The sequence below is a fragment of the Mustela putorius genome, unplaced genomic scaffold (genome assembly GCF_011764305.1).
Source record: "Mustela putorius furo isolate JIRA1106 unplaced genomic scaffold, ASM1176430v1.1 tig00000832_pilon_pilon_pilon, whole genome shotgun sequence".
In the NCBI taxonomy this organism is placed as follows: domain Eukaryota; kingdom Metazoa; phylum Chordata; class Mammalia; order Carnivora; family Mustelidae; genus Mustela; species Mustela putorius.
This window is the reverse complement of record NW_025421491.1, coordinates 7,386,728-7,458,816: the sequence shown is the minus strand read 5'-3', so window position 1 is coordinate 7,458,816 and position 72,089 is coordinate 7,386,728. Positions and strand designations below refer to the sequence as shown.

At 38.0% G+C, this 72,089-nt stretch overlaps 1 protein-coding gene and 1 pseudogene across 1 annotated transcript; one reads left to right on the top strand and one right to left on the bottom strand.

Moving 5' to 3' along the window:
* The first annotated feature begins 31,682 nt into the window (after positions 1-31,682).
* Positions 31,683-32,150, top strand: LOC101676520 (peptidyl-prolyl cis-trans isomerase A-like). Its single transcript, XM_045085202.1, has one exon. It carries the CDS (start codon positions 31,683-31,685, stop codon positions 32,148-32,150), a length of 468 nt encoding a protein of 155 aa, XP_044941137.1.
* Positions 32,151-63,957: 31,807 nt separating this feature from the next.
* Positions 63,958-64,761, bottom strand: LOC123393401 (annotated as a pseudogene).
* Positions 64,762-72,089: the final 7,328 nt, after the last annotated feature.

Below are 72,089 nucleotides of genomic sequence, written 5' to 3'. Positions count from 1 at the left end.
CCTCCTCTCCCCCTCTGATTTATCCCAATTCACTTTTCCTTTCCTTATCCCAATGTCCTCCATGTTATTCCTTGTGCTCCACAAATAAGTGAAACCATATGATAATTGACTCTCTGCTTGACATACTTCATTCAGCATAATCTCCCCCAGTCCCATACAAAAGTAGGGTATTCATCCTTTCTGTTGGAGGCAAAATACTTCATTGTATATATGGACCATGTCTTCTTTATCCATTTGTCTGTTGAAGGGCATCTTGGCTCTTCCCATAGTTTGGTGATTGTGGCCATTGCTGCTATGAATATTGGGGTACATATGGCCCTTCTTTCACTATATCTGTTATCTTTGGGGTAAATACCCAGTAGTGCAATTGTAGGGTCATAGGGTAGCTCAATTTCTAATGTTTTGAGAAATCTCCCACTGTTTTCCAAAGTGCCTGCCCCAACTTGCATTCCCACCAACAGTGTAGAGGGCTCCCCTTTCTCCACATCCTCTCCAACACTTGTTGTTTACTGTCCTGTTAATTTTGGCCATTCTAACTGGTGTAAGGTGGTATCTCAATGTGGCTTTGATTTGAATTTCCCTGATGGCTAATGATGATGAATGGTGCTGGGAAAATTGGACAACTATGTATAGAAGAATGAAACTCGACCATTCTCTTACACCATACACAAAGATAAACTTTAAATGGATGAAAGACCTCAATGTGAGGCAGAAATCTATCAAAATTTTAGAGGAGTACATGGGCAATGACCTCTTCAACATCGACCACAGCAACTTCTTTCAAAACACATCTCCAAAGGCAAAGGAAACAAAAGTGAAAATGAACTTTGGGGACTTCTTCAAGATCAAAAACTTCTGCACAGCAAAGAAAGCAGTCAACAAAACAAAGAGGCAACCTGCAGAATGGGAGAAGATATTTTCAAATGACACTACAGAAAGGGCTGATATCCAAGGTCTATAAAGAACTCCTCAAACTCAGCATGCAAAAAACACATAATCATGTCCAAAAAAAAAAATGGGCAAAAGACATGAACAGACACTTCTCCAAAGAAGACATACAAATGGCTAAAAGACAGATTAGTCTAGGTTCTAAATCCTTAAGTGATATTGTGGCAGACACAAAGATGCACCACTCAGATCCCCCATCAAGAAAGAATTCACTGCCCAACTATGGATTAGGGTCGACTACCATCTCCAGCAGCCATCTGCTTCACAATATGCCTCAGCATTTGAGACCAGGTCACACTCTCCTCAGGGTGCAGTGGCAGTGGTGATTCATCAAGGTGATGGTAGCCACAGTCAGGATTTACTCATGACACTCTCAGCCAATGACCAAGCAAGGCAAGGTTACAAAAGAATTCATCAGTCCCACCAAATGCAAGACCCTTCTAAGGGGCAATCTTTATTCTGGGCCCCCCACCAGACTGGCAGAGATTTGTCATGTCTGTTCAATCCCCTCTCCCTCTCTTTCTTCCACAGACATTTCTCCCAAAAAACCTTTCATGCTCCGAATCCTGTCCCAGCTTCTGCTTCCTGGGGACCCAACTTCAACAGACACTGATATCAGATGGGATTTATGACAATGACCTAAAGCTGAGAAGAGACCATTCAGGTAGTCTCATAAAACTTTTTCTGGAGACAGGGGGAAAAGGACAGGCCATTTTGTTACTATCATAGATAGGAATAGAAGAATGCAAACTAGAATTTACTGAGTGCCTACAATGTGTCAGGAACTTTACAAATATTATTATTCAGTCTTTGTGACCACTTTTCAAAAGAGACGTTGCTATCCATATTTTAAAGATCAAATTTCCCACAATATTTATTCACATATCCCTGAGTGACATATACTACACTACAAAGTTACCTGCCTTCAAAGATAAAAGAAAGGTACAGATATGTACACAGGCAACTGAAGTAAATATGGTGAGTGATATGAAGGATAGAGAAAAAGGGTGACCTGTCTGGCCTGAGAATTCAGAGTAAGCTTCCAAGAGGAATTAATATCTGAGCTGTCTCATGAAGCATAAGGACCCATTTCCCCTGAAATTAGCCAGCTCTAAAAAATGTGGCAAGGATAGTTCATGCCAAGGCACTCCACATACCAAAAAAAAAAAAGGAAAAAAAAAAAAAGGAGGTGAACCCACAGTTTGACCCCCAGATTTCTTATAAAAGGAAGAGTCAGGATTCAGATTCAGTTTTGACTGCAAAGATTGTGGTTAGTACATTTCCACCAAAGTTCAGAACTGAAAATGGTAACAAATAAACTTGCCTCTCCATTCATCACAGGTGTGTCTAGATCCAACCCTCACCACTTGGATTCTACAGGGCATGCTTCCCTGGTCCTGTTCGTCCCATCAGGAACAACATAAAGTCCAAGCAAACAACTTTACAACAGTAACAGAGAGAATTATGAAGGCCTTTTCCGACTGCCAATGCTCCCCTGTTGGTTAGTTGAGTTGGCAGCAAAAATACTTCCTGAGCTAGAAAATCATTGATAGTTCAGACTTCTGGAAGGTTTCACTTAACCTCAGCTATGCCATTGCTCAACCTGAATACTGACCTACTCATGTTCGGGAAAGAGAAAAGAAATGTTTTGCTAAGTGATTGAGTACTTTTTAAATACTCATTTTAAATGAGTGCTTAAATCTCATAGAATAAGATGTTTTGCTTTGCCAGATAATGGAAATAGTTTTATGATTCAGTGCTTAGCAAATGCAAATTAATGCCTTGAGACTCACCCCAAATGTTCCAGAGAGGAATCCAAACAATTTTTATTAGAGAATGTCAATATGCAGTCAGAATATAAAACTAAGGAACTTACAAAAAAAGCAGTTTTTGGTGCAATCATTTATTTCAGAAGTAGATAGATTCTGTTGGCAGAGTCATTTTGGCACTTGCTTCTAGGTAGAGCATGATTAATCATGAATCCTACAAGATGCTAATTTATCATTAACTGAGTAAATAAATATTTTTACATCTTAAATTTCAATACCTAAATCAACCAGATAAAAATTATTTTATTTACTCGGTGGTGAGAGATTTCTTCTTCTGAAGAACTAAAGGCCTATGTTGACCAGAAGAAAATTCAGCTATCACATCAGGATCATAGCACAGGACACTGAATGCAGAAAAGGGAGACCACCACCTAGACTGAGGTTGTGTTAGGAAATGTGGCAAAGCTCCTAGGGTCCTTGGAACCAACTCTGAACTTGGGGTCAGACTTGGGTGAACTAGAAATCATCCTGGAATGTGGGCTTTGATGTGATGCAATTTCATGTGATACGGTTTACGCGGAAGGGCCTGGGTCAGTGGTGCACTGGAATGGGATGGTGGTTACACCATGAAAGTTACAAGCTGAAGCAGATTCTGACAGGGTCAGTGGCTTTGCCACCATCCACTGTGGATGGGCTCTGGATAGAGGATCATCTGGGACAGTGGTTGTCAAACTTGAGCATGTGTCAGAATGAACCAGTGTGCTTGTTAAAAATGCAGCTTCCTTGGCCCAACCCCAGAAATTCTGATTCAATAATGCAGGGGTGGAACATACAAATCTGCATTTTTAAAGCTTGCCAGGTGATTCTAATGTAGGTTTCTGATGAGCAACCATGGCCTAGATGTCAATTGTGAAATAAATAAGATAAAGAAAGATCTTCTACCTGGCAGAATGAACCATGGTATATAAATGCAGTAAAATATAGTTCAATGGCACAAACAGGAAGACAGAATTTTATCACCCTCTTCCACTCCAGCTGCACTGTAGGTAAGTGTGAATGCCTGATTGCGTTGTCTCCAATTTTCAGAGGCCATTAAGAAATTGCTAAAAATACTTTACATTTTTTAGATCAAAAACCTTCAACTCACTTTAACATAGCAATTGAGTGTATAACAGATATTATAGTAAAAGAAGGGGTATTGGGTAGTAAAGGGAAAAAACTGGATAGAATGTCAGTTCCACTTCTGGCTAAACTGATCATATTGATATGTTACTAACAGCTCAGCCTCTCAATATCCTTGACTAAAAACTTGGAATAATAATAATGTCTTTTGAGGGGCGCCTGGGTGGCTCAGTCGTTGGGTGTCTATCTTTGGCTCAGGTCATGATTCCGAAGTCCTAGGATGGAGCCCCACATCGAGCTCCCCGTTCAGCAGGAAGCCTGCTTCTCCCTCTCCCATTCCCCCTGCTTGTGTTCCTTCTCTCGCTGTGTCTCTTCCTGTCAAGTAAATAAAATCTTTAAAAATAATAATAATAATAATAATTCCTGTTGAGAATGGTTGTTCTGAGAATTAAACGAAGAGCATACTTAAGTTCTGAGTCTGGTATCTGTCACAGAGAAGAAACTAATTTTTTTTCTTTTTAGATAAATAGGTGAATGAACAAACAAACATTTGGGTGGGTAGATGAGAAACTCTTCTGAAATTATATGAATGATGGAAATGTTGACAGACATGGTGTGTTGCTTTCAAGTTATTGACAAACATAAGGGATTCTTTATTTTTAATTGCCAGTTCATTTCTTTTTTCCCGTGTGTTTTTAACCACCAAGAAAACAAGTGTAATCATCCTTTATTTTTATCCTGCTTTGCTTTGATTTCCTACATAGCCTTGGTATAAATCATTCAAAATACCACTTAAGCCATAGACCAGCAGAGCCTGGCAGTCTTTGGATTCAGTGCTGCTGAACCAGACGGGAAAACTAATTCACTCATTTGGCTTTCATTTTGTATACCCTTCCCATCTTCTTCAGTACTTTTATTAATTTCTAGAGCAAGGTCTGTGAGTAGTTCCACAGAAGTTCACAATTACGCGGGGCTGTCTTCCATGTTAACTCTTCAAATGGTTTCATTTATGGGCACAGCTGTCTCATCTTGATTTCACTGGGAGTGAGGCAGAACTGGCACTTCCCTTCTCACAGCTCATTTCTTTTCAGACACGTATTGCGGCGTGCATTAAGTTCAATTTCTGTGGAGTTGTTATTGAGGTGTAGAACCATGCACAGCTGGACGGCATCCTGCCCTCCAGAGGGGATGAAGAATAAGGCAGACAAAAGGACAGGCATAAGAAGAGATAAATTTTCCAATCTGTGAGATCCATTTCATGCTGTAGACATCCCCAAGCTTTTCCCAGGAAGACAAGAAAGTCTAGGACTTGGGGGTAGACAGAACTTTTCTATTTATTAATAACTTCATACACATCACTCAATTTTCTATACTATAACATAGGTATTGTTAGAATCCTTATTTTAAGGATAAGGAAGTAGAAGTACAACAGGGTTATATCAGTTACCCAGAGTGGCATGGTTGGCCAACTCAAAGCAGGGACTGGATATCACTTTTTTTTTCTTTTTGGTCTTAGTCTGTCTGAGCTGTTATAACACAATATCACAGCCTGGATAGTTTCTTAACAACAGAAATTTGTCTCTCTCATTTCTGAAGGCTGGGCATCAAGGTCAGGGTACCAACATGGTTGGTTTCTGGTGAAGATTCTCTTCCTGATTCTGAAGGTTAGTGCCTTTTCACTGTGTCCTCGCATGGGGAAAGAGACACACCAGCTCTCTGAGACTCTTTTATAAGAACAGTAAGCTGATCCCTGAGGACTCTGTTCTCATGACCTGAGCACCTCCCAGGGGCCCACCTCCTTAATTCTATCATGTTGGGCATCAGGATTCCAACATAAGAATTTTGAAGGTGATAGAAACATTCAGACCATACATAGCTTTTTCTAATTTCAAATCCCAGATTCCTTCCAAAATGGCTATATTTCTCCACATTCAGATGTGACACTAGGCTTAGCAGCGTTCTTAAAAGGAGAGGAAGAGAGACACTTCCAAGGCAAATTCAGCTTTCCAGAGTCAACCTGCATAATAATCTGAGTCAAATAAACTTCCTCCATTGTATTCAGCTCAAAGGTACTCTGTGGGTGTGAACTTGTTAATTTATGGCCAGTCACTAACCACAGGAAAGTCCCTTTTTTCAATGGTCACCGTTGCCTCCTGGCTTTAGTTTAGCCTAAGATGTTGGACAGCTGCCAAGGCAAACAGTGCTGTAGGGTCATGGGCTGATCTGGGCACGCTTTTGTCCTGTTTGGCTGAGTTTCCTTGGACCTGTGTCATGAACTTGATTGGGCTGAAGAATCATTTTCACAGAGGAGCTGTCGCACACAATTGAGATCTTATTTAGCATTTGTTCTAAGTAATTTTAAATAATCTCTAGTTCAAAGGATTCTACAGATAGAATCCTCCTCCCTAAAAACAAACAAACAAACAAAAAATTCTAAAACAGATTCATTTTTATTTTATAGTTCATGTAAACTTAGTCAATTCTGTGACCAACACAGGAACAGGTTCAGGTGAAGAATTACGTGCTCTGCATTCTCAGGTAAATCTCAGAGGATCTTTTTTATCTTGCTTGATTATGGTCTAGCAAAGTCCTTATAGGAATGAGCTACTGACTTCTGTAACCTCAGCCAAGCATCTCTTACTGAACGTTTGATTAGCTGCATTACATACATCTTCCAAGCTCCGGAAGTTGCCTATCATACCAGGTACTAAGAGCTCAAACAGGAGATCAAGCACTGGGGGATCGAGATGAAATCCCCCAAATACAAAGGGGAACACAGCTAATGCTAACATTTGGAGAAAAAGAAACATCTCTTCCTCCTCCTTTGTTTACACCACCACCTGTGCCCCGGGGTGGAGGGTGTGATTCTGGTCCTCTCATTTCCAGCCCCCCTCCCCACCCACTTCTGCTCCGACACCCACACTTGCTAACTTCACAAGAGAGGAGTACTGAATCATTAGAAATGGAGATGTGGGCACATTGCACTAGGTACCTTAAGTATTAAACTGTCCTTAAAGAGTATTGCTGAAAGCTTTCTGCTTTTTTCTCCTACTACCCAGATTTGCATAGTAAGCAAATCCAGGCATAGCCTGACTTTCCAGAATCTTTCATCTTTCTCTCTCTCGCTTTTCCTTTTCTTCTCCTTTCTCTCTCTGAGCATGCAGTTAAACAGTATTAGATGTAGGGGAAAAGAGGGAATCTTGCTTTGGTTTAACCGGTGAGCCTGTATTCAGAGATATTTAATAAATCAACATTTCACTCTTGACAAAATGGTACTCTGCTTCTCCTTTGGCTCTTAATCCTTGAGTGCGTCATTTTCTTTATCAGGCATCTAGCAGGGAGAAGTTCTAGTAGGCAGAACTGTACCCTCTCATTCTTGGGATGCCAATTAATAACTTCAAAATATATGCCATTCTTCTTCAACATAATTATTATACTTAATTCTACTCAATCACTGAGCTAATGATGAAATTCCCAAATGAAGGAAACTAAATGTGTGATGGGACTTTTGGGGGGAATAGTGAAAGTTAATTCACCTATGTCCTGAGAAGAACCTCTTAATTTTCATATTTCATATTTATTATTATTTTTTTTAACAGAGAGAGAGAGAGCACAAGTAGGCAGAGAAACAGCCAGAGGGAGAGGGAGAAGCAGGCTCCCTGCCAAACAGAGAGCCCAATATGGGGTTCGATCCCAGAACCCTGGGATTATGGATTATGATCTGAGCTGAAGGCAGATGCTCAACCAACCAAGCTACCCAGGCCCCCAAGTTTTCATACTTCACTTAATTGATTAAGCCCACCACATTGAGTATTATCTCTGCCATTCTGCCCCCTGTGGGGTTTCCCCCATTTATTTGCTCACAGATGTTCCAACTATGTCCTAACTAAGGTTCTCCTGGAAGGAGATCCTGAGACAAGGTCTTAGATGCAGTACTTTATTTGGGACACAATTCTCCCAGGGGTCAGGGATGAAGGATGAAGGAAACAAAACAAGAAATGAGAGAAATTCAATAAAAGAATGTTTGATCAAGTTGATGCTTGATACTCAACCTCCCAGGATCTTCTAAGGACTCTAAACAGGTTCCCTATAAAGTCCCATGTCAAGGCACCAGAGAAGCCCTTAGCGGGAAGTTGGAGGAATACAGTGAAGGCACAAGAGGAAGATTCTGTCATGGGCATCTGTGAAGTTCTAGTCAAGTCCTCCACAGAACTGGAGGTCAGAGATGTAGATGTTTTAAAAGATGATATTTTGTTCAATACAGACCTCCTCTAGCATTACACAGTCCCTGGTATGCCTTCTTTGAAGTCCAAAATGTTACAGAGTCCCCTTCAAGCTCAGGCCAGTCTCAGAGTCTGTGAAGACCGAATACAATGGATTGATGTAACAATCCTGGCTGCTGCAGCTGGCCTGAGGCTAGGACTGATACCCACCATCCATCCCCATCATCAGTTTTCAAGTTCCCTCAATTTGGGCAGCATTTTGGAAGTTCTCATTTGCTTTTCTGGTTGGATAATCTAGACCTTTATGCTTTAGAAATCAGAGTCTGTGTTTTTCTTGACGTAGTTGAGCCAAGGTTACTCTATTGCCTATTCACAGCTGTCACTGAAGATGGAAGCATCAGAGACAACTCAGTGAATTCCCAAATCCCAGAGCTACTCCTCTCTGATCCTATTATGTAGCAGCAGTACTACCTCCTTGTGATAATCAGACTCAAGTTCCCCACCAGTATAAGAATTCCTGCCTTTATCTGCTGGTTCCCCCAATAAGAGGATCCAAGAGAAACTAAGAGCATTCAGTGGCGGTCTTACTGGGTCCTATTCAGGAGCAGCCTAAGACTAAGGGGACAAATCTGTTCCATAAGTGAGTCACTGGGAGTGATGGTTAAAAGAGATAATTCTACTTCTACTCCTTGGTTCCCAGACCCCTCTTTTATAATCATAACAAAACGACATCATAGGAGCACCTGAGTGGCTCAGTTGTTAAGCATCTGCCTTCAGCTCACGTTATGATCCCGGGGTCCTGGGATCGAGACCCACATCAGGCTCCCTGACTCTCCCTCTGCCTGCTGCTCTCCCTACTTGTGCTCATTCACTCTCCCTCTCTTTCTCTTTCTCTCTCATTCTATCTCAAATAAATAAATAAAATCTTTTTTTAAAAATTGTATATTGACTATTTTCCTCTGAAAAGAAAGCCTGAGCCAAAAGATCATATACCATATCCAAACACTTTTCATCATGCACAACTGATACTCCATACCCATTACCTCCTCCCCAGAGCCTCTAGACACTCCTCCACTTTCTAATTCTGTGAATATGACTATCCTATATCTTCAAATAAGTGGAATCTTATAATATTTATTATTTTGTTTCTGGCTTCTATTCAGCATAGTATTGGAAGTCCCAGCCAGAGCAATTAGGCAAGAAAAAGAAATAAAAGGCATCCAAATTGGAGAGGAAGAAGTAAATTTATCTCTATTCACAGATGATCTGATTTTATATGTAAAAAACCATAAAACATCCACACAAAGAAAACTATGGAGTGGTGAACATTGTACAACAGGGTGAATATACTTAATGTTACTGTATCATAGATTTAAAATGGTTAAATGGCAAATTTTAAATGTTGTCTATTTTACCCCAATAAAGACAGAGAGAGGAAGAGCACATAGAGAAACTGTTCTTGATTTTCTTTGATATTGGGAGTTGAGAAAAATGACAGACTAATAACCATATGCCAATGACAGAAGTCGTAAGAAGCAGCTGTGTTTCTGGATACAACTTGGTAAAATAATGGCTATGTGGACACAGAAAAGGGAAAAGGCATTTTAACTCAGATAGGAAAAACAGGATGTAGGTATCTCATGATAGAGACCTTGAGAACAGGAAGAATTTCCACAGCAGAGGCTGAGATTATCCCAGAATTTCCAACTCCAGATGCAAGACACTGGTTCTTCTGCCTTGGGAATATTAAAATCTTCTTTATTCAATCACACATAAAACATTCTCTGAACAATCTGCTAAGCTAATTTACATTTTTTTGATTGTTAACTAGCTGAGAAGTAGAGGCCTGTCACTACAGGTGGTGTTTGCTATTTAGGAATAAAGAGGTGCTGGTGAAATCCATGTCTCCCCTACTCCCATTTAATTTCTTCTGAAAGTATTCCCCTCTGTTCCTCAAGTCACCAAATGAACTTAAGAAACATAATGTCCAAGTGCATTAGGCTACTGTAACATAATTAACTATAAATTTAAAATCCTCTTAAGGCTTTCAATCCTTAGAATTAAAGATGACTATTACAAAATTTACTTAAAATTAAATTATATATATCAAAATATTACTAGGGACACCTGCATGTTTCAGTTAAGCGTCTGCCTTCAGCTCAGGTCACCATCTCAGGGTCCTGAGAGGAGCCCCAAGGCAGGCGCTCCCTCGGAAGTCTGTTTCCTCCCTCTGCTTCTGCCCCTCCTGCCACTCAGGTTTTCACTCTCTCTCCGATTGAGAAAATCTTTTAAAAATAGATATTACTAGATATATTTCACATAGATAGCCCTTTCTTCAGCAACACAAACTCCCTGTATTTTTCCCACTATCTCTTTATTTTTCTAGACCTTTCTTGAATCCGTGTTTCAACAACTTCGTTCTCTGCAGCCACGTGAACGATGGATCTGAAGCCATTTCAGTGCTTACATTCCGGGTCGGCAATCAGCCTCACCGCATCCTTGCCCATAGCCTTGTCTAAAACATGGGCCCTTATGTCTCCTTCTTAGAAGCAACCCCTTTCTTTCACAGTATGGAAATAAAGAGTCTGGAAAGCCTCATCAGATTGCTTATGTGGACCCCAGTTGGAGAGCATAGGCTCAGTGTCATTTGCTTCACTGTCTGCAGAAAAATCTAGTGAGAGGCCACCTGTGCTGTGACTTTGTCAGCTCTTTAGTAAATTACATACAAGGATAAAGAGGATAAAGGATAAAGGAGACAATTCTTGCTGCTGATCAAACACACTCTTCTTCATTCTCCTTTTTCTACCATATATTGAATAACACCGTAGAGCCTAAGTCCTTGTATCCTTTATATAACAAATGTATAATTACAGCACATAAAGCCAAAAAAAAAAAAAAATCTCACAAGATATTGTATTTTCTAACAGGAAATAGAGAGATATTTCAGAACAGTGAACACGGTTTTTCAACTCTTAAATCTCTTAACAGCATGATGTTTTCGAACATCTGAACTAGATAATGATTCTGCTGGCTATATGTGTATTTTAACCTTCCACAATTTGGAAAAATTTGGAAAGAGGAAGGAATTTTTTTTTTTAAGAGGAAGGGATTTTTTAATTTACTTTGTCTAATTTCGGATGCATAAAGCATTTGCCTGTGACATCACTGACTCTTCACGGCAACCTATGGTCTGGGCATTATGGTATCATTTTATAGCAGAAGCAGAGACGTGCTAAGAAATTTGCTCAAGGTCAGTCTTCAAAAAGGTGGAGACTGGATTCATACAGGATCTGTTTGAATCCAGTAGCCTTTGGCTCTTCAAAATCCAGGACATTTCTCATTGGAATTCAGTATAAAAAAATTACCATTAGATTTTTTTTTAACTTTACAAAAACAAAAATTTAGGTTTTTGTTAAGAATAAGCTTAACATATATAGTACATATTAATAATATGTCTACAAAATCTGTGCCTCAAAACTTACCTATTAAACATAAGTACGTTATTTGACCTCCTGGTATCTAGTTTTATTCAGTTAACACATTTTGCTTCAACATTAAACAAAAAGCTGTATTTAATGGCATTAATTCTGAAGAGTTCACTAATTTAATATTCTAGGTATTTTTCTCCTCGACACATTTTTTTATATGGAGATCTACGTAGACTATTAGCTTCAATCCTTTTACAGAATTTAATTTCTATATATTTCAAGCCAACACATTAGAAAAGAAAAAAGGTGGGGGGAGTGGCATTGGAGGGATAAGAAAAGTGAACTAAGGGAGCAGCCAAGAGGCTTACAGAATGGAGTTCTTCTGCCACCTCGTGGTTCTTCTGTGTTATAGCCAGAGACGCTTTATTCAATTTCTTTTTCTTCCTTTTTTTTTCTTTCTCTCTCTCTCTTTATTTATTTATTTATTTACTTACTTACTTATTTATTTATTAGAAATGTTTTGACATATTCTTCTTTCCAACAGATAGATTTTCCACTTAGTGCTTTACAAATCTGGATGCCCGACACAGTCGCTTAGGAAACATATTCAGGGGACCCATCACTTGATATTTTGATCTCGTATTTGAGGGAAAAGCCTGGGAGAGTTTCCCAGTCATCCCTGTTGATAATGGCTCGTTGATCCCACATTGTGAAATCCCGGAAGCTTTTTACAAACAATCAGTATTCCCTTTATCCTGGGCTCTCCTCTAACCTCCATTCGATGCCTCTCTGTAGCTGAGTGTGACCCCAGGACTGAGCACTGGCTGCCGCCTTCGTTATTGGACGGTCTTGTCCTGTTCCCATTCTCTTCTCCAGAAGTATTTTGGCTAATTTGGGTTTTGTTGATAACCTCTCTCTCTTGAAACTTTTCCTTCTGCTGGGTTTAGTTATATTTTCTCACCTTGTTTCCCTCCTACTGGACAATCAAACGAACATCATCCAAGTCTCACCCACCCAAGCGGACCTGGCCTCCCTGCTTCTATAGTGCTTCAGTCCCCACTCAGGGCTTCAGACAACCTTGTGCGTCTGGCTCAGCACTTGCCCCCAGTACCTGCATGGGACCCCCCCCCCCCACTGCCTCCTTCAAGTCTTTGTTCAAACGTTACTTCTCACTGCTACTCCTACTTATAAATGCAACTTCTTCCCACCAGATGTCTTATTCTTACCCTCCTGCTTTATTTTTCCCCTAGTAGTTACAATATTCAAGGTACTGCACAATTTTAATACTTGTTATGTTTATTGTCTTCTTAACCCTAGGGTATGATATCTGTAAGAAGGGATTTCTGTTTTCCCCACAGTCCCATGCTCAGAAACAAAGACAGTGCCTGGCACCTACATTGTGTGTGCTCGAAAAAATACTTGCGCAGTGACGAAATGAAAGAAGGGTTGGATGAAGGAATGATGGTGCACATCGTTGACAGATAAACACGGGGAACACTGTTCGGCCTCACAAGTATTCAAACATACAAATTAACACCAAGTACCATAGTTTTTATTGATTTTTCCCTTTATATGGTCTTAAAATAGAATTCCTAAACCCAGCGAGGCTATAGTAAATTACATTTACATTTTAGTTAAATTGATGTAGCTGTTATTTTTTTAATCAATTTACATGTAGTCATAAAGTGTTTATAACCTCTGGCCCAGTAGCCCCAGTTTTGGAATTTTGCCACAACCACCACCACCAAAAAAAAAAAAAAAAAAATTAATACATATAGTCTGCATAGCCCTCTACTGCAGTATTTCTTTCAATTTTTTTTTTTTTAAGATCTATTTCTTTACCTGAGAGAGTGGGATGGAGGGGCAACGGGAGAGAGAGAATCTTAAGGACACTCCGCTCTGAGCACGGAACCCAACTCCGAACTCCATCTCACCACCCAGAGATACCGCAGAATTAATAACAATGATGAAAACTGAAAGACACCAAATGAATTATGTTAATTCCATGTGTGAGCTCTTTGCAACCATTATAATCATAAAGACTGTGCTTCAACATGGAAAATGGAATCTGTAATTATGCAGCTTTTATATGTCCATGGGAAAAGGCTCTAAAAGATGCACAGAAATTAGAACTTTTTGCATAGATGGGTGATGAGATTAAACCTTTCTTCTGTCTCCATTCCCCACATATTCCAATTTATTGTTGTAGATTTTAGAGTTCTTTAACATTGAAAAGGAAAATAAATTGTCCTATTTCTAAATGTTATAACCTCACCTGATGTGAATTTATTCTAAATTCCAAAAAGCGATCATTACTTGCTTTTATTGTATTCATCAAGAACAATTTATATCTTTACGGAAATACTTTTAGAGTCTTTAAAACAGATTTATTTGCATAAAAATGAGCAATTTACCCAAAAAATTCAGGCTGAATTTAACATTAATTCAAGAATTAAATTGTCCTTCCCCTTTTCCCATGTATCTGCTCTACCTGTCTGCATGGGTTCACATTCTAATTACTTGGTTCTTATAGATATGCTTGGGCCCATTATCTCTCTACATTTTAATAAACAGGACTATCTATAATTCTTCTTCTTTCACATACATTGCTATTAGTTCATAGCACACTCTCCAGGAATTCATGGAGGGGAGGAGTTTCAGACAAAGAAACTCAGGGCATGCCCTTCCCCCTCAAAAATTGGCTTCCGCCCTTGAACTAAGCTTCAGCCTTCACCAGATGCTGAGATTGTGATCTCCTTGCTTGATCTAACCTTCCCTACAAGCTCCCAAACCAGTTAGCCCTTACCCTCGGTCATGTGTAATCTTATATATTGTTGAAACTCAGTCTTCCTTCTAGGTGTCTTGCTCAACAATGATTTGGGTTGTGGCCTCACTGCCTTTCTGGTCGCGACTAGAGGTAGCTGTTCTCAAGTTCACAGTCCCCCATTTGCATGATTCTCTGCTACCCTATCACTCCCCATTCAGTACTGACAGCCAAGAATTATTTTCAGTGTCATAACATTAGCTCCTTGGTGTGAAACGAAGTCAAATCAACTATTCCTCGATTTGCATCCTTACAAAGCTAAAGTTCATATAACACCAACAACAAAAAGAGAAAAACCCCTCGTTGTGGGTCCTCTTATTCCCAAGGGTCTCCCTACGATGTGTTGCACTTCTCATACCATTGATACACTTGCCACATGACTTACTTAAGCCAAAGAAATGTGAGAAAAAGTGGTATGTTCCACTTCCAGCAGAAGCTGTAAGAGTCATCACATGGTTCTTCCTTTGCTTTATATTTCCTCTGCCTAAAGACATCTAAACAACATCTTAGAGAGGACTTCTTCAGGCAAAGGCCAGAAATGAAGCAGAGCAAGTGTCCTGTAATGAAGTTAAAAAGAAAAAAATCCTTGTTTTTAGATACTACTAAGATTTTTGGACTCATTCATTACCTTAGCATAACTCAGCCAGCAATGCCTGGTACAACTTGTGTCTTCTTGACATTTTAGGAGGCAGTGGAATATAACGAGCTGGATGAGTGACTTTGGGCAAATTATCCAATCTCCATGTGCCTCATCTATAACATTGAGATAAAACCTTTTGTGTGAGGTTATTGTGATAAATAAATAAGTGAAAAATTATAAACACCAACTGGTGAATACTAACTATAAATGTTAGCTACAACTATTTACTATTCTTATGATCACTAATACAGATATTAATCTGCAACAGATATGGCTTTTATCCTTATTCTGTACATACAGTCTCCAGCAGTGTCTGACTCATATGCTCCACTTGACCTATTTTTCCAAATGTCTTTGACTGATCAACCACTTTCCTTTGGTTTCATTTCCTCATATGAGCATCTCCTTATATGAGCACTCCCATTCCTTTTCTTCTACCATCATTTTTTCATCTTTTCATTTAAACTAGCAAAGATTTTGTAAGATAAACTTAAATAGGAACATTCAGTTCATTTTACTTCATACCCTGAATTTTGTACTTTTAGACCTCAATCGATTCTTTGCCCTAAGGAAGCTCCCAATAAATCATTCCATGTACCAAAATGACTGCTTAACGGGCATCCTAGTATGCAGTAGGTTCCATTTGGAACCTATGTGAGTACCTGAAATGGTCATAAGTTACAGAGTGAGAGTCTCCAGAAAACCTCTTTTTAGACACCATTCTTTTCTCCTGTCATGTTCTCAAGGATGGAGAATAATGTTCTTTTCTCTTTTTTCTACATAGGACAATTATAGAAAAAGACAGCCATTTTTTCCTTAGAAATCCCGTATTTTGTGTGTTCTTAGTTTCTTTACATCTTTCTATTTTTCTCACACAAAGTGTCTTTAATCATCTGTGACATTGATTTTCATTGCAACCCATTTCCCTGAATTCTATAAACAAAAGACACATGCTTTAAATTACCAAAATCTTACTCACCTCACTTTTCATTCCAAGAAAATAAAACAGAAAGTGCTTTCTCAAACTGAATACAATTCTTTTCTGTTCAGCTTTATAGATGCTTAAGGGCTTCGGGGTTGCTCTTATTACCTAACTTTCTATCTGGCTACCTGGACTTCAACTTTTCCCCAACCCAGGGTTTTATTTTGTTGCCAAAATCATCTTCTTAAAATTAAAACTTGATTTTTTTACTTTCTGGGGGTAAAAACATCCATATACTCTCCAACAACAACAGAATTTTTGCAGTTGGAGTATTATTGTGAGATTAACACAGTCCTATTCGCTAGACCACCCCCCAAAGCTCCCTCTTCCTCTTGTTCCTGTGACAGCAGCTTCGTCTTCATCCTTTCTTTTTTTTTTAATTTTTATTTTCTTAATTTCTTTTCAGTGTTCCAGAATTCATTGTTTATGCACCATACCCAGTGCTCCATGCAATACATGCCCTCCATAATACCCACCACCAGGCTCACCCAACACCCCACCTCCCTCCCCTCCAAAACCCTCAGTTTGTTTCTCAGAGTCCACAGTCTCTCTCATGGTCCATTTCCCACTCTGATTTCCCCCAACTCCCTTCTCCTCTCCATCTCCCCATGTCCTCCATGTTATTCCTTATGTTCCACAAATAAGTGAAACCATATGATAATTGACTTTCTCTGCTTGACTTATTTCACTCAGCATAATCTCTTCTAGTCCTGTCCATGTTGATACAAAAGTTGGGTATTCGTCCTTTCTGATGGAAGCATAATACTCCATTGTATATATGGACCATGTTTTCTTTATCCGTTTGTCTGTTGAAGGGCATCTTAGTTCCCTCCACAGTTTGGCGACTGTGGCCATTGCTGCTATGAACATTGGGGTACAGATGGCCCTTCTTTTCATTACATTTGTATCTTCGGGGTAAATACACAGTAGTGCAATTGCAGGGTCATAGGGTAGCTCAATTTTTAACTTTTTGAAAATCTCCACACTGTTTTCCAAAGTGCCTGCCCCAACTTGCATCCCCACCAACAGTGTAAGAAGGGTCCCCTTTCTCCACATTCTCTCCAACACATGTTGTTTACTGTCTTGTTAATTTTGGCCATTCTAACTGGTGTAAGGTGGTATCTTGATGTGATTTTTTATTTGAATCTCCCTGATGGCTAGTGATGATGGATATTTTTTCATGTGTCTGTTAGCCATTTCTTTATCTTGTTTGGAGAAGGGTCTGTTCATGTCTTCTGCCCATTTTTTGACATGATTATCTATTTTGTGTGTGGTGAGTTTGAGGAGTTCTTTACAGGCCTTGGATATCAGCCCTTTGTCTGTACTGTCATTTGTGAATATCTTCTCCCATTCAGTGGGTTGCCTCTTTGTTTTGCTGTGCAGGAGCTTTTGATCTTGAAGAAGTCCCAAAAGCTCATCTTCGCTTTTGTTTCCTTTGCCTTTGGAGACATATCTTGAAAGAAGTTGCTGTGGCCAATGTCGAAGAGGTTACTGCCTGTGTTCTCCTCTAGTATTCTGATGGATTCCTGCCTCACTTTGAGGTCTTTTATACATTTCAAGTTTATCTTTATGTATGGTGTAAGAGAATGGTCAAGTTTCATTCTCCTACATGTAGCTGTCTAATTTTCCTAGCACCATTTATTGAAGAGACTGTCTTTTTTCCACTGTATACTTTTTCCTGCTTTGTCAAAGATTAGTTGACCATAGAGTTGAGGGTCATATCTGGGCTCTCTACTCTGTTCCACTGGTCCATGTGTCTGTTTTTGTGCCAGTACCATGCTGCCCTGGTGATCATAGCTTTGTAGTAAAGTTTGAAACCAGGCAACGTGATGTCCCAGTTTTGAATTCCTTAGAAATTCAGGTTCTTCTCTGGTTCTATACAAATTTTAGGATTGTTTGCTCCAGCTCTTTGAAAAATTTGGGTGGAATTTTGATCAGAATGGCATTGAAAGTATAAATTGCTCTAGGCAGTATAGACAATTTAATGATGTTTATTCTTCTGATCCATGAGCATGGAATGGTCTTCTGTCTTTTTGTGTCTTCTTCAATTTCTTTCATGAGTATTCTGTACTTCCTCAAGTATAGATTCTTTACCTCTTTGGTTAGATTTATTCCCAGATATCTTATGGATCTTGGTGCTATAGTAAATGGAATCAATTCCCTAATTTCCCTTTCTGTATTTTCATTGTTAGTGTATAAGAAAGCAACAGATTTCCGTACATTGATTTTGTATCCTGCCACATTACTGAATTGTTATATGAGTTCTAGTGGCATCCTTTCTATCCATTCTCTAACTCCTTCCTGGCCTCCTTCTCTTTTCAGATCTATGAATGTGGACATTCCCACAATTATGTCCTCAAGCTTTCACACTTCCCTTTCCATATCATCCCTCCAGAGACCTCAATCCTTCCCAAGTCCTCACCACAAATACCCATAAACATCTAGAGCAGCACTGTCCAATAGAAATAGAATGCAAGCCACAATTACAAGCCACATATGTAATACAAAATTTTCTAGTAGCCACACTGAAAAAGAAATTAATAAATATTTCACAAACTATATTACTGAGATAAGATAAAAATTAAGAGGGAGGCAAACCATAAGAAATGCTGAACTCTAGGAAACAAACAGGATTTCTGGAGGGGAGGTGGATGGGGTAGGGATGATCGGGTGATGAGCATTAAGGAGGCCACTTGACATAATGAGCACTGGGTGTTATATGCAACTGATGAGTCACTCCAAAACTAATAAATGATATATTAATTTTATAATAATATAATTATGTATTAGCATATTAATAAATTTTATATTATTAAAACATTATATATATTATTGAAACCAATATATCCAAAATATTATGATTGCAACATGTAATCAATATTTTAAAAGTGAGATATTCATGTTCTTTTGTTTGGTTTTTTTGGCCTGTCTTTGAAATGAATGCTTACTTTCCACTTTCAAAACATCTCAGTGAGGTTTAGCAAACACTTCTTTCAAGTTCTTACTGGTCACACGTGGTCAATGGCTACCATATTAGACAGTGCAGATCAATGCACTAAACGCTTTACCAAGGTGTCCCTTTAATAATCTGTCCAACATCCCCTTATGGATGCCCTGCCAGCACTTTAAGGTTGATCAGGTCCAAAAAAAAATACATTTCCCCCTATACTCCCTTTGTCTAATATAAGCAAGTACCAGCTCATCCTCCTGATTTCCTTGAAGCTATCAATGGCCCCAACAATATAGCAATATTTAAGTTCCAAAACTACCCTAATATTAAGGAAGCAGAGGGAATCTTTCAGTTCATCCAGTCCTACCTTCAGGAATTTCCTCTACAAAAGGAGTTCTTATCCTTTAGCTAAGATCCCTGAACCTTGGGCTAACAACATCTTTAATCTTCCTACTATAGACAAAAGGTATGCACATGTTTCCCCCACCCCTGGGACAATATCCTTGGCTTTAGAACTCAAAAGAGTTTGAACAGCATGACCTAGGCTCAACAGTGCCTCATCTCTCTTCCATAATAGTCACACCCACATTATTAACAAATTCTGTCCATTCAACCTTCCAGATCCCTCCAAAGCAAACCTATTTCTACCTTCCTACTGTCATTGACTTATATCATACCAATGTCTTCTGAATTCCTTTAGCTGTGAGGGCAAGAGACTCTTCCAGGGAGCAATGGGTCTGATCTGTAACTGACAGAAAGGCAGCTGTGGCTTGATCATGCATGAACACCCATGACATGATCAGGTAGGTCACGGAGATTAAAAAACAGGATCAAAACCAAGTCAGTTGGAAGAACTTTAAATTAAAAACTTTAATTAAAACTTTAATTAAAAAACAGGATCAAAACCAAGTCAGTTGGAAGAACTAGTGCTGTGGCCAGACTCTACCAGATGGCATCAGATCTTAATGGTTTGAGTCACCACTGGGGTTCCTGCTAGTGGATCTCAGTGCCCTGAGAAGAGCCTGGGTGTGACCCCTTTGTGCGGACCCTCAACATTCCCTGCCCAGGTACCTACAGTAGACACGCTGCCAGTCTTGGTTTCCCTCGGCTATACTTTGTCCCATCCAACAACATGCCAACAACCATCATTTACACAAGATGGTTCTTGGTATCCTCTAGTTGGATTGAAGATTCAGTTTAAGGATGTGTCCTCCAGGTCTGAGTAGAGGTTTTTGGCCTCCAGAGTCTGATGATTTCTTTCAGGCCTAGCCTTTTCTAGGGCTGGTAACAGTTTTCTGGAAACTGGACTTTGGGCTAATGCCATGATAACTGACTACCCATTCCCTAGTTTTCTGTCTTCATTGCATCCTGAAGACCTCTGTTTGGTTAAATGTCTTTCTTCATAGATACACTGTCACTCCTCTTCTTACTTATTCTTATGGGTGTCCCTCAGCCAAGGAATAAAATCAAAATTTTCTAACTTTGAATTAAAGACTTCTTTAAGATCTTCCATCAAAACTACCTTTATATCCTATCTTCCGTACTACTGTACTCATAACTAACACTCTAGAAAAGGGTTATCAGGGAACTTGTCTGTCTCAGTCAATAGAGCATGCAATCCTTGATCTTGGAATCATGAGCTTGAGTCCCACATTGGGGGAAGAGTTTACTTAAAAAAAAAAAAAAAAAAAAAGGAAGGCAAAAGGGGACATCAGAGCTTTTGATCCCTTTGTTTAGTCATTTACCTTATACTTTCAAAAGGACAATTTCAATCAAAAAATAAGAGTACCCACTCTCTGAAACAGTCTCCTACTCAAGCATGTCAATGCATATTAACAAAGGTGATAGAATGGCCATGAATGATGTAAAGTACTTAAGTTGTCAGACCTCTCAGCCCATAGAAGTCCTAATTTTCATTCATGACCCTCTTTATCAGAACCCCAACCCACTCCATGCGAACCTGAGCAGGCAGGTGACAAGTCACTACTCCTTAGGTCAGACATTGAAACTGAAAAATGGCCCCAGATTGCTACAAAAGAGACCAAACTGTTCTCTGTACACTATTTTGGCCCTGATGCAAATTCCTATACTGGCATCCTGCCATCTTCTCATTTCTACAAAGATTTAAGCTGCTTGAGAAATATTGATGTTTCTCAAGGCAAAGAGATGATGGGACCCTCTACTACGTGTCCCTCAAGCAAGAACTGTTAATTCTGACATCAAACCCTTCAGCTGCTTGCTGTAAAACTCCCTCTATTTTACACCAGTGCTATAACTGAAACCATTTGATGTGTTTCTCCCTCACACTGCTCACTAGTCAGAGTCCAAATTGCTTCATTTCATTAATTTCTTTATCTCTACCCACTGGTGTAACCTGAATCAAATCTGAGAGAATATTGAGTATTCAGTTGTTCATGTTATTCATCAAAATGCCTACTTGGAAAAAAAGAAGCTCAGTGCTGGGAGACATCTCTTTAGAGAAAATACCAAAACTCCCAGAATTTAGACCTTGACAATACACCACTTCCTCACACTTCCAGCTCAATAAGGATTCAGGGAGCTCATGAATGGAAGGTTGCTGATTTTTACACAAACTGTCTTGGGAATTAATTTTAAGATAATATTCAGTAATTACACAAGGACATATATTTTGAAGACAAATTTACTTAAAACAATGAACATACTCATTGAAATCTGGGAAATGGTGGATCTAATGGTAATGCAATATGTAATATCTCAAAAATATAATTAAAACCCTTTCATAGCACATATTGATATAATACCTTGAAAGTTCCCTTTAAAATTCTGTAAAACAAAGTAGAGAGGGGAAGAAAAAAGAAAGGGAAGGAGGGAGAGTGGGGGGAAAAAAGGGAAGGGAAGTAGGAAATGAGAGGGAAGGGAAGGAAGGAAGGAGAGAGAGGGGAATAAAAAAATTCACATCTCCAGGGGGGAGGGGTGGGGGATGGGTGAAACAGGGGATGGGAATTAAAGAGTACTCTTGTCATGATGAATACTAGGTGATTAAAATTAAAGAGGGATTCCTGGGGGGCTCAGTTGGTTAAGCAACTGCCTTTGGCTCAGGTTATGATCTTGGAGTCCCAGGATCGAGTCCCACATCGGGCTCCCTGTTCAACAAGAAGTCTGCCTCTCCCTTTGACCCTTCCCTCTCTGATGTGCACGCTCTCTCTCTCCCTCTCTCTCAAATAAATAAATTAATTAAATCTTTTTAAAAATTAAAGGAGGAGGAAGAGGATAGAAGAAGAGCAGGAAGAGAGGCACAAAAAGCCTGTGGGATACAACCAACTTTCTAGTTCTTGATCAGGCCATTGGTAGCATGAGTGTATTCTCTTTGTGAAAATTCATCTAACTATATATTTAGGATTTGCCCATGTTTTTGCACGTGTGATACTTTAACAAAAAGTTTTCTTTTAAAAAGTTTTTAAAAAGCATTCAACTGAGAAAAGTAGAAATACGATATAAAATCATCCCCTTGGCGATATTTCTATATATGAAAAAAAAATCACATTTCTAATCACACATTAATAGCGAGCAGAATGCTTTATTAATCACATAGAAAAATAGATCAATTTATCATCGTTTGTGATTTTTCCTGTGCAATTGAAACAGTAAATGATTTTGTCTGCATTGATCATGGCCAGGGGAAAGCTACTAGAATCTTTCTATGAATTTTTTTAATAAAACTAGGGAAAAGGCAGGGTATTTGGAATGCTAAAACAAAGCTTTCTAACTCAAAGATCCTAAGTTTGAAACTCATCACATTTGTGATTCTCCCAAAATACTGTCAGAAGTTGGGCTCCTTTCCTAACCTTTCCAGGTATGCTCTAATGATACAATTGCAGGGTTCTCTGGATTCTGAATTTAAAACTTGTACTCCAGAGAAGAACCTTGAGTTTTTCATCTGTTTGCTACTATAGAATAAATATAATTTATTCACTCAGTCTTATTTCTTAGCAATAACAAGAAATACATCTAATATGTGCCTTGTCCTCTGTCAGGTACTCAGTACTCTTTATTGTGTGAAAAATAATCATCATCTGTGTTTTGAAGTATTTCATGTGAACTACAAATAAATAAAAGGTAAGAATAAATATCTGTAAATATACAGATAAAATAAAGCTATTAAGAAGTACATGAAAGGACTAAAAGAATTCAAGTTACCATTTCTTCCTGTAAATCTTGGTACATTTTCAGGGAATCTGTATTTGCAGGACTTTGGAGGAAAAAATAAAAGCTTGCCAAAAGTTTCCTAGTTTCTTTTGAGTGTCATAGATAGGGATGTTGGGAATGAAGAAAAGGGGAAAAACAGATTGCACACAAGAAGTCACTTTGGGATGCGGGCTTCTCCATGATGGTTCATATGCTTTGTTTCCTCACCAAATAGTATATTGGAAATAATCTAAAGACATTGTTTTTAAAAAGTTTTGCTAGATCCCTAAAATGTTCTCTCTTATTTGGCTTTCATACTCAATATTTACTAAAATGTTTTTGGTCATAAAGGAGGCCTTCTTTCGTGCTGACAGTGAACTGTGATCAGTAGAGAAATATACTAAAATGTTAATGTTGGTGATGGGTATTTTTTTTCCTTCTATAAACATTTTCCATATTAAATTATCCAAATTGGACATGTATATAACTCTTAAGGGAGTTATAAATATATGATAAAACCCCGCATTGAATGCTGCATATGGAGCAAAGAGTAAGAGTGAAGGGTAAAAGGGTAAGAGAGACTTTGGATAAAAAAAAAAAAAAAAAAACTAACAATTAGTGATGATTTACTTTTGTTGAGTGGAACCACAAATAGTTTTGCTTTCTTTTCACTTTGCCAACCTTCCTATAGTGAGAAGTTATTACCTTTATCATGGAAGGTGGTACGGGAAGCAAGTCCTCCATTTTCTTTTTAAAATAATATTTAAAATATAAAATAACCCAGATGGAGAGGTTAACCTTGGGTAGCTAGGACACACTTGAGAGAAGTAATGAAGAGTCAGCCCTGGTTTGGACGTCTGATGATTCAAGTTGCAAAGGAAGCTTAAGTCTCCAAGACAGAGAATACACAATACTTTGGGTGGGGGAATGGCCTCCAGTACATTGACTAGTTATATAGCCTTTCAAGGATTCTCGGGATTTTTGAAAACGAAAATGCTTTTCCCTACCAGAGAATTTTTGAAATAGACAAACATCAACCTGTCTCTCCTCCATTAGGGGGGTTTTCCAAGCATATCGTAAGAAAATTATAGCAAGTGGCCTCTGATGGAGAGTCCTGTTAACACTCCCCTCCCCCATGAGTCATTCAGGCATTCATCACACCCACAGACCCTCTACTCACACTGGTTTATGAGTGTGACTGAAGGCTTCCTGGAGCCTCTCCTCATCCACTGAGCTAAAGCCTCTCAGAAACCACACTCAGCTCCAAGCACAGCTTGTACAACAGCCTTTGGCCTCAAGGACTCAGAGACTGTTCTCGGTGATCACAGAATTAGTCAACAGGAACTTGACCTTGTTGGGCGAGTTTTCCAGGCTTCTCATCTCTCAATTCCAGAAAGCTATTATGAGAGATACACAAAACCTATACAAGTACTGCTGCAAGCAAAGAGAAAATCATAAATGTTAAAGAAAGCTTGAGGCCATTTCAAATGCCAAAAATATTCAGCCTTTTCAGTCAATGCAATTATTCAGTTATATTCTTTCATTCAAGTCAAGCAGTTCACCCAAAGAAATAATATGGACGTGAATACATTCTACATTGTAATACACAAGAGATAGAGAGTAAATGGATTCTTTTTAGAACCTTAGAAATCTGCAATTAATTACTCCTATAATATATGCCAGTTTCAGAAAATTATGATGTCTAAAAATCTTCACTGGAAGAACTTCCAATCTATATTATTTCTTACATTTGAAATTTCAGATTGTTTATGCAATATAATCTTTTAATAGTCTTACTTAGAATAAGTGTTCCATTAAAAAATTATCCTTTCAGTTTCTGAGTTTAAGTTTAATCATCTTATAATTATATTAAAATGTTCTAAAATCATTTTAATCTAATATCTGATTTCATGGAATCAATTTTTTATTCTACACAAATTGAGTCTTAACTAATTTCAGGAAGAAATATCTGTCTGTAATTTAGCCCTCAAAATAAAATTCAACCAGCCATAAGCCACTAGATGATGGCTGTCTTGTGGGCAGATGGAATTTATTTATGAAAGAAGTCTGGTGGTCAAGCCCTAAAGACCTAAAACAAGGGTATAAGATTTATAATAATTGAAATGAAAAATTCATTAATTAAGGTATTAATGGGACTAAGGCATTGGGGAATAAAGTGTTCTTTAATGAGATTTAGAAAGACTTGTTCTAGAATATATGGTTTTCCAGAATAGAATCTGTGTCCTCTTGTGGGATTTTGAATGGTCAATACCTTATCAGGGAAAAGAAGTCAATGGAGAAATGATAATGAGAACAGTCTCACCTGAAGAATGCAGGGTATGGGCACCACAGGAGAACTGAGCATTTATCCCAGTGTACCAAAATTTTTTGGTAGAGGAAAGGTGGAGAACAGTTCTTGGCATGTGGTAAGTACCATGTAAGTATTTATTATTATTAACAGGTCAGATCACAGGAAAAATATGGTGAGCAGCACATGGGACATCACTCCAAATGATACCATATATATTGAGCTAACTATTCTAGCTACAGTTAGGGCAAGCCTTGGAGCAAAGGATTAAAAAAAAAGTTATTGATTTGGGCATGGTTCATTGTCTATCTGAACATAAAGCAAACTTAATTCTTAACAATTTTTTTTGCCTGATTTAAATTTGTCATTGTTAACTGATTGAAGAGCATAAATGAAAGGGCATATGGATTAATACACATTCTCATTGAAGGCGTGATTCAGTTGAAGTCACGGTTATTTCCTCTAATCTTGAGGTATTGCTGTATACTTAAGGATGAGTGATTCTAACCCCCAGAGCCACAGCAAGAGCCCAAAAGAAGATCTTGAATTTAACAGTGAGACTAGAGGACACAAAGGGCCTGAGGGTGGGAGACAGAAAATTGGAGAAAACAAGTAGGTTGGGCCAAGGATTTGCTTTTAAAGGTAACCTCTGACTCAATCTGATTATATGTGATGTGACCATAAAAGAGTGAGGATGATTTGCGATTAGAATCAGGATGCATGAAGTTCACTTTATGTTCACATTTCTTTGAATGATATTAAATATATTTATTGCTCTTTCCACTCTACAAAAGGGCAAGGGACCTATTTTTTATGAACCTGCTTAAAAATATATAAAAATCCGGGGTGCCTGGGTGACTCAGTGGGTTAAAGCCTCTGCCTTCGGCTCAGATCATGGTTCCAGGGTCCTGGGATCAAGCCCCACATCGGGCTCTCTGCTCAGCGGGGAGCCTGCTTCCTCCTCTCTCTGACTGCCTCTCTGCCTACTTGTGATCTCTGTCTGTCAAATAAATAAATAAAAATCTTTAAATAAAAAATATATATAAAAATCCAAGACAGCTTTCTTGGTGTGGGAGCGGTTTTATGGCAGTTGAATAGAGATCATCGTTCCAGTGGAAGTTCTGCACACAGGAAAGGGTGAAATATCTACTGAGGACATATGTAATATAAAACAAATGCTCTCTTATATGTTATAGTCCTCAAAACTATTGATGAATTTAAGAAAGTTGAAGTAACATTTATTCCTGCCTAGGGCTGGATATATGTCTGAATATTTTATAATAGTTAAATAGACAAACTTTAGGAGGATTCTAAAGCAGGGCACTGGTCAATAACTTATAGGAATACTTGGAATTTTGAAGAAAACTTAAAATAAATGCTAGTGCTGAGAGAAAATGACAGACTTTCTAAAAGAGAATTATCAAGCTCAAGGAAATACAGTCTAAAGACAAGTTTTGATTTACAAAACAATCTTTTGTAGGTCAATTGTATTATTTCAACAGTAACAACAGTGTGGTAATTAGTTTTATGTCTCAGCTTGACTGTGCCATCGGTTGCCCAGATATTTGGTCAAACATTATGCTGGGTATATCCGTGAGGGCGGTTTAAAATGAGATTCACATTTGATTCAATAGACTAAGTAAAGCAGATTGCTCTCCATAATGTGGGTGGGCCTCATCCAATTAGTTGGAGACCTCACACAAGTAAAAGAGAACTCCTTCCACTTGATTGCCTTGAACTAAGATACTATTCTTTTCCTGCCTTCAGACTCCAACTAAAACAGCAGCTTTTCTTAAGTCCTAGCAACTTTAGATTTTTAGACTTCTCAGTCTCCATAACTGCATGACTCAATTTCTCATAAAGAAGAAACAAACAAACATATTGGTTCTGTTTCTCTGGAAAACCCTAATGCAAAGTAGGACTCCCACAATCCTGATGGGCACATTGAACATTTGTCCAGACGAATGACAAATCAGGTGATCTAGCCCAATGCCTTAACTGTGCCAGCATTTAACTTATTTCTTGAATGTATGAACTTGAATATTTGAATAAATAAAAACTTGAATGCACAAATAAATAAATGACTGAATGTTAGAATTGTCAAGTGTTCTTTATGAATAAAAATGTCTCTCCATGGGGCGCCTGGGTGGCTCAGTGGATGAAAGCCTCTGCCTTCGGCTCAGGTCATGATCCTAGGGTCCTGGGATCAAGCCCTCATCAGGCTCTCTGCTTGGCAGGGAGGCTGCTTCCTGTCCTCTCTCTCTCTCTCTCTGTGCCTCTCTGCCTACTTGTGATCTCAGTCTATCAAATAAATAAATAAAATCCTAAAAAAAAAAAAAAGTCTCTCCAATCATTCAGGACTGAGAGTTTTTCAAAAACAAGTGCTCAGATGGCTAGTTTCTTTCCTATACAATGTAAAGCAACTCCAAATGAAACAGAAAGATTTCAAAAACAAGTGCTCAGATGGCTAGTTTCTTTCCTATACAATGTAAAGCAACTCCAAATGAACCAGAAAGATTTCTGAAAACTGAAAGATTTCTGGAAACTTGATATGTCCATGTGGACCAAATACCCAGTTGAAAACTGACCAGTACAGACTATCTTTCAGATTCCTTATGTCAAGTAAAACCAACCAATGTGTTTCCACAAATAAATGAGTTTCAAAGGCAACATTATTCAAAGCCTTCACCTGTTAGACACTTTGTGCACTCTATACTTTGCTGAAGCAAAGCTGATCACCACTGCTTTCTTGCAACCTCTCTCTCCTACAATAGACACCCATATCTTAAAATCTAAGTGGCTGAAACAAATGGAAAATTCAAACACACACAAACCCAAGACTCTTATCCTTTCAGTCATACTAGAAATCTAGGGGGAAATGACATTCTTTGTCTGAAAAATAAAATTAAAAATCAGGTAGAAAGGCACACCCCTTTCTCTAACTCTGTTGAGAGTCTCTATTTGTTTAAAAAAAAAAAGTGTTAGAAATGGGGATTTTTTTTAATAAGGTAACTGAACATATATCTAAAAAGATTCATCTTAAAGTTATTGAGCCTTAAATCTATGTCTGTGACCTCGCATTTCTTTTCTCAACTCATCTTTTTAAAACAGTGCTCTAAGGAAGTTATTATTGTCTTCATAATGAAATTAATATTCAAGTGGGTTTCATAATTTGCCCCTATCCATACTTATTGGGTGTCAGGACCCAAATTCATCCTATCTCTTTGACTCATGAAAATTCAACTCCATCATTCTGACTTTAAATATAATTATATGAACAACTCATAGTTAGCCATTCCATGAAGTTCTGGCCAAAGGCAGCAGTGATTTTGGTTATCACAGACACTACTACAGACATTAAACTGAAACCTACTGAGAGACATTCTGGGTAAGATGGCTTGAAAAGTCTATGCCTAGAATTTTCTAATGCTCCTGATAAAAGCCCTGATACCTGGATTCTTGGTATGTTATCCTATGTGAATGTGTCCAAACTGCAGTACTAATATCAGATACACTCGGGGAGAATTCAAGAGGCCTTCTCTCTTTTATACATCATGTATCTGAGTTGGGAAGAGAACAGAAAAATGAAGTCCTGACCTTTTAAAATATGTGTTTGACCTACTTCACTCAGTTCAGACAGAGGTATGCTGGCTATCATACTACTCTATAATTTATCTTCTCCAGAAACAAATCCAGACCATCACATAACTCTGGGGTGACTCTGTATATTGCACACACACATACAACACACAAACTCATTGCACAACCCTTTCATTATTTCATTGTCTAAGTGTGTTCTCTCCAACTAGAAGACACTTTCAGAAATGTCAAGCAATTACTGACTTCTGAGTCTTTGTTAACAAAACAATGAAATAAGCCACAATTTCCTGTCCCTAGCACTTCACCACATGATGTTGGTGCAGTGCCTAGTCATGAAATGCCAGATGGCCCAGAGACATCAATTGTTCAAGAATAACATCATACACACTTTGAATAGAAGTGTATTTTAACAACATCCCTGCTGCTATCATGGGCGCAAGAAGTCCTATAGCTATACTCACACTTGGGCTTTTACAACTAGTATAGATGACAAGCTTCTCTAGAAACTCTCCTGGGGATTGTACTACCCTTAGCCATGCATCCTTGTGGTATCACTGGAGGTTTATGTCCAAAGCCTAGAACCAAATATTTATATGGATATTTAGAAAAGTAATATCGAATACCTATGACATGAATCATCCCCTTGCCAATCCCCAGTTTCATTGTGCTGTGTCATTGAAAATATTGATGCTAGAACATGGAATCCTACAGGTATCTCTGAAGGGTGCTAACCTATCCTGAGGTTGGTTTGGAGATAATATCTAGTAGAGAAACTGCCCGAGAAACAAAAGCAATTACAAACCCATGAAACACTCCTTAGATCTCAAAAATTAAATGGAATTCATCCTGATATTTTGTCAATTCTGCAAAGATCAGAAACTTATTTCCATGAAGGCATTGACTAAAAGTGAAAATCTACCAACCTGTTAATTGATTTTTATAGTGAATAAAATTTTAAGTAAGTAAAAATATATATGCTATCCCACTTTGCACAAAACTGCAAAAAATAATTTTATGCCCTTGGGAAGTAAACAATAACCCTGGGCAAAAGTCAATATCAACATTTCCAGACTTTGCCAACAGAAGAAAGTCTGGATTGTGGTCATTTCCTTTGCAAAAATGAGCTATAAAACCCATATAGCCATCTAAAAATGTGGTCACTATCATCTCAGAATTGTGATCACCAAACGTTAACATTTCTGCCAACCAATCTGAATTATTTGTCCACATTGTTTGGAGAGTAAAAATAATGACAACAGGGGCACCTGGGTGGCTCAGTGGGTTAAGCCTCTGCCTTCAGCTCAGGTCATGATCCCAGGGCCCAGGGATAGAGCCCCACATCAGGCTCTCTGCTCAGCAGGGAGCCTGCTTACCACCCCACCCCCGCTCTCTCTGCCTGCCTCTCTGCCTACTTGTGATCTCTGTCTGTCAAATAAATAAATAAAATATTAAAAAATAATAATGATAATAAAAACATGCTGAAGTTCAATTTGACCAGAGGACACTGGTCACATTTAAATAATCAATGTAGGGCCTTTCTCAATATACTTTTTAAAAGTTATATACCAAATTCTAAGGTAATACAATGGGTTGTCATTATCACAGAATATTGAAATATAGATGAATTTTTCTTTAAATCCACTTTCCCTTTCCACTTTCTCACCTAATTCAGGCAAATAGTCTATTCTAGTTATTTCCTGAGGATGTGGGTGTGCCAGGGTACGGTGGAAAACAAAAGCTTCCTATGAGTCCCTGGTTTATTTCTCCAAATCCTAATGCCATACATAAAATGGTTATTTGGGGGTGGGGGAAGGAATCTGGGGAAGCTATCAAAAATTATAAAGGGAGAGATTTTCCCTGAATATGAGAAAAATAGTCTACTAGGTTGGAGGAGAACAAAAGAAAGACAAAGTAGGGTGGTGTAGAGAGACACCGTATTGACTCTGCTCTCCATTTAGAACTTCAGTGAGGAGGTGCCTGTGTGGCTCAGTGGGTTAAAGCCTCTGCCTTCGGCTCAGGTCATGATCCCAGAGTCCTGGGATCGAGCCCTGAATCGGGCTCTCTACTCCGCGGGGAACCTGCTTCCCCCTCTCTCTCTCTGCCTGCCTCTCTGCCTACTTGTGATCTCTGTCAAATAAATAAATAAAATCTTTAAAAAATATTTTTTTAAAATTTAAAAAAAAAAAAAGAACTTCAGTGAGGAGGCAAGATCCTGATATGGTTTGGGAGACAAAGAACAAATGTGGGTATTGCCCTTTTACCTAGATCATAAACCTATAGAATTGGTAGAGTCACAAATTAGACATCAAGGTAAATGAAGCCATAGATATGTCCCAGAAGTCCCTTACCAGGGAATAGTGTAAAAGCTTTAGAATGATGGTTCCGTTTTCAAGCCTGACATGAAAATGTCAGAGAGACCCACTGGACCTAAAGCCCTAGGTAGACAAGAATGAGAGTTGTCTCAGTAGTTTATTGTATAGATCATGGAGCAAGGACTAAATGGAACCATGAATTGATCAGCAAATATCTGTGTGGACAGATGACTCAAAAACAAGATGAGTCATACAATATCTTGAAATCACATACATCTCTCTGGAACTTAAACCCAAGCCCGGGGAATAGAGAGACAGCTTAAATGTCTGATGTCCAAAGAAACTAAAAATTCAAAGAGATCTTGCAGATGACCACCCCCACCGCCGGATCTGCCCCTGCTGCCCAACCATGGTCAATCCCACTGTGTTCTTCAACATCACTATTGAGGGCAAGCTCCATCTCCTTCCAACTGTTTGCAAAGTTCCAAAAGCAGCAGAAAACTTTTGTGCTCTGAACACTGGGGAGAAAGGATTTCATTATAAAGGTTCCTGCTTTCACAGGATTATTCCAGGACTTCTGTGCCAGGGTGATAACTTCACGTGCCATAATGGCACTGGCAGCAAGTTCATCTATGGGGAGAAATTTGATGATGAGAATTTCATCCTGAAGCACATGGGTCCTGGAACCTCACACGTGGAAAATGTTAATGGTTCCCAGCTTTTCATCTGTACTGCCAAGACTGAGTGGTTGGATGGCGAGTACGTGGTCTTTGGCAAGGTGAGACAGTGCATGAATATTGTGGAACCCATGGAGTGCTTTGGGTCCACAAATGGCAAGACTAACAAGATCACCACTGCTGACCGTGGACAAATCTAGTAAATTTGACTTTTGTTTTATCTTAACTACCAGATTATTCCTTCTGTAACTCAGGATAGCACCCTTTTGCCCCATCTGCTCAAAATAGTCTATAATCTTTGTGTTCTCGCTGTACTTCCATTGGTTCATATTTTCCTACTGTCCTCTAGTCTAGCTGGATTGAAGAGTTACATTTATGATTTTGAGATAAAAATCCATATAATAAAATAAAGATAAACAACAACAACAAAAGATTTGAAGAAAAATTTAGTTGATTTGTAAAAGAATCAAGTCATGTTTCTTACATCTCTGGTTTATTTTGGACTGAGATTTGTACCTGTTATAACAGATAATGTAATTAACTCTTTATATCATGAATTTCTAGCTAGGTTCCAAGTACTCTGATCTCCCAGATTTTTCTAATATCATGAACACAATGAAACTGTAGGGCATCATTTATAGACCCGTCTAATTTGTTGTCATCTATCCTCACACATATTTTTCACTTTATATATTTGCTCACAATATGTATTTCACTTCTTCCTTCTCTCCAGTCTTTTTAGTGAAGAGCTATTATGTGCAAATCATGATAGAATAATAGTGTCCCATTTTCTATGGTTTTATGAGTTATAATTTATTGTATATTAATCATACTCAGAACTTTACAAGAATTATCTCCTCTTCACAAACACAAAAGTGAATTCAGCATCATGATCCCTTTTACACACTGAAAACAAAAGCTTGGAAAAACTGCATAAAAGCCTTTGCCTTCAGCTCAGGTCATGATCTTAGGGTCCTGGGATCAAACCCCACATCGGGCTTTCTGCTCAGTGGGGAGCCTGTTTCCTCCTCTCTCTCTGCCTGCCTCTCCACCTGCTTGTGATCTCAGTCTGTCAAATAAATAAATAAAATCTTAAAAAAGTAAAATAAAATAAAAACAGCATAACTTCCCTAAAGTCAAACTGATTGAAACCTTTTCTAAACCACCAGCCCAAGTTGATCTCTGATTTGCTACTACCTTTTGAAAACACTGTCGCTTCAATATATAGTACCTCATTTTCTTTTTCCTTCTTTTCCCTTTCTCATCACACACCTAATTCACAATAAAGGTTATTATAGGATATCCTATTCTTAAGTCATTACTTATGTTTTACATTTACCTTCTAAACCAAATTGAAAACAACCAAAGATCATGGATGAGGCCTCCTTTTAGGGATGCTTTTCCTCATACTTCTTACTTTGCCATAAAGAGTAGTGTACTTCCAGCAATATTTAATTTTGCCATAGTCTCTCTTCTAAATAAATAAATAACCTGACATTTCCTAATGCCTCTTTTCCTCTACATACTTATCCAATCCCTTTTCTTCTTTCTATAGCCAAGATTCTTTAGAGTGTCTGTATTCTCTGTATTTACTAGCTCACTTCCTATTCACACCCCAACCCACTGCCCTATGATTTCTTCACCTACTAAGCTACTAACAGCTCTTTAGAATGTCATCAATAAATTCTTTTATGCAAAAACCATTGAAAACTTTCTGGTCTTTATCTAATTAGCTGTGTGGCACATAAATATAGCCAAGTAGAAAGAGGGGTTGTCTGTTGAGCATTTTTTCTAAAAGTAAAATCTTTAAAGCACTTATTTCTGAGATGATACATTCCCATAACCAGAAGAGTTGTTAAAACCAGGGTGTAGAGGGGTGCCTGGGTGGCTCAGTGGGTTAAGCCGCTGCCTTCGGCTCAGGTCATGATCTCAGGGTCCTGGGATCGAGCCCCGCATCGGGCTCTCTGCTCAGCAGGGAGCCTGCTTCCCTCTATCTCTCTCTCTGCCTGCTTCTCCGTCTACTCTGTCTGTCAAATAAATAGATAAAATCTTAAAAAAAAAAAAAACAGGGTGTAGAGTTCAGTAATTCATCGGTTGTATAAAACACCCAGTGCTCATTGCCCAGTTACCTCATCCACATTCAAAATTACAATACACTATATGTTAACTAATTGAATTTACATGATAAAGAAGTAGAAGAAAGAAAAAGGGAGAGAGAGAGAGGAGAGGAAAAGAAAGAAAACCTATGGTATAAGTAAGTAGAGGAGTCATTGTGAAAACTAGGCAACATGACACAGAAAGAAAAGTCAAGGCCTTGCTCCTTCAGAACAATGGAGTTCCCCATTACCTAATGGTGGCAGCCACCCAAGACTCTCTCCACTGACATGAGAACTTGGAATACTCTTCTTAAAAAGTGTCGTTGGACTTGGGGGACCTGAAAGCTTCCTCCTGTACCACTTCCACTGCCTGAATCTCTGTTATCTCAGCCAATTTCAACTCATGCTTCAAGTCCTCACTTAAATGTCTCCTCATCACAGAAGCCTTCCATGCTCTCCAGGATTAATTAAATCCACCTTGCTTTAGACAACTTTACATCCTCTTCCATAAACTCATCACAGTTGTAATTACTTATTGAATATCTGTCTTTGCAAACTGTGATCTTTAGGAGGACAGATGGTCGTGTTCACTATCACAGCCCCAGGGCCCAACAGAGTGTCTGGCACATCAAATTTGCTTGATAACTATTCTCTGAATTGAACTGAATTGAAATTTTCTTAAATTGACTTTCTAATCACATTTTAACAGGTATATTTATAACATAGGTAACATCAAAAGAAGAGGGTTATTACAATGCTTCAATGTCTGAAAGAACTCTCAAAACGAACCCTGGTAAAACCTGAGAATATTTTACCTATAGAAGAAAAAAAAATTTAAAGCTATCATATGGCATAGAGCCTAGAATTACTCCCTATGACCAAACTGGATCACAGAGGAACAATTCGGCTCCATTTAAGAAAATACTCTCTAACAACTAAATCTAGCAAAACCAAAAAATCATGCATCAAAGTGGGAGAAGTTCTCTGTGCCTGATCTAGTTTAAGTAGACATGATCCTAAGAATGGCTTCCTCTCATTGGACAGGTAGTTGGAGGATTTGTGTCCTGAAAATATTTCCACACTCTCAGGTTTCCTTTGTAAGTGAAGGAAAAGTAAAAACAATATATCATCTCTCTTCCCCTTGAACTATCCTAAGTTTAAAATGGAAAAGATGCATAAAGCAGAGAAGTAGACATAAACTCTTCAGAAGAGAATTGTGTTTAATACACACTGTTGTTATAATTTATTTTTACCCCAGGTATATTTGACTTGTTCTAATGCAATTTTCATGTTCAATTTGTTTTTAGTTGAGGTTTGTTTGGTTGATTGGTTGGTTTACTTGTTTCTTAGTATCTACGAATGTTTTATCCAAGCAAAGAACTTCTTGTACTTTGCCCTTTATTCTGAATTTTGTAGCCCAAGTTTGTGGTTCAATGAGGAGCAATTGCTCAACAAACATGAAAATGATGATTGCTTATTGTTGGTATTTAATGCAATTATTCAAAAATTTAATAAACACTTTTATAGAAGCTCAAAATTTCCAGTCAGTACACATCCCTTGAGACAGGACTGGTAGCAAGGAGTAGCTTTTCCAAGACAGTTTAGAGGGGGGAAATTATTTTTGAAAGAAAATCATGAAGCCATAATATTAGTTTAATTGATAATAGGGTTCTAGGGTTAAACACACTTTCTGCTTTAGCAACCATTTTATTTCACATACTTTCTGTCTGGACTTTCTTGACTCTCAATGTCAGGGAAAAACAGAGGGCAAATATGAAGGCATTTGGAATTAAAATTACACAAGGAAGTCTCTAACAAGACAGACACAATATATAAGCTGAGATTGTTTTTTCATTTACCTTATTATTTTCAATATTATTATATTGAATATATTATATTCATTTCTCTTCTATTTAGCAATACAGCACATGAACAACAGTTTTCTTATAAAGAAAATCAAACTTTTTTTCTTTGTAGAAAATAGCTGTTTTGGCGATTCAAATAAGCCCATTTAAAAACAAAATAACTAAATGATAAATTTAAATTTGACTTGAACAAATATAAGAGCATGTCAAATATTATAACATAATTGAGATTGTTTTTATCCCTTTGGTACTCATTTTCCAGAATATAGAGAATTTTTATCAAGTTTCTCAAAAGAATACAGACATACACTAGACATCGGGAAGGACCTAGAAGAAGCAAATGAGAAGATACACACACGAGCATATCAGAGTAGAGTGGTTTACAACATGGTAGTAGCCTGGGCAGGAGGAGGCACACCTCTTACACAGCCAGATACTTGCTCAGAGTGGTTCAGATTTAAGACCAAAACAGGTAACAAAAGTGAGAGTCTAATGAGAACCCACTGAGCCTCTAAAACCTCAGAAGTTGGCTGGATAAAGTAGTGTCAGGCAAAGCCTCAAAGCTACTTTATCTTGACTTCAGAGAGATTTCTCCTTCTGGAAAACTGGAGTTGGAGTACTTTTCTCTATTCCTTCTGCTAACTAGAGCATAATAAACAAACAAACTGGGACGTTATACATAAAACCAACATAAGAAGACTATGGAAGATAGAGAGAACATAAGGTCAGGCCAGAGATTTTGAGACCCATGGAAAGACACAGTGATAAGTTCTCTTGGTTCTTAGCTTTCGGGTTTTGGGTTTTCTTTTCTTCAGGTATTCCAGACTGCATTCCTGGAAAAACCAGTAATCCAGAAACACCAACATGTACCTAAAAGCAAACAAACAAAAAACTAAACTAAACTTGCTCCCATTATCCAAAAGGATCATGTCAATTGGACTGAAAACTTTTCTAAAATAACATCCTACTCTAGCTAAATACCACAGAGAAATCTGTTCCCAGCCCCCAACCTTACTCTCACCAGCAAAGACAAAGTAGAGTACACAGACTTCCACCTTTGCCAGGCTATAATGGAGCCGCCCCCAACCCTTCCACTAGAGTAATATCAGACAAGACCCATATGGGAGCAGGGATTTTACTATGCCAGGTCCCATTCCCCACCCAACCACATTCCTGCATTGCCAGTGGGGAGGCTTGATTTCCATCTCTGTCCCTCCCTCATGCCTCTGGATTGTGTCAGAGGTGGCCTAGAAGAAAATCAGAACTTTTATCACTACCTAGTGATAAGAAGGACAACCTCATCCCCATGGTGTTGGTGGAGGCCATGTGAGGAGTAGTAACAAGGTACTCCTGCCTTTCCAAGCTAGGGTAGTATCAGCAGAGACCTAGCAAAAAGCCTGACCTTCTAACCACACCTATAGCCAGCAGTAATAAGGATCATCTCTTCTCCACTTGCCATTGGGAAGCATGGATTTCCACCCATCCTAGCTGTAATTTGGCAGTGCCCCTCTTTACCTACTAGATCTGTGCCAGAAGAGGCCTAGTATAACAGAAGATTTAAGTAAGATCCAGACATCTATGTTTTATCAAAAATCATTCATCCTACCAAGAACCAGGAAAATCTCAACATGAATGAGAGATGACATAATCCACAGACAATACCAAGATGACACAGGGGATAGAAATATCTGACAATGATGTTAAAGCAGGAATCCAACAAACATGCTCCAACAAACAATTATAAACATGATTGAAATACATGAAAAAATAGAAAGCCTCAGCAAAGGCATAGAAAATATGTAGAAGAATCAAACAGAAATTTTAGAATTTTGAAAAATATAATATAAAAACAAAAAATTAATGGATGGTCTCAACAACAGAATAGAGAAGACAGAGTAAAGAATCAGTGAACTTGAAGAGAGAACAATAGAAATTTTCTATTCTGAAAACAGAGAGCAGATAGTTTGGAGTGGGGTTAGGGGAAGGGGAGACACATCAGGGACTCATGGAACCATAACAGAATATCATACCTGTGTGTCATTGGAGTCCCAGAAAGGAAAGAGAAAGAGAATGGCTCTGGAAAACTACTCAGAAAAAGAATCTGAAGATCTGAATAACACCACTAAGCACCATCAGCATTCTTCTTTTCCATCCTTAGAAACTAGAGTCTGGCTTGCTGAATTTGGGGAAAGTAATATTGGCTTCATGGTGCAGTATCAGAGGGCAGTTGATGCAGCATCCCAAGCCTAATTCAAAGATACATATTTTGGCAGAAGTTGTGTAAATTAAAAACTCCTTTTCTGGGTCTAATAATTTCCCAATTCACCCTTAGTTCTGGTCCCTTCCCATAAAGTGAACCTGAGACATCCCCCAGGGACATAGTGTAGGGTTGTCAGCAGGACCACAGTCCGAATCAGGCAGTTGGAGCTGGATTTGGCCACGAGGAGGGGCAGAATGGTTGAATCTAACCCTTAGAGTCTCTATTCTGGGGAAAGGGAACAAAGTCTATCCTAGCCTGCTTCCTTTAACAAAAACCCCTGGCTGGGGAGCTATGAGTAATGCTTCAACCTTGAAACCACCTAAGAATCTGATCTTTAAACAGTTAAAGAAAAACTGTGATTTCCAAAGTTTCTAACAATTATTGGATTGCTAAATATGCACCGCAAACTGGCATTTTGTTTGAGAAGACAGAATGGGATTTCAAAAGGCAAAGTCTGGGGCAGAGTCTGGAATAAGGAGTTTGCAAAAAAAGAAGCTAAATTTTTCCACTGAACAAATTAACAGTAAATTTCACATGCAGTGTGCTTTGAAAATATTTTCTTTGAAATGGGTGGAAGGTGAATCTGGGGACTAAGAGTAAAGGGGAAGAGGGAGATCATAAAGTGAAAGAGGAGACCTACAAAAGTGGCAGCAAAAATGGCAGCAGTTCAGGGACCCAAAAAGAAGTATAAGGTAACAGACACCCAGAACAGAAATAGCTGATGAACTTGAGAAAAGGTTATCCACTTATTCAAATTTAGGTTGTTTACTCATGTGTGCTATAATTCCTTGCCACCGTCACCAAGCCTTCATGTAAAGTTCTCTGTAGCAGGTCTGGGCTGGAGATACAAAAGAAAAACCGAGGACAGGTGACTGTCTGTGGCTTTGAACGAACTGGTGTGGGCAGGAGACAGGTACAGCACGATGGCAGATCCAGAGTGAACGAAAGGGAGACAGGAATAGCAAATGCGAGAATATATGAGAAGAAAGCATCTTGTACCCACTGTCTTCCACTTCCCTACCCAGGGAAATAGGAGACAAGGTATTAGACTGCACCATTTAGTGCATTTGTGGAGGAGGGGCTCAGTTATCAGATTTGCATTTGGAAGGTCAGAGTTTTGACTCCAGAAGGCTGAAGCTCTTGGGAACATTTAGCTCATACATTTTCCTACTTGAGGATTCTTGAACTCTTGCAACTTATAGTATCTGCCATTGATCATTATAAAGGTTTCCAAGCAGAGATGGGTGAGCTTACCCCTCAGCCTGCCTGATGGGTTTGTGCATGTTTCCTATCCAGGGTTCCCTGACAGCAAATAAGACAAATATTAAAATGACATAAATAGGGGAGCTTGGGTGGCTCAATGGGCTCTGATTTTGGCTCAGTTCGTGATCTCAAGGTCCTGGAACCAAGTCCTACATCAGGCTCTCTGCTCAGCGGGGAGCCTCCTCCCCCACCCCACCCCCACCCTCTGCCTGCTGCTCTGCATACTTGTGATCTCTCTCTGTCAAATAAATAAAATCTTTAATAAATAAATTTTTTAAATGACATAAATCTTACATAGCAAATAGAATTCAGATATTTTAAGACAAAAAGTTTCAGGGACGCCTGGGTGGCTCAGTTGGTTAAGCAGCTGCCTTCGGCTCAGGTCATGATCCCAGCGTCCTGGGATCGAGTCCCACATTGGGCTCCTTGCTCCGCAGGGAGCCTGCTTCTCCCTCTGACTCTGCCTGCCACTCTCTCTGCCTGTGCTTGCGCGCTCTCTCTCTCTCTGACAAATAAATAAAATCTTTAAAAAAAAAGACAAAAAGTTTCAATCAAAGGGTACCTGGGTGGCTCAGTCCTTAAGCGTCTGCCTTCAGTTCAGGTCATGATCCCAGGGTCTGGGATCAAGCCCCGCATCAGGCTCTCTTCTCAGCGGGAAGCCTGCTTCTCCCTCTCTCTCTGCTTGTATTCCCTCTTTTGATGTGTCTCTCTCTGTCAAATAAATAAATAACATCTTAAAAAAAAAAGTATCAGTAGAGTTGTCCTTAGCTAGATCCAATTATAAATCAGGAAGCATGTGTCAGGTGGTAGAGAAATCATGTTGGGTGTTATGTAGAAATCTGGAGCACAAAAGCACTGTCCACTTAGTGCTTAGTGACCTCTGCTGCTTACTTACACAGTTCTCTAGGTTTGAGTCTCCCTGATCACAGAGCCTATGATAGGGACTTGAACCAGGTACAGGTGGCTTATTTGGGGTGAGATACCAGGAAGTAGAAATGAGGGTGAGAAGAGAACGAGGAAAGGTAATATAGAGCTGCATTCTCAAAGAGGGTTTGATCCTGCCAAGCCCTCTGAAAAGAAAACAAGTACCGCTCTGAAACATCCCCTCCAAGGGACAGGAGGAAGAAGTATTTCTCCAACAGCTTCCCGTCATCGTTGGTTAAGGATTGTTCCCAGGGACAGAAATCCCTGCCACCCCCAGTCCATACTTCTCTGAGCCAATTCCCAGGAAAACAAGCCCGGCTACCAGCAGGTAAGTCTGAACTCCCAGAGTGTGGACATTGTGGCTGAAATCAGAGGTAGGCTAAGAGGAAGAGTACAAAGAAGGTACAAAGAGACTCTGCCCCAACACAGTGCCCAAAGCCACCACCGAAGTCCATGCCATATCCTTTCCAGCTCCCACAACAAACTTGTGAGTGGCAGCCCAAGAGTAGAATTCAGTTTGCTGCCCGCCCCCCACCAAAAGTAAAGGTTTTCCTCTTTATCATGTCTCCTCCACAAAAATCCAGCCTTCAGCAAATCAATTAATCACTTGTTCAATTGAATTGTTACCAGTTGAAAGATAAATAGTATCTGTCACTCCCCTCATGAAGTATATGATTCATTGCTAGAAACAAACACATGAAGAGATAATTTCTAATAAGGTAGGGAAGATAACTAAAGAACTAAAAACAAGGACACAGAAGGCTCGAACAGGGCAGTGATGAGGCCCTGAGCCCAGCAGGGGAGTGGGTCTGTGGTCAGTGATGTTCCCCTGAAGAGGGCATTCTAGGTGCATGGACTAGCTGGGAAATACACACACACACACACACCAGCATGCTGTGTATTTTTATTTTCCTTATTTGCTTCTTTCAACTTTTAGATCTAATGGTAGTGCATTAAGCTTTTCCTTCATAATTTTTTTTTATGTATAAGAACTTTTTAATGTTCGTCCTATGAAGACAAGCTACTTTTGGTAGTGGGATTTTTGATAGGGGGGGGTTGTTTGTTTGTTTTAATTCCCTACCCTCAGTACAAAGCAATTGAGACTCTCAAGATCTGCTGAATAATTTAAGGAATGAGTGAACAGATGATATTTATAATCTCCCTGAACTCTATAACCTAAAAGAAGATTTGGAACATTCTATGGTAGACAAGTCACAGGATCATCAATCAAAAAATCCAGGAGGTGTAGTACTGTATCCCTAAGACATTTGATTACTTATCTTCCAGGAAAAATTGTCCATTCCCAAAATCTAGAAAGTATAAATTTTATTTATAAGTACATTTTATTTTAAATTTTATTTATAAAGTATAAAAACATTTTAAGTAAGTTATTGGAGTTATTTGGATATTTATGGGTGTTAAGACTTTATTCATCACAAAAATCACCTCTATATAGAAATAGAGGGAAATACAGGAGTCCAATTGCTCCTTTATCCATTAAATCCTCTTCTTTAATATGTGTCTGGGGTTCCTAGAGTCCACAAGCATTTTATGGGGTGGGTGATGAGTACGATGAGTATGTCTATCTAATCAGCATTCTAGGTACACTGCTCGTGTTGTTGGCTATTAATTGAACCTGACCGTGGTAAGTGCGTTGACCCCACAATAGCTTACCTGTGTTCTCAATTCAGCAAGTCCTGTGTAGTAAGGTTGGATATTTTGTTTTTACTTTTAATTTTGCATTCTATGTAAAGTTTAATTTTTATGCATAGATTACTATTTAATTTGAATACCAACTAATATGTGATGTTCTTATCTAAAGGAATAACCTTTGGACAATTTCCTCAATCATTTTTGTAGAATTAGTGATGGATTGGTTCAGGACAGTCTGTATCTCAGAGGCTCGGGTTTGGTTCAGACTTGAAGCAGACAGTTACAAAATTATATATAAATTTAGGAAAGCAGTCTATTTTTAGGAAACAAATTCAAGCTAACCAACCCATCTAGAAGAGTCAGTTTGAAAATTTCTTTCTTTCCGCAAACACATACTGTGTATCTATTAGGGGGATTAATCAGCAATCAGTACAAAACAATTTTTTTAATTCAAAAGTTAAACTAGAAAGGAAGAAAAATGATGCCCAAGTTTATTAACATGTTACATACCTATGGGCATCAGAAATGAGGTTGGTTCATACTCTAGTAGCTAACACTTTAAAAATCAGAAAAATAATTATTCTGGGAGGTTTATTTTCCTACATGAAAACATAATTATTAATGTTTCAATATGAAGAGAATAGCTTCACATTTTTTTATTTATCTAATTTAAACACTTTATTTCCAAACATTTAGCTCTGTAAATCATTCCTTTTTTTATTTCTTGTTTTTTAATTATGTTAGTCACCATACAGCACATCATTAGTTTTTTATGTAGTTTCACATTTTAAATGTATCTATCTTGGTACTGTCCCTTTAACCAGTCTGTTTTTCATTATCTTATGGCAAAATGTTTGAATATATTTAACTTAGACCACTTTAAAACCTTTGAGAGGATGATTCTGGTCTAATTCATTGATCTAATATTATTACAAATTATTACCTTAATTTTACTGAATTCTTTTTAGCAAAGGAGTGATCCTATTGACACTTAGTTGAAGGGAAACACAATAATCAAATCTAAATAATAAATTGAGTTAAAAGCTTTTGACCAGAACTTAATCATGTATCATAGGAAATAAAAACATAGCTGTAGAATTTTTTAAATTACAATGATAAATATCCTATCCCACCAATCAAATACCTCTCTCTCTTCTGTCTCTCCTCTCTCTCTCTCTCTCTCTGTCTCATTCAGTATTATATACCCACACACCCACTACACACAATCTTGTTGAATCCTTTAATCAATGGCCCATGAAACACTTGTTCTTCATCACTTCCCTTTTTCACTTTTTAGAAAAGGAATATGATAGTATCTATTTCTATGTAAGATAGTCCATGGAAATTTGAAATAAGTCTCTAGATAGTTTTTCATAGCATATACATTTTTTAAGTAATAAGAAAATTGAAGAATGTGTTGATTTTATATTCTTAAGCAACCAAATTTTACCTTCATTATCCTTATACAAACATACATGCATGAATAAAAAGCAACATATGTAGTCTTTCTCCTCAGTTACATTGAGCATACATTTTATTGTGAAAGTATTGGAGAAAAAAGAGAATATTCTCCCCAAAATCAAGTTCACTTTTCCAGAGAACTGTTTCAAACTGCTTCATATTTGTTCCAAAGGTAATAAGAGTTCCTCACAACCAAATGACATACAGGAAGGAAAAAAAAAAAAAAAAAACCACGTAATTTCCAGGAAGAACTAAAACTTTTTGAAAACTTTTCTGGGTTCTCCCATTTCTACTTAGAAAGTCACTGAAGTGACAAAACTTCAAATAAGGAAATTCCCCTCTGATTATAACTTACACTGGGTCAGAGAACCCTAGAGAAGTAGGTATGGCCAGGGGACATACCCTAGGAGGTTACCAGTTGTATAGCAATTGGCCTCCTCCCTACGTAGAAAACATCCTTCAGACCTGACAAGTCCCTAGGGAAATAACTTGGACTTTATGTGTAATATGAAAATGCCATGGAATTTTCTTCTCTTCTGCCCTTCCTATCCTGGCTTCATAGAATCATTCTATTTCCAAGCAAGTTATTTTCCTCTATAGTCTCATAAACCTAGCTATAAAAGGAGAAGCCATCCTATTTATTTTTGCACCTCTGAAGTTCTTAATCTTTTTACAAAGAGAAGGAATAGAGCTGTGAAGGTACACAGAGCGTAACAACAAAAGGAGAGAGGGAGAGAGAGAAAAAAGACAGGATACAGAGAAAAGTACAACTGAGTAAAAACCTCTTCTTGAAAAGAATGGACCTACCTATAAACCCATTCCTTCTGTAGTTATTTAAAGATTACCCCATGAATTGAAAGGGACCAACCCAGGTGATTCATGAGAACAAGGAAAAATATTAAAACAGGGTTGTGCCTACTTTCTTTTGAGTCTTCTAAGTCTCAGCTATCACCTAAACATATAGCACAAAAATGTTAACTGTAGTCTTGGCAGCAGACCCCCAACTCCACCCCAAACACATTGGTGGAACTGTCATTGGTCATGTCCTCCTTCTCCAGGGGACCCAAAGTTATTCAAAATAAGTTTCAGACTCCCCCAAGTTCTGCCTCTTAGTCCTGAATTCCTTGCTGTTTCCAGTAGCATAAAGGCAACAAAGGAAATAGGATGATGGGTTCAAAAGCCAGAAGCACATTTTCCCAATACTGAAAACTCCATGGATCCCGCAACCCCCAAAATATTAACCCACATCTTGTGATTCCTTCAAATGGATCCCATCTTGGAATAAGGCCTGGGTGAGGATGAAAGAGAAGAATTTAGCAAGGGTGAGTTCTGTAATATCATCAGACACTTCACTGGTGGCACCAATCACTAACACTCTATCCCATAGCTGGTATTTAATTTAATACACATCTCGCCGATAGACTAAAAAATTGAATAACTGAAAGCACAATTACAATGCATCAAATAAAATTGGTACCTGGGGCCAGGAATATGTCATCTTGGAGATTTATTTCTTCTGGACAGACTCACATAAGATACTGGTGTTGTTCAGCTGTCTCAGTTTTTAGCTTATCCATCTTTGGCCATCATCTCCTAGCTGGCAAAATTTCAAACAGGACTTTGTTAGTTTTTTTTCCCTTCTTCTAACTTTAAATTTTTCTCATTATTAAGCAGCTTATTACATTTTCTGATAAAAATTCCCCCCTTTGAATTATGATAGAGAAAATTGAAGTACAATAAAAGTCACTTGTGAGACCCCACAGTGACTCAGCTGCTAACAAGAATTCAAATTTAGCTTTCAATATTCCAACATATAGCCCCAAATAGTATCATAATTATTATTTGTCCACCACCAAGAGGCCTTCCAAATGACCCTGTCCAAAATAGAATCTTAGTCATTTTTCAACCAGACAATACACAAACAAGTCTATGTACTTTCTGATATTGGCAATAGTATACTAGCTAGAAATAAGGGAAATAGTGCTTTTGTTCAAAGCAATGAAAAATTGACTCCTTTTTGTGTGGATTTGTATCAGGGAGGTTGTTTTGTTTGTTTATTTGTTTGTTTTTGTTTACTAAATCTACAGTTTATTTGAGATTTAGTTTGGATCTTTTCAAATCAAAGACATGAAAGTATAGGAAAGCTTTGCTCAATACCACACAAAATAAAATATTTTCTCAACATAAATCTTGCCACCCATAGATTTTTTTCTCATTAGCTACACAAACCAGATTGTTGTGGTTTTAATTAAAATAAATTATATTGAGAATTAATTGAAGTCTCCAAATTGCAAGTCGGAAAATGTTTGCTAAATATTCCATTCTAATGTTCCAGAAAAAAAATTCCTATTCGTTACTTAACCAGGATTATGAAGAAACATATGACATTAAGTCCCAGTGCCAAATAATTTTTAAAAAGAGGAAACACATTTGTTGAGTATGTTTGTTTCATATGACCCTCAATATTTAATACACTTAAATCTCATATTCTTATTATGCCTCTTAATACTATTAAATAAACTTAGCTTGATGATAAACACAAATTACTAAGTAAGTACTATACCACTCTAGGATATAAAACTATTTCTACTCTGATGTTCATCTATTTTGTGTTTGATCCACAATCCTGACATTTGTAAAAAGTATGCACAATAATTAACTGTTAAGGACTTAAGTTTGACACAAGAAATATCAGTCTGAGTACTATTCTCAAAGTACATAGAAGCTACACATAATAGTGATTTTCAAACAGTTTAAGGCAGATACTAATCTGAATGGTACAACCTAGAAATATAGAAAAGGAAGAGATCTCATTGGCTAGAAAATAGTAAAGCCTAAAAGAGGAGTGACAGTTGCACTTACTTGCTGAAGTAAGGGCTTCTAGGTGTTTGGAAATATGGAGGTGGGATACAAGTTAAGAAGTCAGAACATAAAGGTAGACCTGATATTTTTCATCATCAAGGTAATGGTATAAACTCTCAGCAGAATGACTCTGTGGAGAAATTAGTGTAGAAAAGAGAAGAGAAAGCAAAAGACTAATTCTTGAGAAACTCCAATGACGGGGATAGAGAGGGAAAAGCAGAAAAAAGTGAGGATGTTGTGGTGCCACAGAAAAGATGGGTAAGAGATTTTCAAGGAAGGGTTTCCAAATAGAATCACATGCAGCTGAATAGCCCAAGAGAGTGAGTGTATTTAAAAGGCCATTGATTTTCACTGGGAAGAGGTCACTAATGTTGACCCACTAATGTGGGTCACTTCCCACAAGCAGATTCAGGAGGCTAAAATTCCCTTCAAAAGTTTACAAACAGGGGTGCCTGGGTGGCTCAGTGGGTTAAAGCCTCTGCCTTCGGCTCAGGTCAAGATCTCAGGGTCCTGAGATCGAGCCCACATCGGGCTCTCTGCTCAGTGGGGAGCCTGCTTTCCCCTCTCTCTATGCCTGCTTGTGATCTCTCTCTGTCAAATACATAAATAAAATCTTTAAAAACAAAAAGTTTACAAACAAAACAGATAATGGAAAAATGAGAGTGAGTGTAGATAATTTATTGAGGAGCTGGTCATGAAAAGGAAGAAAATAAATCCAAAGTTTATTAAAGGTATCAGGAGCCAAAGAAAAAAAGTTGATTTGTTTCAAGTAGTTGACCTCTAGGCATAACTAAGGTCAAGAAAAAATTCTTCAAAAGAAGGAAGAGAGGGAGGAAGGGATTGGGGAGGGAGGAAAGAGAAAGGAAGATAGAAGGAAGAAAGAGAGAAAGAGAAAGAGGGAGGGAGGAGGGAAGGAAGGGGAAGGAAGGAAGGGGAAGGTTGGCTGAGAGCCCTAAGGAGGGTGGGATGTGCTGAGGCGTGGGAGCAATGCCTGAAATGCCTCAATCAGGGATGGGTCTCAAAGCAGAGAAGAAAAGTTAACTAGAATAGAAATAACAGTGGTTAACAGTTACTGAGCACTGTTATGTGCAAACAACAGTTCTAAATGCTTAATGTACATTACCTTTTCAGCTACTTAAAAAATCTTGGGGCGCCTGGGCGGCTCAGTCAGTTAAGTCTCTGCCTTTGGTTCAGGTCATGATCCCTGGGTCCTGGGATTGAGTGTGGCATCAGGCTCCTTGCTCAGCAGGCACGCCTCCTTATCCCTCTGCTTGCGGCTCCCCCTGCTTTTTCTCTCTCTCTCTCTCTCTCTCTGACAAGTAAATAAATAAAATCTTTTTTTAAAAATCTAACAAAGTATCAGCATCCAAATACTGACTTAAGCTCAACCATTAAAAGCTTTTATTTCTGATTCATTACAGAGTGTCCCAAAATATAAAAGTACAGTCTCACTCAATGTGACTGGTTGAAGTTATATTCTTTTTTTAGAAGTTATATTATTTTTTAAAGATTTTATTTATTAATTTGACAGGGAGAAATCACAAGTAGACAGAGAGGCAGCCAGAGAGAGAGAGAGAGAGGGAAGCAGGCTCCCCGCTGAGCAGAGAGCCTGATGCGGGACTCGATCCCAGGACCCTGAGATCATGACCTGAGCTGAAGGCAGTGGCTTAACCCACTGAGCCACCCAGGCGCCCCTAGAAGTTATATTCTTAAAACTAATTTACACATTCACAAAATATGGACCCACAACTTCTGATGATCAAAATAGTTTCTTCATACAGTGTTTGCTACATAGATTATCCTTGGAGAGGCTCTGATGGTAGAAAAGGATAAACACTTATTCCTGCAACAGCATCCTTCCAAGGAGAAATCCCTTGATGTCCATATGTAGGGTGCACAAATAGAGTATATAAATTTGATTTCAGTAATTTTATTTCAATGAACCAAAAAACATCCTTTTCTACCATGCTACCTCTTTGTGGATATTGCACTGGTATGCAAACCCCAAGCTAATACCTCTCTCCCTAGCTACTTCAAACCACACTAAACCCTATCCCAGTGAAAAGATTGAGGAACATAAGTTTTCATTAAAGTGAACAGAAACATTATTTCAATCATCCCTCTGCCGCTAAACTGAAATGATGCTTTTTAATCTTTTCTCACTTCTCCGTAGAATTTGAAGGTATTCCCCCAAATACCCCTTTTGGAGTTCTTATCTCCTTTTATTTTATTGGCTAAAGTTAGCCCTGGATTACTTTCAACCTACCTGGGTTTTCTGGCATTTTATTTTTCACAGGCTCTTCTTCTTCTACCCATCCTTTAAATGTTGGGGCTTCTTCTATTTTATGTCTTCTTTTTTCTCTTTCTTCGTACTATTCCTTTAAGAAAAGCTCATCCTCTGCAATGACTTGAATTACCACATTCTATGGCTGGTAAGTTCCAAAGCATATGTTCAGCTTGGGCTTCTCTGCAGAGCTCCAGATCCGTTCGGACAACTCTAAGCTTCCCCAACTGGGTGTCCTGTAGAGATGCCTCAACATTTTCCCAATAATCTGTTCTTATGTAGCCACCCCTCTGATGAAACAGTAAGTCAAGACAGAAAACTAGCAATCATCTTTGCAGTTTTTTTCTTTATTCATTGCCCCTTCATATTCCATCCAGTCACCAAATTAGGTAAACTCAATTCCCAAATATCCCTCAACTCTCTTCTTTCTCCTCTGTATTATCACTTTCATACATAGGGACTCATCTTTTCTTGCATAAGTTACTTCTTAACAAAATCTGCTTTCCCTGCCTCCAATCTCGGTCACTTCAAACCTAATCTCCACACAATCTCCAAAGGGCTATTTTTAAAATTCAAATTTGATCATGTTACTCTTATTCATGAAATCCTCAAAGTCCTCCTATTGATATATGGGTAACTTCAAATTAAGGGTGTTATACAACGGTCTTATACAAGTTCCCTACCCACCTCTCCACTTCCATCCACGGCCACTCCTCAATTTCTGCTCTGGGTCTCAGCTTCACAAAAGCAGTATGGCATTTTCAGTATGTTCACATACCCTTCCCAATGCCTGAAATGTGGTCTTCTTCCATCATAGTTGACTGACTCTTGCTCATCTAGCATGATCACCTTCTCCAGTATGCCATGTATCATCCCACCCGTCAAGGTTAAGTACCTACCATCATGTTGTTTTAATGTCTACAATTTCCTCCACAATAACTGGCTTGAATAATTATGCAGTATACTGGTCTACCAGTATAACAAGAATCTTAGTATCTGAGATGAACTAACAAAAAAAAAAAAAAAAAAAAAGTACCTGGCAGCAGTAGCCTATAATTGTGTGTATGGGGTGTGTGTGTGTGTAAGTGGCAGACAGGTTCACCTAATTAAATTCTGTATCTACGTAATATATTCAATAATATTTTCTTCTTAGGATTTTTTTTGGATTAAAATGAAATAGTTCACTTTCAGACTCTTACATAGTACTAGAAATATAACAAAATGGCATAGTTTTACCAATTTTATCAAACTGAGGTAACTGATACATAGCAGATACTTAAAGGGTATAGACATTTGTTTCTAGTGCCGCCTTGTTGATAGCAGTGCTTAATGAAGTCTTGAAGCAATAGTGAGCAGATGGAGAACCAGTGGAGCCGTTGGAATCTTAATACATTTTATTGATCTAGAATAACTGAACAACTGCAAGCATTCCTTATTGGCTATGCAAAATCTCAAGCTTAGATTTAAGGAATACACTTTCATGAAGTTTTGTGCTTTAATACCATAATAGTTTCCTCCTAGCACCATCAGTCTATCTCTAATCACCATTAAAAATCTATACTCCATTGTAGGCAACATGCTGTTTGTCAGAGACAAAAAAAAAAAATTCCTCAAAGGCAAGCTTTACTACCAATTCGGAGATATTATTTTGGAGTTCTGAAACAGAGACATCAATCTTCTCTTACGTTCTTCCCCACACTCATCATATACCCTTGGAAAAGGTCTCAAAGCAGAGAAGAAAAGTTAACTAGAATAGAAATAACAGTGGTTAACATTTATTGAGCACTGTTATGTGCAAACAACAGTTCTAAATGCTTAATGTACATTACCTTTTCAACTACTTAAAAAATCTTGGGGTTCCAAAATAGCTCTATACCCTCACTGACATCTGGTACCAGGGATAACAAAAAAGATGAAGATACCTGCACTAAATAACCGAACAAGCATTACAAAAGGAAATGTAGGTCGACTTCAGATCTCCTTATGCATAGATAAGGAAAAACAAGATTTTAGAGAGAGATGAAGAATAGAAAGGAAAAGATGGAAGGAAGGAAGGAAGGAAGGAAGGAAGGAAGGAAGGAAGGAAGGAAGGAAGGAGAAAGAAAACAAAAAGAAAAGGAGAGAAAGAAAGAAAGAAAGATGATTCTTCTGATTTCAGATCTTTACCCTTGAAGTTCATCTCAATCCTTGTTTGAATGAACCCCTCTGAAGGTCAATAAAAAGTTTATGAAATAAATAAATACATTTGCAACATTCTATCTATGCCTTAGCAAAAAAAAAGATAACCTATAAACACTTGTTCATACAGCTATAGTGATGAAAATTTTTCATAAGGATTGAGACTTAAGGTCTAAGCCAATTGATTTCATAGCTGTACAACTAAATTTTAAAGTGTGGCCAGAGGTGATCTCTTTGGTCGCCCATAAACAGGATGAGCTCAGATTAATCCTTTCTGAAGGAGAAAGTGGAAATGCAACTGAATCACTTCTAAAAGTCTCTGGATTGAAAATGAATAATATTTGCTTTTGCATTTATGCTGATTGTCCTAAGATAAAACCCATTTAATAACATGCATTTCATATTTCATTGAAGCAACATCTTCTGCTTGGTTTTTCACAATCTAATTGGTCAACATGAAATAAATTTCCATTCTGAAAGCCAAATTTCATAAGAGAAAGAAAGAATAGCTGCTCTTCATTTTTGTCTTTATAGTTTACAAAGGAAAACAAAAGAAAAGAACTCACATACATCATCCCATTTAATTCTTGTCTTGGTCAGAGATTGTTTGGTGGTAAGGAAAAGTTTCCCTTAATAAGGGCAAATAAGAGTTTTATTAGAAAGCTACAAGAAGGAAAATTTCATGGATATTCATAGGTGAGAAATAAAGTATAGCAGGGCCTCTTAGGGAAAGACTAGAAACTGAAGATTCAAAAACTGTGGTCATCTCTCTTGGTCAACATGCTTTCTGGTCTCCTTTCTAACAGAATATCTCCTGATCCTTGGTCTAATCCATTGTGTCCATTGTTTCCACTCAGCATGAGTAATTGCCATGAGTCACATCAAAGTTTGTAGGAAGATACTGCTTCAAGCCATTTTCTCTCAAAGAGAGTTATAATTATGGTAGATTCTTGGATTTCCATGAGCTCCTCTATTTTTTTACTACAGGAGGCCTCATTATTCTTGATCAAATAGAAGATTCCTTCTAACTGGTCCACAGCTTCCAGATGGAAGATGCAGACACAGTCATGGAGAAAGAAGGAGAATCAATGTTCTAGCTCAGCAAAGTCAATCAAAGTTGACCTCTTTTCAATGGGCTCATGAGAAATGAAATGTTTTCTGGGACACAAAGGGGAGATAAGGCAATATCTCTTTATGAGAAACTGATCCAAAAAAAATGCTGTTTTGTAGTCAAAAATGGCCAAGTATCAGCAATTTCATGTAGTCCAAGTTAATAAAAAGAGTATAACCAGACAAGTCATCTTAATTATTAATAATACAGATGGTAGGGGTGCCTGGGTGGCTCAGTTGTCAAGCATCTGCCTTCGGCTCAGGTTATGATCCCAGGGTCCAGGGATTGAGCCCCGCATCAGGCTCCCTGCTCAGTGGGGAGCCTGCTTCTCCCTCTCTCTCTCCCACTCCCCCTGCTTATGTTCCCTCTCTGGCTGTCTCTGCCAAATAAATAAAATCTTTTTTTTTTTAAAGTACAGATGGTAAAATTTTACTGATAAATATTATTCATATACTTTAATTAAATCATCCTTCTTTTTATCTCAATATATTTGTTTCTTTTTTTTAATATATCTGGAAGAGTCTTTTTATTGGTTAATGAAGATTTTTCTCAATTGTCTGAGTCTATATTTTTCTTCCACTTGATCAAAATATCAAGAGATCCTGGCTTAAGGGCCATCTGAGGTTATTTTTTCTTAATCACCTTTCATCCAAAACTAGTCAACTTATTCTTCCAGAACAAAAATGCATGTTCAGAAATAATACAATCACTAAGAGTCCAGATGTCCAGTATAATCCAGCAACAAAAAAGGGTGGAGATGGACATAGTCACATGATTCCTATTATTCCCCCATATTAAGAAACAAGGAGATCCAAATTATTGTACAGAAGAGTAAAAGCATCATAACCTGGTTTTATTTCCAACTTCTTCCACATTATCAGGTTTGCAATCTAAGGCATGTTGATGAACCAACTAAACCTCTCTGTCTGTACATGTAAATTGAGGAATGAAAGTACCATGAAGACAGAGCTGAAGTGAGCACTAACTGAAACCATGCATTTATTTATCAGGCTTCTGTTATGTGCCAGCACTTTGCTAAGGCAAAGATACAACAGGAGGAAAAGAAAGACAGTCCCTTTGAAACTTCTTAATGCTTATAATCTAGGGATGGTGGGGGTGAGGGGAACAAAGACAATAACCCAAGGATCGTAGAAATAAATCTCAGAAACTGTAAATTTTCTGAAGGAGAGTAATTTTCTGAGAATGTGGTAGGAGAGTGCAGGCAGAGGGAACAGATCAGATCGTATGGCCTGAAGGCATGTGATTAGAACCAGGAGATGACAAAACATCTAAGTGGCTAAATGACGGGAAGGCTGATATGAAATAGGGCTAGAGAGGTGGTAGGGTCCAGAGATTTTAACTTTATCCAATGATCATGAGAAACCATCAAATATTTTTAGAAGAGAAAGGATATGATGAAATTTAATATTCAAAAATACCAGCCTGGCTACAGTGTGAACAAGAAAAATTAAAAAAAAAAAAAGGATGCAGTGATATAACGCAGCGATCCAGGTAAGAAGTGATGGCAGTCTTGGATTAAATGAAGCAGAACTGGTAAGTCTTGATGTCAGATTAAATATGGAGAATAAAGGAGAGGGACGGGGATAATTCATAAGTTTCTGGCTTTGTAAGATACAGGTTGGGAACACTAAAAATGAACTAAGGATATGTGATGAGGAGCAGGTGAATACATTTTAGAACTTGTTGAATATAAGATGTCTCTGAGACATATAGTAGAGATAACCAAGTAGGTACCTGAGTATTCAGATCGGAAGCTCAGTGGAAAAGTCTGGGTTATAGATGCAAACTTGTGAGTCATGTGCAGTATCTGTTGTAACTGAGGTCTTGCATGAGTGTGCATCAGATGTTCTAGGGGGAAGCATAGAATAAAAAGGAGAGAGAAGGATTGAGCTTGTCCTGAAGAGGACTAACTGTGCAAAGGAGTCAAAGGTGAAACACCCAGGGAGGTGGGAGAAAACCAAGAGACAATCATGCTAAAAATACAATGTTCTGAAAAAAGGGCTATGGTCAGCACAACTGAGTGCTGCTGAGAACAGGTACACTCAGGACCAAAACGCACCTTGTTAAGTGTATGCCACTCATTCACTGAATGAAATATACTAATTTGACCCTGCAGCTGATTTCCCTGTGGTAAAGCAGTAAAGGAAGACCAAAGAAGAGGGTTTGATGTCCCCCTCATTGGAAGCTGATTCCTTTTCAACAAGCCCTTCTGGATCTGCCCAGCCCCTCATCTATCCTAATTCTGCTCAAGCATGACCTTCCGTAACTGATATTTGTTGAGATTCCCTATCCTGGGTACAATTTAATGCTTAAATATATAAATTCATTTAACCCTCACAATGATCTCATGCACAGGGCTTAATAACGACCCTCACTTTACAGATGAAGAAAACAAAGGACAAAGAGGGTAAATATCTTGCACTGGGCCACCCATCCCATCGAGTGGGCTGACAGAGCAGAGATTCCAACCCAGGCATCCGGGCTCCAGAATTAGTGCTTTAATGATCTCACCACCTCGGCCAAACCCTCCTTAACAGCCCCAAGTGGGTGTCAATGTATTTCTTCCATGGTCCCATGGCACCCTGGGTATTTGTCCCTTCATGAAACTTGCTATCTATCTTCAAAAATGTCTCAAGCTGTACGGCCCAACAGAAATAAATATTGGTAACAAATGTAAGCCACATACACAATATAAAATTTTCTAGTAGTCACATTTTAAAAAGTTAAAATAAACAGGTGAAATGATTTTAATAGTATATTTTATTGAGCCCAAGTGTGATGGTTAATTTTATGAGTCATTGTGGCTAGGCTATGGTACCTAATTGTCTGGCCATGCACCAGCCCAGATGTTGCTATGAAAAAAATTTTTTAGACATGATTAACACTTAAATCAGGAGATTTAAGAGGTGACTGGGTGGCTTAGTTGGTTAAGCACCTACTTTTGATTTAGGCTCAGATCATGATCTTGGTGCCCTGGGTTCAAGCCCTGTGTCCAGCTCCAGGCTCAGAATGAATCCTCAATCCTGCTTAAGGATTCTCTCTCTCTCTCTCCTTCTACCTCTACTCTCCTTTCACTCATGCACATGCTCTCTCTCTTTCTCTCTCAAATAAATAAATAAATCTTTGGAAAAAATCAGATTTAAGTAAGCAGATTACCAGCCATTCTGTCGGTGGGCCTTATCCAGTCTGCTGAAGGCCTTGAGAAAAAAGACTGAGGTTTCCCAGAGAAGGAACTTGACCTCAAGACGGCAACATAGAAATCCTGCTTGTTTAGTTTCCTAGAGCTGTCATAATAAAATAATAAAATATCAGAGACTGGGTGGCTTAAACAATAGAAATTTATTTCTCACAGTTCTGGAGGCTGGAAGTCCAAGACTTTTAAGTTTTGGCAGTTTGGTTTCTCCTGGGATGGCTGTTTCTCTGTGCTCATGCATCACTGATATCTCTTACTTTTCTCATAAGAACACCAGTCAGATAAGGGGTCCACCCTTAGGACTCCATTTGACTTTAGTTACTTTATAGGCCGTATCTTCAAATAGAGGGGTAAGGGTGGGGGTGGGGCAATAATTCAATCCCTTAGACTGCCCGGGTTTCCTGCCTGCCTGGTCTACCCTCCTGATTTCAGACTCGAGAATACAGTATTAACTCTTACCTGAATTTCAGCCTACCAACCTGCTCTGCAGATTCCAGACCTGCCAGCCCTTACATGTGTATAAAACAGTTGTTTAAATATCCCCCTCACCCTCTCCTGTCATTCTGGTAATAGATAGGCAGAGAAATACTACAGGTTCTGTTCCTCTGGAAAACTAATACATCATTATACCCAAAATATTATCATGTCTACATTTCTACATGTAATCAATACAAAAACTATTAAGGAGATATTTTACATGTTCATGCTAAGTCTTTGAAATCTGGCTTGTATTTTATACCTAAAGCTCTTTCCAGTGTGGGTTAGCCATATTTCAAGTGTTCAATAGCCACATGAAGCTGGTGGCTATCATTACACACAGGGTGGATCTAGAACAAGGCAACAAAATGGAGGAAAAAGAGGTAGGTTTGAACTCTACTGTGTCACTGAGGCTCAGTGAGGCAAGCTATAATTTCTCTCTGAGCCTATGTGTTCTCATACCCAAATGAGGGATAATAGTACCTACCTCAGAGAGCTGTTGTGAAGATCCACGGCAAAGCCTCTCATGGACTACCTGCCTGATCAAGTACAGATGCTCAATAAACATCTGGTACTTCCTTTCCCTGTATATGTGTTTTCTTACCTTCCCTCTTTAAGGAAGGGGTCTGTGCTTATTCCATCTTTCTTTCTGTAGTTTCGTACATTGGTAGGTGCTTAAAATATGCCTGAGGAATTAATGAATGGTCTTACACTGCTGTGTGTTGATGTATATTTTCCTTTCATAAATCATTCTTTAAAACACTTTGGAAGGACTTGCAAGTTGTGGAGCTGTTGACATTGTAGTGGGTGGTTCAGGGGAGAAATGAGTCAGATTTGAGTTTGGGGATTTGAGGGAAGAGCCTGTTAAGCTAAAAGAAATAGGGCAGCATCACAAATAAAACCAGCCAGGAAAGATATACCACAGACATCTCTGACACAACAGTACACAAATTTTTAAGTTCTTTACTGCATATAATTTTCCATTACTGAGGATAAATTTGACAAGTGTTAATGAAATGGGATGTATCCTCATTAAAGGGAAAAAAAATAGGAAACACATTCACACCAAGTCACAGAAAATCTAGTTTAGATGAAATACTTTTTCCCTGCCAGTAAATATATTTAAAAATCCTAATTCATAGGCAAAAATAAAATTTTCTGGTAATATGCCATTTGATAAAGACACTCGATTATTTAGTCAGGGTTCTTCAAAGAAATAGAGCCAATCAGATGTATATAGACAGAGAAAGAGATTTAGTACAAGAAAATGGCTCACATGATTATGAAGGTTGACAAGTTCCAAGATCTTCAGTCACATGCTGGAGACCACCGGAGAACTGATGGTGAATGTAGTCCCAGTCTGAATACTGGCAGGCCCAAGACCCAGGAAGAGCTGATGTTTCAATTAGAGTCTGAAAGCAAGAAAAAAAAAAAAAGCTGTTGCCTCAGCTCAAAGGCTGTCAGGCATAAGGAGTTCTTTTTGTGCAGGAGGGCCAAATTTTTATTCTACCAAGGCCTTTGAATGATTGGATGAAGCCCACCCACACTGGGAAGAGCAATCTGGTTCAGTCTACCAACTCACATGTTAATCACATCCAGAAACTCCCACAGATACACCCAAAATAACATTAGGTCAAATGTCTGGGCACCCTGTGGTCCAGTTAGGTTGTCACATACAGTTAACCGTAACATCTGACAAGGCACAATATGCTGTCATGGAAGAGATTTCTATCAGAGCTTAATATGTCAATAATGCATTCCCTTCGCAGATTGCTCTCTTTTTCCCCCTGCTCTGCTTCTTCTTTGTATAAGCTGTTAGAGAAAACACTCAGGGATGGAAACTAACGTTTTGGGGACACCACTCTGTGCCACACATCTTACAAGATACTCTTGCACACTGTCCTCACAAGTCATGAGGCCAGGAGGACTCCTCCAAGTGGCAGCAGCCTTGGGAAGGCCACCGCAGCCCAAACTCCACTGCTCAGTTTTGTGTCTTTGAAAACTCAATCTTTCCAGTGTCCCAGACTTAGTCAAACTTCAGAATTGTAACATGCCAGCTAGATTTGGGAGACTTTTTCTATATATGCCGGGGCAAAAAACATTAATTATGATGAAAGATACAATTGCTAAGGGGTCCTCTAGCCAAAGCATTCCTTCCTTGTAAACTTATATCAGAAGTCAAAATATAATCAAAATATTGCTTAGCAAAAATGAATTCAGAGTAAGTGGGGGTTGATTTAAACAAGATGTCAATGGCATCAAGCAAAGAATAATGCTATACTTTCAACAATTAGTAGAAGACAGGACAAAACTTGGGGACAAATTTCTTTAGAATTCTCTGCCAAAGCGTACTTCAGGAATTCTTCATTTTTTTCTTTCATATGCCAGGCTGACCAACTGCCTTTCTGTTTAACACACTATTTCTTTTAAAAAACATTTAACAGGTTACAAGTCAAATTTTATGGATTCATAAACTATTTTGTCTCAGTAAGATGACTTCCATATTTCTCCTTTTAATGTCCTTAATTTTAAAAGAGAATCTCACCACTTGACTTTGTCTTCATTAATATTCATTTACTCTTTACCATTATACAATCATATCTCTCCTGTGTTCTGACCTCTTAGAAATCTGAAGAGTGACTGGCTAACTTGTCTGTAAGACTACTCCATCTTAAGGTGTTAATGATGGTAAAAACAGGTGATACGGGGAACCTGGCTGGCTCAGTTGGTAGAACATGCTTCTCTTGATCTTCAGGTTATAAGTTCAAGACCATGTTGAATGTAGAGATTACTTAAAAACAAAATTTTTAGGGTACCAGGGTGACTCAGTCAGTTAACCATCCAGCTCTTGATCTCAGCTCAGGTCTTGATCTCAGGGCTGTGAGTTCAAGCCCCACATTGGGCTCCATGATGGGTGTGAAGCCTACTTAAAAAAAAAAAAATTCCTTAAAAACATATAAATAAGCAAATAAATAAAAACAGGCGATATTAAGATCATTTTTCAATGCCTTAAGTTAAAGGATTTGATAAATCTGACAAACATCAAAGCAGTGTAGGGTAGAAAAAAATATTTGATCTGGGAAGGGAGATTTGAAGGTGAGGAATCACTTCATTTATAGGAAAATACATGTTAACCCATAAAACATAATTCTTTGATATGAACTCCCATTTGGTGACAGACAGCCCAAGAAGATAAATTCCACATTTAATAGAAAGATTTTTAAAATCACATTAATCTTTATAAAGGTTCTATAATCTCTGGCAAAATTCTCATTTTCCAAGTAATGTTAAATAATGAATCACAAAACATTGAGCCATCAAGCTTTCAACCTCATACCTCATGGTAGGAGCATGGACATTTGAAGGATCTTGTAAGAGAAGGATCTCATTAGATTCCTGATACTTCATGGTCACTTTCTAGTGCTGAGACCTCAGAAGACATCTTTCTTTCTTCTTGTTTTCCACAGAAAACCATAAAGTGCAAGAATTTGTTTTTATCCTGTTGTATTCTTTTATTCAACAAATATTTGTTGCATGTTACCATGTGCCAGGAAATGACACAGCAATGAGCAGGTGTGACCCTGCCCTAAGGAAACCTGAAGTCTCAATACAGTCTCTCAAACCTGGAATCCTGTTGGAACTTTCCATATGACCCTTCCATGCTTCCTATTTTCCTTCCTTCCTTTTTGCTTTCTCTCACTCTCTTTTTTCCTCTTTCTTTCTCTTTCTTTCTTTCTTTCTTATTTAGCATCTATCTATCTAGCGAAGTATCTATCATCATCTTTCTCATAGGGTACTGGTTAAAAGAACAAATTCTCAAGGTAGAAGGCAAGGGTTCATAACCCAGTTTTCCATGGGTTAAAAAAAGGTTTAAAGGAATTATAGACAGGTGAATGGACGGGTAGGTAGATGAATAGATGATAGATGAGATAGATTTCAAATGAAATCGTAAGTAAAGTACCTATGGAAAGCAGAACTTGAACAATAATCATTAAGTCTCAGAATAACTCTGAGAGCATTTTTGTCTTAACTACCTTGTTTTTTCCTTAAGATATTATTCTCACAATATTCTCTACAATAATGCCTAAATATTTTATAAATCATTACATTCAACCTCATTTTTCTTCTCCCTTGTGTACTGTTGGCCAATGAAACAGTTTCATTTTCACTTTTCAAAATGATAGCATAAAAAAACAGAAGTGAAAGTATGAATCATAATATAATCAGGAGTTCATAGTGACATATCCATTTATAACTCAGAAAACCACAGGGTATTTCCAAACTGATGTCATTCATAGAAAGAATGCCATGTGTTGTGGAATAATAAGAAAAATTACCTACTCCAACTGGGGTATTTATAATGCATATGGGATATTCCCAGCTAATTGTTTTAATTTATTTTTAATTTTATTACAAATATCATTCTCTATTTCAAATACTTAAATTGACACTCATCTTAGACATTACACTGGACCCTGAGTTACATTTTTTTAATTTTGATATCATTCTTTTACTTCAGAAGTCATTGGTATAAATGCTTTATGTAAATCAAGGATTTCTTTTTTTTTCTTTTAAAATCTGTATAAATATTAAGATTACCATAAAATTCTGAATAATTATTTTACTTTTTGGAAAAAATGGAATTAATCTCTACTCAAATTATTAAGATTGATTTTATTCTCTTTGGAAGTGGAGAGAAATAATATATATTTTGTTTTTACTTTTTCCAACTAAATAATCAAAATGGGATTTTTCCTTTCCACTATATTCAGTTTTTTTAAGAAGTTAAAGAGATTATAGTATATACTAAGTAAATTAGTGATATGACAGAGAAGAAACATTATTCAGAAAATAATTTCTTTGGTTTATCTACATTTACATCAAAAAATTCTTTGGATACATCAGTTCCACCATCTTTGCAACTACTATGCTAGTTCCTTTGTCCTTTTGATCCAGATCCTAATATCCAGTTGTGAGGACAATGCAGTTATATATCCTTTTTCAATCAGTGGATGTTCCCGGTTTCCCATTAGCCAATGTCCCCAGCATGAGAGACTCCACAGAAGTCACACCACTAACTCACCCAAGTAGCACCACTAGTTTGCTCTTTCGTGTCTGAGGCTTATCCATGAGCCTAATGATTTACCCACAATGTCTGGTCCTGATGCCTGCTAGGAGCTGCTTTGTTGACCTGGATTTTTCAGTAGAGCAACAGGTGAATCAGCAGGATGGGCTGACTCCATTTGATTAAGGAACAAATTTAAAAATATATCTGAAAATTAAATTCCTCCTTATTCCATCAGCAAATAGAAAGTCCACATGGACTAAATAATTAAAAACTAAGAGCAACCCTTAAAAGTTCTAGAAGAAAATGTAAGAGACTATCTTATAACATTGAAGTAATGGAAGATCTCTTAAAATATAAAAAGGTTCAGGGTGCCTGGGCGGCTCAGTGGGTCAAAGCCTCTGCCTTCGGCTCAGGTCGTGATCCCAGGGTCCTGGGATTGAGCCCCGCATCGGGCTCTCTGCTCAGCGGGGAACCTGCTTTTCTCTTTCTCTCTCTCTGCCTGCCTCTCTCAACTCAAAATTCAAAAGTACTTGTGATCTCTGTGTCTGTCAAATAAATAAATAAAATCTTTTATATATATATACATATATATATATGTATGTATATATATAAAGGTTATATATATATATGTATATATATATAAAGGTTATATATATATGTATATATATATAAAGGTTATAACACATGTACAACTCTGATAGGGATTTGATAATGAGGGAGACCATACGTTCGTTAGAGGAGGAGGTATATGGGAAATCTATCTATCTTCTGCTCAATTTTGTATGAAACTAAGCCTTTAAAAGTAAAGTCTGGGAAGAAAAAAAAAAGACTAAACCATCAAGTATAAACTATAAGACAAATACATTTGATAACATAAACATTTTAAATCTTTATACATTAGCACAAAGTTTAAAGGCAAGCTACAGAGAAAATATTTAGAATGTATTTGAGAAATAATTTTAATCTATAACAAAGAAAAATATCCTATAAGTAAGACAAAGACAAAAGGCCAAAAAAGAAATTAATATAAACCTTTAGTTCACAGAAGAGAATCTCTATATGACCAATGAAGATATTTAAAAAAAAAAAAAAAAGGTAACTTGCTGGTAATAGGAGCATGTAAATTAAAACAAGGTACTCTTTCATGTCCTCTGACTGGAAAAAATTCAAAAGTAAAGTAGTGGTGAGGAAGTAGGGTAACCAGGACTTTCAAATTCTTAATGTTAATTCCTGATGATTAATGAACAGTGAAGTTTTACTACAGGGAATGATTGAGAGAGCAAATCGGTATAATTTTGAAAACATTTTCATAGTTTAAAGGTACTATCAAAGTTTTTTTTTTTAAAGGTACATCAAGTTTAAAGGTACTAACCCAGCAAGTCAACTTCTGAAGTATGAATTACAGAAAAACTCTTGCACAAGGACACTCCTAGAATATTCATTGTAAAATTCCTTATTTTAAAAAAATATTTATTTGTTTATCTGAAAGAGACAAAGAAAGGGCGTAGAAGTAGGGAGATGGGCAGGTCAACTAGCTGAGCCACCCCGGTGCCCTGCAACATTCTTTATAATTCCAAAATATTTGTTGTTGGAAGAACAGGTCCTCTTGATTTCCTTTGTCACAATTCCAAGCAGCTACTTCCTCTATGGGGTCTTACTATTCTCTTCTTTATATGGTTGGAAATTAGGTAAGGACCCTATCTCCCTGTTTCCCTGAAATTAGGTAAGGACCCTATCTCCCTGTTTCCCTTCTCCTCCTTACACTGCCCTATTCCCAGGAATCTCCTTCTAGCTTGGAAAATTCACCTCCCACTATGTTTCTGGCCCAAACACTTGTCATTGCCCGCAAGTCCTCCATTTGGCCTTTTCTGGTAATCTTGTCTGACTTCTTCAGACTTGCATTATTGGAAGTTAATAGGCAGAAATATCACCTTGGCTCACACTTCCCCAGCACCAACTATTTGCACAATTAAGGAGGAAAAGACAGATACAGACATAGATATAGATATAAGGATATAGGTATATAGATAATATATAGATACAGATATAAACACAGAGAGAGAGAGAGAAGAAAAAGCATGGATTAATAACTTCAAATATTATTGTGCCATATTCTTCTCCTAGAAAATCTTTAAACAGTGACACCCACACACACATTGGTGCTTAGCTCTGTGGGTGGGGTGAGGAGAAAGGCATAGACGTCTGGCAAATTTCTTGACTCATCAAGAAGTTTCCACTCATACCTCAAGTAGAAGTACCTTCATCCATCAATAACCACTTGCTGACTTTAACCTTCCCACTCTAGGGACATGAGCTTAGCACAGGTAAGGGCAGAACTTCTCCTGAAGCAGGATATTGCTTCATAGACGTACATAACTAGGAGAAGACTTGCCCTGGAACACCTAAAGACAACTCTTCAAAGGAGAAGTGCTGTCAGTAACTGTAGACCACTTGGGCAGTCTAACCATTCTCCTCCTCCTCAATCAACATCCTTCTCCAAATCTTTGTGCTCAGAAAGTCAGAAGAAGCCCTCTGCTCCCTTTAAAATGGGAGGTAACGAGGCTGGCTGACATATTGGTATCCAGCCCTTTTCTCACCTACCACTCATCACTGGAGGGAGAAAAAGTGGTGTGATCCACTTTTTCTTTTCTCCTGTGTCTTCCTTTTTCTTATATAATGAGGGAGGGAGGGAGGGAGAAGGAAGGAAGGAAGGAAGGAAGGAAGGAAGGAAGGAAGTCACTTCTACCTCCCTGAGGTAACAAATATGAAGAATTGGGTGAGTACTTGTCCCATTCTCTCTTTGGTCAATCATAAAACCTGATTTTGGGAGGGCTGGGGAGGTGGGGGCGGGTGTAGCTCTTTGTTTTACATTTCAGTTTGCAAGCAGTCACTGTTTATTAACTGACTGGATTACTAAAATAATCATGATAGTACCTTAGTTCATTCTTCTGTTAACAACAAAAAAAAAACCACAGACCAAAAAGTGGTGTCACTTAGGTTAAGGCCCCAGGTCAGTAAACCCAGACTTAATACCTAAACTTACTGCAGTTTCAACTGCCTGAAAATGTAACTTTTGACCAATCAACATGAGAATTTTCTGGCCGGCACTAGGAAATTTCTTGATAGACCCCTTCATTTCCCCCAGGAAGTTGACCTTACCTAGAATAATCGATTCTTTGCTTCTAACTTCCTTTCCTCCAGTCCCTCTCTACATTTAAACCTTTCCTTTTCTATAGTTCTTTGGAGCTCCCTTCTACCTGCCAGAAAGAATGCTGCTCCACTCCTACATCAATTAACAAAGCCCATTAGACCTTTAACATTTACTCGGTTGAATTTTTGTTATTTAACCCTTCTAACAAACCTGTTGATTTGGTCTTCCTCGTGGCTAGCATCTCTACCTTCTATGAAATGAATATTCTTTTTCTTCAATCCACCTCATACAGAAGATAATTGGAAGAACCAGTGGAAGCTGTCTGCTACTATAAAGCATTTGCCAGTAGTGTAGGTCCCATTAATCAGATCCTCCATCCAGACAATGCCATATTTACCAAGAGATGCAGCAACAAATTCTTGCTGGTTTTCCCATAACTGTGAAAGAAAACACATCATTTACTGACTTCAGGTTTGGACGCCCCTTCCAATATATGGTTCCACAATCTTCACCATGTTAACTGAAGCATCACTGAGCTTAACAAAGGTACCACTGAATATATGGTGAAGGCAAAGAAGCTGGAACACCTTCCAGAACTTTAGGGTGACACCATTAATACTGATCGTGATGACAGATGTCAATATGTGTTCTGCAGGTACATAGAAGTTGCCAAATTTTCTTGTCATCCTCGCTATTCTGGTAGTGGTTCTGTACATCTGTCTTTGTGATAGTTTACTGTTTTCAAAGATAAGCTTTTTCCTTGCTTTTCAAGACATCTTTTGGGCAAACTTCTTTCTTAAGCTTTCAATGTTCAGTTCTGTGCTTTTTTTTTTCTTTTTTCTTAAGGATTTCTGGCATAACAGGGACCTTTTTTTTTTTCTTCTCTTCTGCACCTTCCATGGTTTCAGCCAGAAAAGAGAACCACATAATCTGTTTTTCATTTTTAATTTTTATAACAGGCTGATATTACCCCTTTACTTTGAATTTGCTTTTTTTCACCTTACTATATATTGCAAACATCCTTCTTGTTTGGGACACTGAAAGATCTCAATACAACATTTTCCGTTGTGTGTGCATATGTGTGTGCGTGTGTGGCACTTGTTTGTGCCATAATTTATTCATCCCCTATTCATGGGCATTCAGATTGTTTATGTTTTATTGATACAAAAACAAATACTCCAGAAGGCATTATTCTATATACATCCTTTATCAAATGTGTTTTTTTTTTATTGTGAGAATTCATGAGCTAGAGTTGCTATCTGACATAGAGTCATTTTAATTCAAATAATTGCTGCCAGATTTATTCACCAAAATAGTAGAAAAATTCACACGTCTATCACCGAAGTACTGGAATGCCATAACTTTGAGTATTTGTAGGCAATGGTTGTTATTTCTTATTTAAAACATTTTCCAGGGGCACCTGGCTCAGTCGTTAAGCACCTGCCTTTGACCAGGTCCTGATCCCAGGGTCCTGGGATTGAGCCCTGCATAGGGGCAGGAAGCCTGACTCTCCTCCCATTCCCCTCGCTTGTGTTCCCTCTCTTGCTGTGTCTATTTCTGTCAAATAAATAAATAAAATCCTTAAAAAGAAAAACAAAACATTTGTCAATTGGACAAGTGAAAAATATTATTGTCACAATCAGCATCCTAGGCCAGAAGCTAGGAAGTAAATCCAAAGCAAAGAGAAGCATGCCTGAGAAGCTGAAATTCTTAATTCCACCCACTGATATCTCTTTCTCCATCTGACCCTGGTTTGAGACCCGCTTCCCTCTTTGCAGAGGTCTGAGAAAGTTAAACAGCCAGTGTTTTCCTTGGTAGTGTTTTCTTAAAACTCAACAGGATTATGTCAAGTGTTATTACAAGGAAAGGCCATTGACACACTAGTTTGAAAAGGAAAAGGTGTGTCCACTGACTAAAATAAATAAAAGGGCAAAACACATAGTAACCGTTAGAAAACTTAACAGTTACAATACCATTGAGGAAGCAGGTAAGACAAAGCCAACCTCAATGCTTGTAAACTCAGGGTGTCTCCTGAACTTTCACAGCCTAATTCAGGAAATTAAACGTCGAACATCCTTGAAAAGTTCTGACAGCGGCATTGATATTAAAGGTTTCAAAAGTATGTTAACTGTGGTCCTACTTTTGACCCTACTTGATACCAGTGATTTCGGAATGATTCATGACTAATGAAAGGGTGACCAAGCGTAAATTGCATAACATACTGTTATATGGACACACCTAATTTTATTTTACATCAAAACAGAAAACGATGTGATTGTTAAATTTTGGCACTTGTTTACTTTTAATTCAAAGTGTGGACAAAATTATTCTTCATAAGTGGCAAGTGATTCAGCTTCAATTAGAAGCAGTCCTATTAGTTGATAGGGGCAATGCACGGACTTGTAGAGAATGTGAAAATCATCTGACATTCCAAATCGTATTGTTCGTATATCGAGGGAAAGAAAACACTGCAAGAAATGATGCCACAAGCCCAAGTTTGCCACAGTCCCTGAAACAGGTAGAAAATTCTGACATGAGAGCCTAAGGCAGCTCGGGAATAAAATGTTCTACCTAAAACATTACATAGCATGGGCATCTCACCTGGACAGTACCTGCTCTGTCAGAGATCAGAGTGGAAAATAATGGACAACTACTATGTAAAAAAACAAAATCATCAATTCAGATATACTTACAGGAAATAGAGCCAAAAGAGACATTCATGCTGGAAAAGCGTCTGCACATGCTATTTGCCTCTCACATGGTATGATATCTGTGGTTCTGCACATAAGCCTCATGCACTCATCTACAACCTGACAGGCAGAAGACTCTTGTAGTCATCTTTTTTGATTAATGCCCCCAATCTAGCACAGTGTCAGGTATAAAGTACATGCTCCATACATGTTAAATGTAGAAACTGAAACACTGAGGCCAAGCCACTGGAAATTGAGGTAGTTAGATCAGTTGATTTATCAGAGCTATGGACTGAATTGTGTCCCTCTCTCCACCCTGCCCCCCAAAATCCTTACACCGACGTCCTAATCCCCAATGTGATTATATTTGGAAATGGGGCTTTTAGGGGGTATTAAGGTCAGAAAAGTGGAGTCCTGATCCAACAGGTTTGGTGCCCTTATAAGAAGAGGAAAAGAGATCTTCACGCGAACACACTAAGGAAAGCTGTATGACCATACATGGGAAAGCGGTCATCTACAGGCCAGGAAAAGAGCCCTCTTACCAGAAATAGAATTGGTTAGCACCTGGATCTTGGATTTCCAGTCTCCAAACTAGAGAAAATAAGTTTCTGCTATTTAAGCCATCCAGTCTATTGTATTTTGTTATGACAGTCCAAGAAGACCAAATCAATAACCCAGTAAAAATGCTAATGCTTTTCATTGGTTTTATGACAATGAACAAGACCAAAGATAAATGACTTTTTTAAAGTCATTATAATGATCATCCAAGAACTAATTTCAGTACAATTATTTGACAGGTATGAAAGCTTAAAAATAGTATATAACAAAGTAGATTAGAGGAGAAAAATTAAAATAGTAAAGTTGTAAATTAACACAAAAAGATTTTGTTTAATGTAGAACCATTTATTCAGCTTTCATGTCACTTGACAGAGGATTCTTTAATTATGTCTCATTAGCTCTAATAAAGTTTGAAAACCATTTTAACCTAATGCAAATTTCCCACTCTCTTCTTAGATTTCATCAAAGATTGGTAACACATTGCAAAGTGTTACTTTCAAACTATAGCCCACTACATTTTCTAATTTGGAAAGAGAAATGCTCTGAGTATTTCTAATGAAGCATAGGATCCCACACAAAAAGAAATGTCATTTATTTCTCATATTTGTCTCATGATATGACATGTTTTATGTAAAGTTGGTCATCAGAAATTTGCAAACCAAAATTAGAGAGATAACAGTTCGCAACTCTACCTTCACTACAGAGGTCCTTGAATGAAAATTGCCTTTATGAAGTAAGGGAATGGACTAAGAAATGTGACACATTCTTTACACATTTATCATTATGCTGCCCAAAATGACCGTACTAGCATAGATTGAGAAATCAAGATCTAGGTTACTTTCTCACATTTACCAAGTTTTAAAGCAATAAATAGAAAGACATTCTAATCCATTAACACAAATATGCTTGACATTTTCGTAACAGTACAAGCAACTTAAGAAGGACAATAGTTTGATTCTTCTGAAGGTCATGGCTTTTGCTTTTGCTTTTCATTTTTTTTTTTTTCCTTCAAAAACCACACCTATCATGTTGAATTGCTGGCCTGAAGATGAGCTAATTTCTAGGGCATTCTGACATATTTGCTACCAAATCTCTCCAACAATTTTAGAATTGTCACAGTGACACATGAACACTTAAAAACTAAAACTTGAAATAGTATTCTCTAACAATTCCTGAGCCTTTTTATTGATATTTATGAGCCTCATGAATGGAATGTGTTACTTTTTCCTGTGACAAAAACTTTGAAAGTAAAATTCTGAGTTTTATTCCTTGCTATATCATTTTACTCTAAAATACAGGTCCAAAGAGATTCTCCATACTATATACTATTGCACCACATGGAGAACATTTGTAACTAGGTCAACATACACTGTTTCTAGGCACCAAGAGAGAGGTAATTTGTTATACCCACATTAGAATATTACCAGAGTAACAGAACTAACATGACTCACTGGAGTCTTAGTTGCAGGGCTCAGTGCTGCAAATGGTGTTCATCAGAGCTCAGAAAGTTGGCAGTTGTGAAAGCCTCTTTGACAGACTTTGAGAGGTCATTAGTGACTCTTCCAAAACACAAAAGCATCAAACAGGGCAATGTGTTGGGTGGAGAGAAAACAAAATATGGAAAGCATAGGAGAAAAGACCTAAGGCTGCTCTTCTTCCCTGAGAAGGCACGCTCAAGCTGCAAATCACCCATGAGTTTTAGAGGAAGCAATGGTAGCTAGTCCACATGAAAATACCTTGCCCTGCATGACCTAGAAGAATAAAAAATTAACCACCTGTTGACCTACAGGGTTAGATCCACAGATGTCAAAATGACCAGAGGGCATTTGGAAGAGACACCTGAATCTTAAAAGAAAGGCTCTGTACAGCTTCAGTCACTGTGCCTGAGAGAAAGACTCTCCGAAAGGACACCTGAGTCTTATTTAATGTTATATACCAATTTCACCTCAATTTTTTGTTTGTTTGTTTTTTTAATTAATTTTTTATTTTTTATAAACATATATTTTTATCCCCAGGGGTACAGGTGTGTGAATCACCAGGTTTACACACTTCACAGCACTCACCAAAGCACATACCCTCCCCAATGTCCATAATCCCACCCCCTTCTCCCAAATCCCCTCTCCCCACCAACCCTCAGTTTGTTTTGTGAGATTAAGAGTCACTTATGGTTTGTCTCCCTCCCAATCCCATCTTGTTTCATTTATTCTTCTCCTCACCTCAATTTTAAAAAATCAAGAATTTGGAGGCATAGAAAAGAACTCTGCTTCATACTAAGCTATCGATAACCCCATGTTTTCTTTGTTCAGTCAGTACTTATTGCCTCCTGGGAATAAGATACTAAAGAAGGATACGACACAGAACAAGCAGACACGATTTCCACCCGGGAATAAGATACTAAAGAAGGATACGACACAGAACAAGCAGACACGATTTCCACCCTCAGTTTACAATCTAACACTCACCTGACTTTTCTCCTCTTCTGCCTCTTTTGCTGGTACTTCCTTATATCTTGACCTCTGGATTCTGGAGTGCTCCAAAGCTCTGTCCCTGAGCACTTTCTCTCTTTTTATCCACACGCTTCTTCTGGTTGAACTCATCCAGTTTTGTGGCTGTAGGTACCATCCACGTGCCCAATAACTTCTAAATTTACATCTCCAATCAGAGCCTCTCCTCTGAATCCCAAATGCCTAATCAATAAATCTACTTGGAGGGCATTTCAAACAGGATGACTAAAATTGATTTCTGATCACCATCTATCTGACCCAAGCTCCACACCTGCCCTTTTCCAGTCTTCCCACATAAAATAGAACAGCAACCCTATCCTTTCAGTTAGTAACCAATATCATCAAGGATGATACCTTTCTTTCTTTTCTACACTACGCAAATTTGTCAGGAAATTCTATTGACTCTATCTTCAGAACATATTCAGAATTAATCACACAGCCCGAGACACGACTATTTGTGCCTGTATGATTGCAATCCCCTCCTAACTGGGCCCCTATTTTATGCTTGTCTGGATTCATCATATTCTTTAAAGTGAAGAAATAGAGATTCAATTAAGACATAATCTTACTCCATTACTCACAACCTTTCAGTGGCTCTCCAGCTCACTCAGAAGAAAAGCCAAAAGACCTATGTAATCTGGTCTCCACCACTTCTCTGCTCGTGTCTCCTTCTACTTCCTCTTTGCCGTCCACCTTAACTAAACTGGCCTCATAACTGTTCTTTGATCAGAGCAGGCAAGCCTTTGCTTAAGGCTTTGCACTTAGTGCTCCCTCTGCCAGAAATGTACTTTCTCCTAATAAGCCAAATAATCTTGGGAAGCAGTGGGAGTACATATTTTAAAAATTGCATTTCCTTCACTATGTTTTAGAACTCAGACCACCCACTACTTGGTACTGACCTCATCCCAGTTTGGTGATATTAGCAACATTCTTTTTATATAAATGCTTTAAATCTTGCTTTAAGCCTTTCTCTCCACCCAGAGAATTCTAACCATCAACACAGGACACGTGACATAAATTTTTATCAGATCCAACTTCAACATAAAGCACAGTATACCATAGTTCATAGTACAGCCTGGTTAGTGGTATCAATTATTTCATAAATGCTAAAGTTAAACTTGAAAAGTTGAGCAGGAAAGCATAATTTTCTTGTTTGTAAAATTCTGTCAAGATAGTAGACTTTTACATGCATATTTTTCTCTAATACTTCACAAAGCTCTGCTGATTTAAAAAAGTACAAAAAAAAATAAAGTCTTTAGAGATAAGATAATGTGGTAGAGAAATCGTGGGGGCACAGAATGTTTTATCAACAAATAAGAAATACCAACAGATTTCTGAAAGGTAAAAATGAGTAGCACTGTATAGATGGGTAAAACAAGCCAGGAAAGTCTTGGGTAAACTGTTGAGTAATTGCAAAGGGGTGCCTGGATGGCTCAATCAGTTAAGCATCTGCCTTCGGCTCAGGTAATGATCACAACATGATCCCAGGGCCCTGGGATTGAGCCCTCTCCCCCTGCTCATACTTCCTCTCTCTCTCTCTCAAATAAATCAACAAAATCAAAAGAAGAAGAAGAAGAAGGGGAGGAGGAGGACAACGAGGAGGAGGAGGAGTTAAGAAGGAAGGAGAAGGGAGAAGAGAATCATATGGCTAGGACATTTATATCATGATTTTCCCAGGACAGTTTTTAACCCTAAAAATATTTTTGTTAAGTGAAAGAAGTCACAACCTATCGTATGATTCCATTTACATGAAATGTCTAGAACTGTTAAAACACAGACCCAGAAAATAGATTTATGCTTGTCAGGGGCTAGGAGAAGGAGGAAGCAGGAGTGATTACTAATGGGCATGGGTTTCTTTTGGGAATAATGAAATGGTTCTGGAACTGAATAATGATTGTGGTTGCACAATTCTGTGAATATATTAAAACCATAGGATCTTTTACTTACAAGGGTGAATTTTATGGCATGTGTATTATATTTCAATAAAGCTTTTGTTTAAAGAAATGTAAAGACTAGTAAGTTTTTAAAAGTCATTATTATAAATAATCATGAAAAGGCAAGAAATGGTAAAAGGGATACAAAAAAGTCTTTATCAGGATTCAGATAAAAGATCATCACTTTCAATTGGGATTATTATGGGATCCTATGAAAAGAAGGCAATAAAGCTAAATACTGAAGGATGGATGTCACTGGGATTTTTTTTTTTTAATAAAAAAAAAGAAGGTAAGAAAAAAATACCGGTGAGGGAGGAAAATGTATAAGCAAAGATCTAGAAGCAGGAAATGGAGAAAAGGAATAATTATAAAAATCCCATGGGGTTGTAAATGAAGTATAGAAAAAAATAAGAATGCCCAATTAATCATTTGTAGGTTATTCTCTAGACCAGTGTATTTCAGCTTTAGCACTATTAACATTTTGGGCCAGATAAATTTTTGCTGTAAGGAGCTGTCTTGTGCATTACAGGATGTCTAATAGTATCCCAGGCACCTCCTGCCCTAGTTATGGCAATCAAATATGTCT

Excerpts from the sequence above, each read along its gene's own strand:
- LOC101676520 (XM_045085202.1), top strand. The coding sequence starts at position 31,683 with ATGGTCAATCCCACTGTGTTCTTCAACATCACTATTGAGGGCAAGCTC.